General features: G+C 36.7%; 1 protein-coding gene across 1 annotated transcript; it reads right to left on the minus strand.

The window, feature by feature from the left end:
• Positions 1-23,860: 23,860 nt before the first annotated feature.
• LOC141690765 (uncharacterized) lies at positions 23,861-25,047 on the minus strand. Its single transcript, XM_074495537.1, has 2 exons — positions 24,921-25,047; positions 23,861-24,186 (listed from the first exon to the last, which is right to left on the minus strand). Exons 1-2 carry the CDS (start codon positions 25,045-25,047, stop codon positions 23,861-23,863), a joined length of 453 nt encoding a protein of 150 aa, XP_074351638.1.
• Between the last annotated feature and the right edge of the window lie 47,042 nt (positions 25,048-72,089).

A 72,089-nucleotide genomic window follows, 5' to 3' on the forward strand; every position in this document is an offset into this window, starting at 1 on the left:
TCTGATCCAACTTATACAATCCTTCCAACTAATACGCTTGCTTACATACACAGCTACCTGCTCTGGCATCTGGAAACCTACGACATGGTAGGGACCGCCAGGAATGCTCTTGTGAAGGGTGCGCCTAAGTCTGACCTTCTTCTTTCTTAACTGCCATGGTTAGATCAAAACAACTATATGAGCAAAGAAGCTCATCAATTAACTATATAAACAGTTCTATAAATCAATAACAATAGCAATATTAGGTTCTGAGGCATTCTACTTTTAAACTCTAGGTGGCAATTCTCTATATTTGACTATTAAAAGGCTATGTGGAAAGGTTTGGGCTTTCAAGAATCAAGGCTTAGAATAGGGTGAAAGCCGACATTCATCACAAATTATTAGCAGGACTTTAAAGTGTTTCTTAACAGAAGGAAACAATCAATAAAACTTTGAAGCTTTTCATTAGCGTAAAGCAACAGGGTTCAAAAATTACAACCAAAATAAAGACTCAAGTTGTTCCATTTCATTTTACTTCATTTTTAAAGAGCAACTGCTTAAAGAATCTAAACATTTTTTTCTTTACAGATTATAAAGGAACCCTTGATTGGAATATTTATCTTTCAAATAATATACCATTGATCAGCCCGTACCGACCTCCATCTGGTCGTTATGGTACCTATGACATTATATCATATATTGGACTAGCCTCGTTAGCCTCTTATGTGACTGGACTAGTCCCACTAGCCTCTTACGTCTCTATCCAATCATTTAGGAATTCATTTGGAAAACCTTTGTGTTGGAAGAAAGAAAAGAATTGAATAAATTCATTTTAACATTACCAAGAATGTGAAATCATTTGGACCCATTCAAGTCCAAAATCATTCTTAAGTTCAAATTAAGATTCCAAGGGAAGTGAACGAATCAAACGTAAATAGGGATCAATACCCAGGAACTGGATCAAAAGATAAACAGGTTGTACTAGTTCCAAGTGAGAATAGTTTTAAAGATCCACATGACAGGGTTCACAGGTTATCGAAGAATCTAGATTGATCAAGACATTAAGTAAGGGAATTCAAAAAGGTTCTTTTAGGGATTACGAGATCATAAGATAACAAAGTAAATAATAAGGTAATCAGGGTGCAAATCAAAGGGTTACTATAAAAGGTTCAAACATGGTTTGATATCAAGTTGTCACACGAAACAATAGCTGGGTTTTTCAGAATCAATAATAGGTATATCACAATTGCGATAAAAAGTCAGTATAATCAATTCATAAGAGAAGGCAGAGTTACTTGCCTTAAATTGCTTTCCTTCTTAACGAGTACTGAGCTACTGCCAACTAGATTAACCTGCCCTTTCCTAGCCTGAATGTCTCTGCTATCCGAATCTACAATCCAACACAGAACCTCTAATTAGATACTCGATCACACTCGATGTTCCCTGAACGTCTAACGATTATCCAAATTCGCGTTAACGTTTATCTTATATACATGAGTATAAACTCCTAATACTCATATAGCACATAGCATACTATACTTTCATAATCAAAACTCTATACTTTAGCAATAATCTCAATTCGTACAACTCGTCAACCAAATCAACTAATTCCTTTTCTTATAAACCCATGAATTCGAATATAAACCACATAATCACATCAAAAGACCCTTAAACCACTTTAACATCACTTACTCTTGACAAGCAACCATTTCCCCCTTTAATAATAAAAATTTGAAATAAACCCTCAAAATAACACAAGTAATTCTTTAAAACTTAACATGCAATCACTTAACTTGAAATGCATCTAGCCAAATATCTTTTTAACACCAAATCAATCTTACATAAACCATATACTTAGACTCGAGAATTAAATCGATCAAATAACTTGAATCCACTCCTTCAAAACCATGCACCATTCGGCCTTTCCAACAAAACCACAAACAATTTATCAAATATCGACATGGAAGGTTAATTTTACAAATTAAACCTATCTTAAATCAATTTAGAAAAATCCTTGAAACCCTTTCCTTTTGAATAAAACCGAACCAAAACACAATTTTGAACCAAAAATCTAACATGCATATAACATTTAACCAAAAAATCAACCAGGATCAATCCTACAATCGAATTAACACCACAAGTCGAATCAAAACTATGAACAATCATAGTACAAGTCAATTACAACAAATATTTTAACCAAAATCCTTTTAAAACTCAAGAACAACATTCGAAATTTTCAAAAACCATAACATGCAACGCTCGAAATGAATACTTTTTAATTAATAGAGCTCATTCAAGCATCATGGTTCACCACCGGTTCACCGAAGTTCATCACCAGTGGTGGCAAGGGTTCGGGGTTGCCGGATTCTTGGCCCCAACTCAAACCTCACTAATTACATATAAAACTTTGACATGCAACACTTAATCATCACAAAATTCAAAGATTCAAGCCAAATCCGAATAAATCAATACGAACTCGTGGCTTCTCTTAAAACCGAACACCAAACACACACCTATACATGCATGAGAGCAAATATACGTACATATATAGCATAAGAAGCTTGATTAGTGGAGTGTAATGGAAGATTTGATGAGAGGGAGGAATTACCGAGAGAGAGAGAAAGAAGGCGAGAGTTCGAGAGTGAGGGAAAAGAGAGAGAGAGTCGAGAGTCGGTGAAGAAGAAGAAAAAAATGATAAGGAAGGGAGTATATATATATATAATATTTCAGGGGCAATTCTGTAATTTGCACAAATCCACTTCCTTTTACTCTATTTTTTTATTTACAAAATACTTCTAATATTATAATTACCCACATTCTATATTTAAATGAATAAACTTTTGATTTTTATCCAATAAAACACAAAATTAGCTCTTCACAAGTATTTTTAAATAAATTTTTGAACAAATAAATAATTTTCTAGGGATTTTACAAATAAATCCAAATAATAGAATTTAAACTCTATAAAATCATTTTAAAATCTCAATTCCTTAAAATAAATTCAACTACTATTTTTAAAAAGTCCCTTGGACTATTTTGAAAGCAACATAGCAAATTTCATACCTTGATCACATTTCTATAATTTTATAAAAATGTTTTAAGATTAATAAAATCGTTAAAATCCCTTTTAAGAACATTTAAAAATAAAACCGATCTCAAATTCGATCATGCACACATCAAACAACATGTAAACACATAGGATCATCATATATATTTCACATTCACGCCTTTAAATACTTTCATCCTTTTTTTAATACAGGTTCCGTTCAACTTGACGACCCGACGACACAACTTAATCCCTAAGCTGACTCATCAAACTGGAACGAGTTTCTTTACGTTCCCAATCACTGTTATACAATAATGACAATAAATCACAACATCAATTAACCTTTCATTTAATCACATAATTACGCAAAATTGTACTTTATTCACTTGATCACATCGCAAAATTCCCAGTCGCTAAAATATACCCCTTAAAAGGATTCTCTTCTCAGAATCTAGTCTAAACAAATAGATGTGGAAACTTTTCTCGCATTTCGCTTTCTAATTCCCAAATCGATTCCTCTATCTTAGGATTTCTCCACAAAACTCTAACTAAAGGCACCACTTTATTTCTAAGAACTTTCTCTTTTTGATCTAAAATTCGCACTGGTTGTTCCACATATGAAAGGTCTTGCTAAATCGTCAATGGCTCTAACTCGATCACGTGACTTGCATCAGCATTATACTTTTTTAATAGAGACACGTGGAATACATTATAGAGATGTTGCATTTGCGGAGGTAACGCTAGCTCATATGCCACTTTTCCGACTTGCCTTAACACCTCGAAGGGTCCAATATATCTAGGATTCAACTTCCCTTTCTTCCCAAATTTGGACAGACCTTTCCATGGAGATATCTTTAACAACACTTTGTCTCCGGGTTCGAATAGTACATCCTTTCGACTCTGGTCTGCTTACTTTCTTTATCGATCTTGAGCAGCTATCTGCCTTTTTCGAATCACTTCCACTTTCTCTTTCGTTTGTTGCACTAATTTTGGGCCTAACAGCTTGCGCTCACCAACTTTATCCAAATAGATAGGGGATCTGCATTCTCTTCCATACAACGGTTCAGAGGGGGGCATGCCGGTACTCGCATGATAACTATTATTGTAGGAAAATTCAATCAACGGTAAATGGTCGTCCCAATTTCGTTCGAAATCCAATGCACAGTTTCTCAACATATCCTCAATCATTTGAATAGTCCTTTCGCTTTATCCGTCTGTCTGCGGATGATACGCGGTGCTTATTTTCAACTTCATCCCCAAATGATCTTAAAATTGTCACCAAAATCTCGAGTTAAATCTCGGATCTCTATCAGATACGATAGACACTAGTACTCCATGACGCATTATGTCACACCCCCAACTAACCAAAATATAATATATAACTATTATAATATTTAAAAGAAAGTAAATACATCTGAATCCAAGATCTTACAGTTTAGGGTATGGAACAACCCAACACTATAAACTATTAAACTAGTTTTAGCATCGTGTCCTCACACAAAACTATCCCTTATTCTACCTGAGATCGGACATACGCATCGGCGTCACAAGTCTTACGTGCTGTCTGCATGAATCTAACCATAGCTGCTAGCTGTAACATCAGGGTTAAAGCAAGGAGTGAGCCAAATACTCAACAAGTGCTAAACAATACGATACAAAACATAAATCGAGATATATATATTAAAGAATAACAATGCGAAGATATAACTAATAATAACAAGAGATGAAATTTTGGGTGATGACATCATTTGCTTGAATCAAAACATTTTCAAAATCATATCTTAATCAAAATCATTTTATGACGCTATGGATTACAGCCGGTGATCAGCCGTGAAGTAATCCCGAACCTCGCTGGGTTATAAAACATTAATGGGATCCCTAGGAAACTTTTAAGCCTACAATATAAGTGTGGAAAGGACTCGCGTCTCAGTCCAGATCAACTATTCAAAGAAAGCATTTATCCCCCTTTGGGACTGAAAATCCACATTTTAATCATTTCAAAAATTGATGCCGATTGATAATAAAATTTATTAAACAGTAAACATCTTTATCAAGGGATTATAGATCAACTTTGAAACACTGGAAATACGTCACAAAATCTCAGGGCCATGATTCATTAGACTTTATTCTATCGGGGTACTTGAACAGTTTCTATTTACAAAGATTTTGACAAGGAGATTTAGTAGGGTTTTTGGATAATAGGAAGGAGTAATGCCAAACTAGGCTTAAAGCAATGGTTTTAGACAAGGTATAGGTATTAGAACATCAAGAAGATAAACATCACTGGTTACAAGTATACTAGAGGTGTTAAGGTATAAAGAAAGTGATCATTAGCTTAAGGTATATCAAGATGTCAAACTTAAGGGTAAGGATAGGGTTATCAAACAATCATGAACAACTTAAAATAATATCTGGCTTTTAGGTATCAAGGTAAAGTTTCTATTGGGGTTCAAGCCTCAAGGTGAGATGTCAAGATTTTAGGAATCAATAGCATGTTAATCAAGAGGATCAATCAAGTATTATAACAAATCTTTATTTTATCATGGCATTCCAATTACTTTGATGTACTAGCATGATACGACTTTTGATCTACTCGCAATATGTACTTGAGGGTTCATGGCATTTCTATATAATACGAAGATAGATTTGAGAATCACTTGGTTCAAGTATAACAAGATAACTCAGGATACTCGCATCATATATATATAGGAACTAGTTATCACACATTTGTAGTATAAACGAAAAAGCAGGTTGAATCACTTGCCTTGAGAAAGGCTGGACTGGTCTGGCAGGTAGGAGCAACTGGAAGCTTTACTCGACCTTTATGGCAAGTTTACCCTCGTCTCGAGATCCTACACAATTAATAATAACCTCATTATAATATACCCTCACCAACGCAACCTATTTACAACCCGAAATTAAACACAAATGGCACATAGGCCTATATGCACACAATTTATAATCACCTTATAAATACAATGGTACACATAGCCACATATACTCACATATCATATTTTAATACCAAATAATATCACACACACACCATAATGCAACACTAGGCTTGGATGATCTCGATCCCCAACTAAGCCACTTGATCGTTAAACTAGACAAAGTCTTCAACTTTGGTCTCCTAACTCGATGTGCCTTTACTAAACTATCCAAAACCTATTGACCCTCACTTGGGCCTTTCACTCTACTGGATTTATGCTATCTTGCAACCATAGTGGTCAACCTAGGTCTCACTCATAAGTGCTCTAAAACTATGTGGTAAGTGAAAGTGCTTACTGAGGTAAATTTCAAAATGACATCTATGGTTTCTTGAGTGCATTAGACACTTTTACACTACAATTTTATCTCCAAAACTTCTACACTAGACTCTTCTGATCATAAGGCATCTCCCAAACTTGATGTGGCTCAAGGGCCTAGCTTGGGCCTTGTTATTCCCAGTGGATTAACAATGAGATTTACAGAAGGGGGGTTGAATGTGAATCTCAAAACTTTTTCAAGTTTTGAGCAGTTTCTAAAGTTAAGTGTTTTAGTGAGCAAATGTGTGTGAATGACTTGAACCTGATACAGACAGATATATATTCAAACACAAATGTAAAGAACACAAAGAACTTAAAAACTTTTCTGGTGGATTTGTTGTTCCACAAGAGATGTGTTATTTAGAAAATCTGTGATTCAAAGAATTAAATCACAGCTGCTTCCTAGTACAAACTAGATGATTTTCTCTCTGGATTTTTCTAAACAGCTCTTGAAAATTCACACCTAATTACTAGCTGCTACTTGGTTTATATATCACCAAGTTTACAAGTGAAGACAAAACTGTAAAATACAATTAAAAAGGCTCTGCACATGTTTCTTCTTCATTTCTCTATCCAATGCAATTTAGGTTTAGCTGTTAATCTTTGAATACTCCCTTATTTGCACCAGAATGGAAATGCTGCATTTTCTTGATTCCTCCTAGAGGCTGCCACATTCCAGTTTATCTCTGTCAACCCATGTGCCTCTGTCAGCTTATGAATTGTCACTATCAACTGCTAATGAACTAAGCATCCGTTGAAGCTTTCATCCGTTGATGCCTTATCCGTTGAGGCTTTATCCGTTGAAGCTTTATCCATTGATGCATTAGAAGTTGAAGCCTTATCCGTTGAAGCACTTATCCATTGATGGATATTATACGTTGAAGCTTTAGAGACATCCGTTGGAGCTTTGTTTCTTATCCGTTGAAGGTCTTCAATATCAGTTGATACTTCTTCACTTATACAAAATTACAAGGCATGAAATATTTACAATTAGCCCTCCTATTTGCATATCCACTAGTAGTCAACATGACTGATAATTTCCGACAACATCTAAGAATTACAACTTGAATCCAAAGAATGAAATGTGCTACAATACTAAACTTATTTCTAAGTAAAGCTACTCCTTCAACGGATAGCCAAGATGGTCTTATCCGTTGAAGCTACAAACACTAGATTTCTACTTAAGTGTTTTGTTTAACTTATCATCAAACTAATACACATATTCCTAACAGGCCTCCTTGGGCCTAAGCTTAAAGTCCATGGTTCCCCTATTATTCTGGGCATAAAATGCCCTGACTTGAACTAACTTCTAACACATGATTCTAACTCAAATCCTATGAACTATGGCTGGAAAAACTCCTCTGACACTCCCTCTAACTAAGGCTCAACAGGGCCTAATGAGGTCCTACCCATGACATGGTCAAAACTTCCTATTTCTAAGTTGCAACAAAACTGTCCCCTGCTGGACAGATTTTGTGATTTCACTCGTGCACCTAACCAAACGACTTACAAACCTCCAACAAACACCTAAAACCTTTTATATACATCCTAGTGCTAGCTTCTGGTGGCTTGGGCCTCAAAGTGCACAACAAGTGCTCACTCAAAACTTCCTCATAACTAGTGCATCAAATCTGGAAAAATACAAACACTAACTAATCCCCTTCCACCTTGACTCCCGCTTAATAACCAGGCATCCAACCTTTACCAAAGCAAACCTAGTGCATCAATATCCTAAAATAGTGCCTCAACAGGAGGGGAGATCATCCATGCCCAAGAACATCAACATGCAACTAAAAATATAACATGCAACTCATGGAAAATACTTAACAAGATTTCGGCTAAGGCATAAAGTTTAAATTCTTGCAAATTCGACTTATACCTATTGCTCATCCTTAATAATCATGAAATATATCTTCTCTTATCTATTAATAAGAAATATATCATGGAAACAATCTATCTCAAGTACAAATATTTCGAATTTATAAATTTTTAAACATAAAAACATGATTTCGAAAAGAGTAGCATGTACAACATGGTTGATCATCATTTTAACATCTTAAAACTAGCAGGCATGGCTAAACATGATTATATAATGAAATTTTAGTAGCATGCAAAGGATTTTAAAGCATGTTTTCTCCATAAAACACTTAATTAACACATATATAAAATGTATCTCATAGAGAGCTCTTGAATTCACAAGAATCAAGAGTTTCTCTTTGGAGATCACACAAGAACTACACATGCAACCATGAAACTTCATCTCCCAAGTCACAAAACTCTTGGGAAGTATAAAAATAAATGTAGGTGGAAGATTTACACTAGGGAAGATGAGAAATGGAATGAAAAATGGAAGGGATTGGGGGATGGGGGCTTCGGCCGAGAGCAAAAGGGAGGGAGGGGAGGAGAGAAAAATGAGGTGTGTTGGAGTGTGGAGTGAGTGAAAAATGACTTCTCCCACTTTGTTTTTGGTTTTATTGGAAAAAAGAATGAGTGGAAATGAGAATGTACAAAAATGACCTCTAAGTAAAGTTAGGCCATTTTGCATGGAAGGTTAGTGTGGTAATTTGGTAATCAACAAATGAGTTAGTGGGGTTGGAAAGGTCTCCTTTGCCCTTTAAGAGATTAGAAGAGTGATTTGCATACAAGGGCTTCCATGTAATTTGCTAATTATAACAAATAAAATTTTTAAAGATTTATTTTTATAAAATAAAATACAAGTTCAAAAATTATAAAATTTATACCATAAAATAACTTGGATTTTTAGAAATTTTATAAAATCACTTTTGAAATTTGTGAACGAAATTACTTTTAAAAGAAAATTTCTCCAAGGTTTAGAATATTCCTTATAAATTAAAAATAAGGGAAATAAATAAACTCTTGTTTTGAAAAATCATATACTACATAAAGAAAATTTATAATGCAGAATTTTCATTCACACAAACGTATAATCATTAGGAATATTTACATTCGGCTCTAATATTATACCAAGTCCACAAATAATATTACACAAAATGCCGGTCGTAACATCCTCTCCCCCTTAAGAGATTCTGTCCCCAGAATCTAAGAGAGCAGATGAGGATACCGGGAATGCATATCAGACTCTAACTCCCAAGTTGATTCTTCGACCTTGGGGTTCCTCCAAAGTACTTTAACTAACCTTACCGACTTATTCCTAAGACTCTTCACTTGCCAGTCGAGTAATTTGACAGGTTGCTCCACAAATGACAGGTCTACCTGAATTTCTACAGGTTCATATTCTATAACATGGCTGGCATCAGGATTGTACTTCTTAAGCAATGACACATGGAACACATTATGCACATGCTGATACTGAGGTGGTAAAGCTAACTCGTAGGTCACTTTCCCCACTTGACTCAAAATTTCAAAAGGACCTATATATCTAGGTGCTAACTTCCCTTTCTTGCCAAATCTAGACAACCCTTTCCTTGGTGACACCTTCAGCAAAACGGCTTCACCTACATGGAATCTAACATCCCTACACGCTGTATCCGCATACTTTCTCTGTCTATCTTGAGCAGCAAGTAACCTTTTCTGAATTAACTTGACTGTCTCATGCAACTGTTGTACCAATTCCGAGCCTAGAATCTTTCCTTCTCCTACTTCATTCCAACTTGTTGGTGATCTACATTTCCGTCCGTACAAAGCTTCGTATGGTGGCATGCCAATACTGGAGTGATAGCCGTTGTTATAAGAGAATTCTACTAATGGCAAGTGGTCGTCCCAACTTCCTGCAAAATCGATCGCACAACTGTGCAACATGTCTTCGATTGTTTGAATTTTCCTTTCACTTTGACCATCAGTCTGCGGGTGATATGCCGTACTCATGTTCAACTTCGTGCCAAGACTCTCTTGAAATTGCTTCCAGAATCTCGAGTTAAATCGGGGACCTCTGTCTGAAACTATCGATATAGGTACTCCATGCCTTAGTATGATTTCACGCACATACAGATGAACCAACCTGTCCAATGACGACTTCTCATTAATTGGTAGGAAATGCGCCGACTTCGTAAGGCGATCAGCTATAAACCATATAGGGTCATGTCCGGATTTCGTTCACGGTAGTCCCACTATAAAGTCCATAGCAATATTTTCCCATTTCCATTATGGAATCTTTAGGGGCTGAATTAATCCACTTGGTTGTTGATATTCTGCATTCACTTTATGACAAGTATAACACTTTGCAACCCATTCTGCCACCTCTCGCTTCATGTTTGGCCACCTAAAGTTCTGCTTCAAGTCTCGATACATCTTGGTGCTTCCCGGATGGATTAAAAATCTTGAATTGTGGGCTTCTTGCAAAATCTCATTCTTCAATTCAGGTACATGAGGAATCCAAATTCTTGAGGAAAACCTTAGTATACCTTGCTCATCCCTTTGAGTACCAATCTCTTCTCCAGTTAGCTGATTCTTCTCTTTCTCCATTACTTCTTCCTGACATTTCCTTATCTTTTCCACCAGTGTTGGCTGAAAAGTCATTGCACGGCAAACTTCTTCAACTATTCCACAATCACAAAGTTCCAATCCAAATTTCTTAATCTCTTCAGACAATTCTTTTGGTGTTGCTATCATATTCAATCTTTCCTTCCTACTCAAAGCATCAGCTACAACGTTCGGCTTTCCAGGATGATAGTTTATCGAGCAATCATAGTCCTTAATCAATTCCAACCATCTTCTTTGCCTCATATTGAGCTCCTTCTGAGTGAAAATATACTTTAAACTCTTGTGATCCGTGGAGATTTCACACTTTTCCCCGTAGAGGTAATGTCTCCAAATCTTAAGTGCGAACACTATGGCGGCTAGTTCCAAGTCATGCATTGTGTACTTCAACTCATGCGATTTTAACTGTCTTGACGCATACGCGATAACCTTATTGTGTTGCATTAGCACACAACCCAATCCTTTATGTGAAGCATCGCTGAAAATCACAAAGTTTCCTTGGTCATCTGGTAGTACTAACACCGGAGCTGTTTCCAATCTCTGTTTCAACTCTTGAAAGCTATCCTCATATTCTGCATTCCATTCGAACTTCTGATTCTTCCTGGTTCACTTAGTCAATGGCGTGGCGATTTTTGAAAAATCCTTGAAAAACCTTCTATAATACCCTGCCAATCCTAGAAAACTTCGCACTTCTGTAGGTGTCTTTGGCCTCTCCTAACTCATAATTGCCTCAATCTTTTCCGGATCTACTTTAACTCCTTCATCTCCAATGACGTGTCCCAAGAATTGAACTTCCTTTAACCAAAACTCACATTTAGAAAACTTGGCATACAACTTCTCTTGTCGGAGTATCTCTAATGCTATCCATAGATGCTGCTGATGTTCTTCTTCCGACTTTGAGTAAATAAGGATGTCATCAATGAATACCACTACGAACTTGTCCAAATACTTTTTAAATACACAATTCATCAGATCCATAAATGATGCCGGAGCATTACTCAATCCAAAAGGCATTACTAAGAATTCATAATGTCCGTATCTGGTCCTGAATGCTGTCTTGGGAATATCTTCTTCTTTGATCTTTAATTGATGGTATCCTGATCTCAAGTCAATCTTTGAAAAGCACTTTGCTCCTTTCAGCTGATCAAATAGGTCATCTATTCTTGGTAGCGGGTAGCGATTCTTAATCGTCGCCTTATTCAACTCCCGATAATCTATGCATAGCCGCATACTTCCATCTTTCTTTTTTACAAACAGAACAGGTGCTCCCCATGGAGACGTACTTGGCCGTATCACTCCTTTATCCAACAATTCTTGTAGCTGGCTCGCCAACTCTTTCATTTCTGCTGGTGCCATCCTATACAGGGCCTTTGAAACTGGTTCTGTGCTCGGAGCAAGGTTGATCTCGAACTCGATTTGTCGATCTGGCGGTAAGCCTGGTAGTTCATCTGGAAACACATCTGGGAACTCGTTAACTACGAGAATATCTTCTATGCTGGGGTTGCCCTTTTCTGCATCCACTACATAAGCTAGGAACGACTCACAACCTTTTCTAAGTAACTTCTTAGCCTGAACGATTGTAAGAAACAGTTGCTCTTGCCTCTGTCCCTTAAATACTACCTTCTCTCCACTCTTCGTCTTTAAATACACTTTCTTGGTCTTATAATTAATCTGGGCGTTATTCTTCCCTAACCAATCCATACCTAAAATTATATCGAACTCTCCCAACTTGAAGAGTATCAAGTCGGCTGAAAACTTATACCCCGAAATATCAATCTCACACTTCGGACAGAATTGATTCACAGGAATCTTCTCTTGGTTCGCAATTACCACATTTACTACCTCGTTCATAACCATTTTATCACATTGAAGTTTATCAACAAAAGTTTCTGATATGAAAGATCTCGTTGCTCCCGAATCAATCAATACTTTAGCTTTGACATTATTTAGTAAAAGTGTACCTGCTATCACCTCAGAGTTCTGAACAGCGTCTTTCATTTTCAAATCGAATGTCCTTGCTGTTGCTTCCGGAGTTGTTGTAGGTGGTGGAGGTAATGCCAATACCTCGGCTGGCACGCTTGCACTGGTACTTGCCACATTCATTAGAGCTTTGACTGGTCCAGTTGTCTTGCACTCCCTAGCTATGTGTCCAGTCTTTCCACACTTGTAACATGTAACTCCTGGCTTCGGCATCTTACACTTGTTTGCCAAATGTCCCTTCTGGTTGCACCTATAGCATGTCATGCTCAGCTTATTACACACTCCGGGGTGCCTTCTTCCACAATGCTTGCATTCTGGTCTCTAAAATCTATTTTCGCCAACTTGTCCTTGGCTTTCCTAGTTGTTCCCCTTCGATTCTTGTCTTTTGTTCAAATTTCCTTTCTTTTGAAAATTCCGCCCTTATGGAATCCAATCTTCTTTACATTCCGATCTTGTGAATTTCCGGCTTCAGACTTTTCTCCATAAAATGGAACCTTTCTCTTCTTGTTATCCCTTTCCTTTCTTGACTGCATCCCATTGTTCTCAATCATAGCAGCTTTCTGTACTACTCCTGCGTAAGTATCAAGCTCAATTATAGCCACTCTCTGATCCAAGGCTCTAATCCTTGTTGAAATCTCTTTGCTTTTTCCTCCTCACTGCTGGTATACTTTGTCACAAACCTTGACAACTCTATGAACTTCTTCTCATACTCCAGTACAGACATATTCCCTTGCTTCAATTCAAGAAATTTAAGCTCCATCTGATTATGCATGTACTTAGGGTAATACTTTTCCAGAAATAACTTCTTAAATCTTTCCCAAGAAACTTGCTGAGTTGCTTCCATAGCTTTTACTGATTCCCACCAATAGATGACTTCACCCTTCAAGAAGTAAGTAGCATATGGTGTCTTCTGATCGTCCCCTAACTGTACCAACTCAAAAGCCCTTTCCATTTCCTTAATCCATTTCCTTAATCCATTTCCTTAATCCATGTGTTAGCTATTATTGGATCAGTGGTATCATGAAATGCAGGTGGGTTCACATTCTGAAAGGCCTTGAAAGTGACAACTTGTCGAGGTGGTACTGGTAGATCAGGTGGTTGGTGTGGTTCACGGTTATCTTGGTTTTTAAATCGTTGTTGAAGAGTTATTTGTTGTTGAGCTATAGCGTTGGTTTGCTGTTATAAGGTTTCCAGTAATCGAAGAATATTTGGATCTGTGGTAGATGTGGTTGTTGGGTTCTTCTTTTTGGGTGGCATGATCCTGAAATAAGAGTTATGTCAAAACAGGTATGAATGATGAAATAATTCGAGGGTATCGCATGGCATTCTTATTTATATATGAGGTCAAGTTTCAAATTTAACAAATATGGTGATGCATATAAAGGCGTAAAATAATAGTTGAAAGCAAATGGAACGATAATAATTGAAATTTAAAGGTCACAATACATCAAGATCAGGATAGAGTCTGATTCTAGGAATAACATACTTATTTAAAGGAAACAACTGGGAATTCTACGAAGTCCGATAATACAACAACATGAAAGGTAGATAATGGAAAGAACTAAGGCTCCACTCCATCAGAATGGGGCTTGGTAGTCTTCTCCTCTCGAAACGTCTTCACAATGCTCTGGAGCTCATCCGCCACCATCTGGATGATATACTGGCTGTTGCGATCTCCGTGCGATGGCATCTCCTCAAGCTTAGTGTTGACGTACTGAACCAAAGTCTCAAGTCTCGCAGTCATCTGCTCCTTAGGCTTCCCTTCATAGTTTCGGCTGTCCGGATCACGTTCTTCAATCGGTTCTATCAGTCGGTCGTACTTTCCCTGAAGCATGTCAAACTCACGCCTCAACTCAGCATACACGGAGAAAGTAATAGTGTCGTCCGACCCAGAGGATGACGAGGAGTGCGCCCTTTGCTCACAAATTAATAAGAGGAGTATTAATAATAAATTTACTTAACCTACTCTCTCGCATATTATTTATAACCTATATTCTATAACCTAATTGGACTATCCAGGGACTCTAAACCATAGCTCTGATACCAAAACCTATCACACCACCAACTAACCAAAATATAATATATAACTATTACAATATTTAAAAGAATGTAAATACATCTGAATCCAAGATCTTATAGTTTAGGGTATGGAACAACCCAACACTACTAACTATTACAACTAGTTTTAGCATCGTGTCATCACACAAAACTATCCCTTATTCTACCTAAGCTCGGACATACGCATCGGCGTCACAAGTCTTACGTGCTATCTGCTTAAATCTAACCATAGCTGCTAGCTGTAATATCAGGGTTAAAGCAAGGAGTGAGCCAAATGCTCAACAAGTGCTAAACAATACGATACAAAACATAAATCGAGATATATATATTAAAGAATGACAATACGAAGATATAACTAATAACAACAAGAGATGAAATTTTGGGTGATGGCATCATTTGCTTGAATCAAAACATTTTCAAAATCATATCCTAATCAAAATCATTTTATGACGCTACGGATTACAGCCGGTGATCAGCCGCGAAGTAATCCCGAACCTCGCTGGGTTATAAAATATTAATGGGATCCTTAGGCAACTTTTAAGCCTACAATATAAGTGTGAAAAGGACTCGCGTCTCAGTCCAGATCCACTATTCAAATAAAGCATTTATCCCCCTTTGGGACTGAAAATCCACATTTTAATCATTTCAAAAACTGATGCCGATTGATAATAAAATTTCTTAAACAGTAAACATCTTTATCAAGGGATTATAGATCAATTTTGAAACACTGGAAATATGTCACAAAATCTCAGGGCCTTGATTCACTAGACTTTATTCTATCGGGGTACTTGAACAGTTTCTATGTACAAAAATTTTGACAAGGAAATTTAGTAGGATTTTTGGATAATAGGAAGGAGTAATGCCAAAAAGTAATGGTTTTAGACAAGGTATAGGTATTAGAACATCAAGAAGATAAGCATCACTGGTTACAAGTATACTAGAGGTGTTAAGGTATAAAGAAAGTGATCATTAGCTTAAGGTATATCAAGATGTCAAACTTTATGGTAAGGATAGGGTTATCAAACAATCATGAACAACTTAAAATAATATCTGGCTTTTAGGTATCATGGTAAAGTTTCTATTGGGGTTCAAGCATCAAGGTGAGATGTCAAGATTTTAGGAATCAATAGCATGTTAATCAAGAGGATCAATCAAGTATTATAACAAATCTTTATTTTATCATGGCATTCCAATTACTTTGATGTACTAGCATGATACGACTTTTGATCTATTTGCAATATGTACTTGAGGGTTCATGGCATTTCTATATAATACGAAGATAGATTTGAGAATCACTTGGTTCAAGTATAACAAGATAACTCAGGATACTCGCATCATATATATATATATATAGGAACTAGTTATCACACATTTGCAGTGTATACGAAAAAGCAGGTTAAATCACTTGCCTTGAGAAAGGCTGGACTGGTCTGGCAGGTAGGAGCAACTGGAAGCTTTACTCGACCTTTATGGCAAGTTTACCCTCGTCTCGAGATCCTACACAATTAATAATAACCTCATTATAATATACCCTCACCAACGCAACCTATTTACAACTCGAAATTAAACACAAATGACACTTAGGCCTATATGCACGCAATTTATAATCACCTTATAAATACAATAGTACACATAGCCACATATACTCACATATCATATTTTAATATCAAATAATATCACACACACACTATAATGCAATACTAGGCTTGGATGATCTCGATCCCCAACTAAGTCACTTGATCGCTAAACTAGACAAAGTCTTCAACTAAGTCTTCTACTGGCTTTGTGCTATCTTGAAACCATATTGGTCAACCTAGGTCTCACTCATAAGTGCTCTAAAACTATGTGGTAAGTGAAAGTGCTTATTGAGGTAAATTTCAGAATGACATTTATGGTTTCTTGAGTGCATTAGACACTCTTACATTACAAGTTTACCTCCAAAACTTCTACACTAGAATCTTCTAATCATAAGGCATCTCCTAAACTTGATGTGGCTCAAGGGCCTAGCTTAAAGTCCATGGTTCCCCTGTTTTTCTGGGCAGAAAATGCCCTGACTTGAACTAACTTGTGACACATGATTCTAACTCAAATCCTATGAACTATGGCTGGAAAAACTCCTCTGACACTCCCTCTAACTAAGGCTCAACATGGCCTAATGAGGGCCTACCCATGATATAGTCAAAACTTCCTATTTCTAAGTTGCAACAAAACTATCCCCTGCTGGACAGATTTTGTGATTTCACTCGTGCACCTAACCAAACGACTTACAAACCTCCAAAAAACACTAAAACCTTTTATATACTCCTCAGTGCTAGCTTCTGGTGGCTTGGGCCTCAAAGTGCACAACAAGTGCTCACTCAAAACTTCCTCATAACTAGTGCATCAAATCTGGAAAAATGCAAACACTAACTAATCCCCTTCCACCTTGACTCCTGCTTAATAACCAAGCATCCAACCTTTACCAAAGCAAACTTAGTGCATCAATATCCTAAAATAGTGCCTCAACTGGAAGGGAGATCATCCATGCCCAAGAAAATCAACATGCAACTAAAAATATAACATGCAACTCATGGAAAACACTTAACAAGATTTCGGCTAAGGCATAAAGTTTAAATTCTTGCAAATTCGACTTATACCTATTGCTCATCCTTAAGAATCATGAAATATATCTTCTCTTATCTATTAATAAGAAATATATCATGGAAACAATCTTTCTCAAGTACAAATATTTCGAATTTATAAATTTTTAAACATAAAAACATGATTTCGAAAAGAGTAACATGTACAACATGGTTGATCATCATTTTAACATCTTAAAACTAGCATTCTTTGGTAAACATGATTATATAATGAAATTTCAGTAGTATGCAAAGGATTTTAAAGCATGGTTTCTCCATAAAACACTAAATTAACAAATATATAAAATGTATCTTATAGAGAGCTCTTGAATTCACAAGAATCAAGAGTTTCTCTTTGGAGATCACACAAGAACTACACATGCAACCATGCACCTTCATCTCCCAAGTCACAAAACTCTTGGGAAGTATATAAAATAAATGTAGGTGGAAGATTTACACTAGGGAAGATGAGAAATGGAATGAAAAATGGAAGGGAGTGGGGGATGGGGGCTTCGGCCGAGAGCAAAAGGGAGGGAGGGGAGGGGAGAAAAATGAGGTGTGTTGGAGTGTGGAGTGAGTGAAAAATGACTTCTCCCACTTTGTTTTTGATTTTATTGGCAAAAAGAATGAGTGCAAATGAGAATGTACAAAAATGACCTCCAGGTAAAGTTAGGCCATTTTGCATACAAGGTTAGTGTGGTAATTTGGTAATCAACAAATGAGTTAGTGGGGTTGGAAAGGTCTCCTTTGCCCTTTAAGAGAATAGAAGAGTGATTTGCATGCAAGGGCTTCCATGTAATTTGCTAATTACAACAAATAAAATTTTTAAAGATTTATTTTTATAAAATAAAATACAAGTTCAAAAATTATAAAATTTATACCATAAAATAACTTGGATTTTTAGAAATTTTATAAAATCACTTTTGAAATTTGTGAACGAAATTACTTTTAAAAGAAAATTTCTCCAAGGTTTAGAATATTCCTTATAAATTAAAAATAAGGGAAATAAATAAACTCTTATTTTGAAAAATCATATACTACATAAAGCAAATTTATAATGCAGAATTTTTATTCACACAAACGTACAATCATTAGGTATATTTACATTCGACTCTAATATTATACCAAGTCCACAAATAATATTACACAAAATGCCGGTCGTAACATCCTCTCCCCCTTAAGGGATTCTGTCCCCAGAATCTAAGAGAACAGATGAGAATACGGGGAACGCATATCAGACTCTAACTCCCAAGTTGATTCTTCGACCTTGGGGTTCCTCCAAAGTACTTTCACTAACCTTACCGACTTATTCCTAAGACTCTTCACTTGTCAGTCGAGTAATTTGACAGGTTGCTCTACAAATGATAGGTCTGCCTGAATTTCTACAGGTTCATATTCTATCACATGGCTGGCATCAGGATTGTACTTCTTAAGAAATGACACATGGAACATATTATGCACATGCTGATACTGAGCTGGTAAGGCTAACTCGTAGGCCACTTTCCCCACTTGACTCAAAATTTCAAAAAGACCCATATATCTAGGTGCTAACTTCCCTTTCTTGCGAAATTTAGACAACCCTTTCCTTGGTGACACCTTCAGCAAAACGGCTTCGCATACTTGGAATCTAACATCCTTACGCGCTGGAACCGCATACTTTCTCTGTCTATCTTGAGCAGCAAGCAACCTTTTCTGAATTAACTTGACTGTCTCATGCAACTGTTATACCAATTCCGAGCCTAGAATCTTTCCTTCTCCTACTTCATCCCAACTTGTCGGTGATCTACATTTCCGTCCGTACAAAGCTTCGTATGGTGGCATGCTAATACTGGAGTGATAGCCGTTGTTATAAGAGAATTCTACTAATGGCAAGTGGTCGTCCCAACTTCCTGTAAAATCGATCGCACAACTGCGCAACATGTCTTCGATTGTTTGAATTGTCCTTTCGCTCTGACCATCAGTCTGCGGGAGATATGCCGTACTCATGTTCAACTTCGTGCCAAGACTCTCTTGAAATTGCTTCCAGAATCTCGAGTTAAATCGGGGATCTCTGTCTGAAACTATCGATACGGGTACTCCATGCCTTAGTACGATTTCACGCACATACAGATGAACCAACCTGTCGAATGATGACTTCTCATTAATTGGTAGGAAATGCATCGACTTCGTAAGGCGATCAACTATAACCCATATAGCGTCATGTCCGGATTTCGTTCACGGTAGTCCCACTATAAAGTCCATAGCAATATTTTCCCATTTCCATTCTGGAATCTTTAGGGGCTGAATTAATCCGCTTGGTCGTTGATGTTCTGCCTTCACTTTCTGACAAGTATAACACTTTGCAACCCATTATGCCACCTCTCGCTTCATATTTGGCCACAAAAAGTTCTGCTTCAAGTCTCGATACATCTTGGTGCTTCCCGGATGGATTGAAAATCTTGAATTGTGGGCTTCTTGCAAAATCTCATTCTTCAATTCAGGTACATGAGGAATCCAAATTCTTGAGGAAAACCTTAGTATACCTTGCTCATCCCTTTGAGTACCAATCTCTTCTCCAGTTAGCTGATTCTTCTCTTTCTCCATTACTTCTTCCTGACATTTCCTTATCTTTTCCACCAGTGTTGGATGAAAAGTCATTGCACGAAAAGCTTCTTCAACTATTCCACAATCACAAAGTTCCAATCCAAATTTCTTAATCTCTTCAGATAGTTCTTTTGGTGTTACTATCATATTCAATCTTTCCTTCCTACTCAAAGCATCGGCTACAACGTTCGGCTTTCCAGGATGATAGTTTATCGAGCAATCATAGTCCTTAATCAATTCCAACCATCTTCTTTGCCTCATATTGAGCTCTTTCTGAGTGAAAATGTACTTTAAACTCTTGTGATCCGTGTAGATTTCACACTTTTCCCTGTAGAGGTAATGTCTCCAAATCTTAAGTGCGAACACTATGGTGGCTAGTTCCAAGTCATGCGTCGGGTACTTCAACTCATGCGGTTTTAACTGTCTTGACGCATACGCGATCACCTTATTGTGTTGCATTAGCACACAGCCCAATCCTTTATGTGAAGCATCGCTGAAAATCACAAAGTTTCCTTGGTCGTCTGGTAGTACTAACACCGGAGCTGTTACCAATCTCTATTTCAACTCTTGAAATCTATCCTCACATTCTGCATTCCATTCGAACTTCTGATTCTTCCTGGTTCACTTAGTCAATGGCGTGGCGATTTTCGAAAAATCCTTGACAAACCTTCTATAATACCCTGCCAATCCTAGAAAACTTCACACTTCTGTAGGTGTCTTTGTCCTCTCCCAACTCATAATTGCCTCAATCTTTGCCGGATCTACTTTAACTCCTTCATCTCCAATGACGTGTCCCAAGAATTGAACTTCCTTTAACCAAAACTCATATTTAGAAAACTTGGCATACAACTTCTCTTGTTGGAGTATCTTCAATGATATCCATAGATGCTGCTTATGTTCTTCTTCCGACTTTGAGTAAATAAAGATGTCATCAATGAATACCACTAGGAACTTGTCCAAATACTTTTTAAATACCCGAGTCATCAGATCCATAAATGCTGCCGGAGCATTAGTCAATCCAAAAGGCATTACTAAGAATTCATAATGTCCGTTTCTGGTCCTGAATGCTGTCTTGGGAATATCTTCTTCTTTGATCTTTAATTGATGGTATCCTGATCTCAAGTCAATCTTTGAAAAGCACTTTGCTACTTTCAGCTGATCAAATAGGTCATCTATTCTTGTCCATTTTCCCTTTTCGTGACTCATCACTTGTTCTTGACAATATCGAATCATTTCCAAAACATCTGGCTAAAATGTCATCGCATATGTTGCTTCATTTGCAAATTCCGGAACTCATACTTCTATTTCCAACTTCTCAAATTCTTTGATCAACTCCTCGGATGAAGTCAACACATTCAACCTTTCCTTGCGGCCTAATGCATCCGTTACAACATTCGCTTTGCTGGGATTGTAACTTATCATTTAGTCATAATCCTTGATTAATTCCAACAATCTCATTCGCCTCATGTTTAGTTCTTTCTGTATAAAGATATACTTTAAGCTCTTTTGATCCGTATAAATCTCACACTTTTCTCCGTATAAATAATGCCTCCAAATCTTAAGAGCAAATACTATTTCTGCTAATTCCAAATCATGCGTAGGATCCTTCTGTCCGTGCGGCTTTAATTGTCTTGACGCATATGCTATTACCTTTCCGTGTTGTATTAACACACAACCTAGTCCTTTATATAAAGCATCGTTGTAGAGTACAAGCTCACCCTTTTCATTGGGTAGAACCAACACTAGTGCAGTTACTAACCTTTTCTTTAGCTCTTGAAAACTTTCCTCGCACTTATCTGTTAAAACAAACTTCTCATTCTTCCTTATCAATTTAATCAATGGAACATCGATCTTCAAAAAATCTTGTACAAATCTTCTATAATATCCCGCTAGTCCGAGCAAACTTCTTACTTCCATAGGAGTCTTTGGCCTATCCCAATTCATCACAACTTCTATCTTTGCGGGATCGACTTTGATACCTTCACTATTAACTACATGTCCAAGAAACTGAACCTCCTTTAGCCAAAATTCACACTTAGAAAACTTCGCCTATAACTTCTCTTTCCTTAAAATTCCCAAAGAAATCCTCAAGTGCTCCATATGTTCTACTTCCAACTTGGAGTATATCAGGATGTCGTCAATAAACACGAGTATGAATTTATCCAAATATTACTTGAACACTCTATACATGAGATCCATAAATGCAGCTAGCACATTTGTCAAACCGAACGCCATTACCAAGAATTTATAATGTACATATCTTGTTCGAAATACTATCTTATGTATATCTTCCATCTTGATTTTTAACTGATTATATACCCAGATCTTAAATCAATCTTCGAGAAACAAGTAGCTCCTCTCAGCTGATCGAATAAATCATCGATTCACGACAGAGGATACTTATTCTTAATAGTCAACTTATTCAATTCACGATTATCGATACACAATCTCATGCTTCTATCTTTCTTTTTTACGAATAGCACTGGTGCACCCCACGGGGATACACTCGGGAGAATTCCTCCTTTGTTCAACAATTCTTGCAATTGCGTCGCTAATTCCTTCATTACAGGCGCCATTCTATAGGGAGCTTTCGAAACTGGTTCCGTTCCCGGAGCCAAATCAATCGTGAATTCGATCTCTCGATCTAGAGGTAGTCCAGGTAATTTATCTGGAAACACATCGGGAAAATCTTTAACTACTGGAATGTCCTCAATTCTTAAAGATTCCGCCTCTAAATCCTTTACATGAGCTAAATACACTTCGCATCTCTGTCTTAACAATCTCTTTGTTTAGATAGTCGTTAGAAACTTCCTTTCTTGCTTCTTCCCTCTAAATATCACTTCAAATCCATCCTTGGTTCTCAACTTCATCTTCTTTCTTTTATATTTGATTTGCACATCATGGTTTGACAACCAATCCATCCATAATATAAAGTCGAATTATTCTTAACTTAAAAGGTATTAAGTCAGCAGAAAAGTGCTGACCTTCTATAACCACATCACAATTGGGACAAATTCTATTGGCAGTAACTCTTTCTTGATTTGCTAATTCTATAATCAAATTAGGTTCAAGAGGGTACGCTATGTACTTAAGTCTATCAATAATACTTTCAACAATTAAAGATCTAGTAGCTCTAGAATCCATTAATACTTTGACTTCTACTAAATTTGTAGCAAGCATACCTGCTACCACATCCACATTCTGCATTGCATCTTTCATGGTCATGTTGAATGTTCTTGCCCTTGGCTGGGCTGATGGTGCTGTTGGGGGTGATGGTCCAGCAGTCCTAAGCACATTCGCATTATGAACAGGCTTCTTACAGTTCCTTGCCATATGGTCTACCTTTCCACACTTGAAACATGACATCTCTGGTTTCCAGTACCTCTTGGGCATTCCCTTGAGTAGTGACCTCTCTGATTGTACTTAAAATAGGTCACATTCAGCTTACTGCACCTCCCCGAGTGTCGCTTTCCACAATTCTTACACTCCTGAATCTGGGGTCTGTTGTCATTTACTAATTGTCCCGTCTGACGGAAATGATTCTTCTGATTTCCATTCCCGGGCTTGAACTTCTGAAACTTCTGGTTCTGATTTCCAGCATTCTTCCCAAACTTTCCACCAAACTTAGAACTTCCTTGATCATGTTCAGATTCCTCAAACTTTCTCTTCTTTCCTTCACTTTCCTTCTTAGTTGCTTCTCTTTCTCCTTCTACAATCATGGTCTTCTGTAGTAACACAACATAATTCCTTATTTCAAGAAGAGCCACCTGAGTTCGAATCACTGGTTTCAATCCTTGCTGGAATCTTTTGGCTTTCTTCGCTTCGGGATTCACTTACTCGGGCGCAAACCTTGCTAACTCCAAAAACTTCACTTCATATTCCGCCACGGTCATGTCTTCATGCCTAAGATTCGGAAATCTCATTTCCAACTGGTCTTGCATATAACTTGGCAAATACTTCTCTAAAAACTTCTCCGAAAACTTCTCCCAGGTTATAAATTTTCCTTCGAGCAACTCCTTAGAAGATTCCCACCAATAACTAGCCTCATCCCTAAGATAATAACTCACGTACTGTGCCTTCTTATCATCCTTAACTTCTGCTAACTCAAAAGCTTTTTCATCTCTCTCAACCGACTGAGCTTTAATGGGATCTGACAATCCTACAAATTCTGGGGGATGTACGGATTGAAATTGCTTGAAATTACCGACTTTAGGGGCTGAGGGTTGTTGCAAAAGTTGAAAGAGTCGGTTCATCATAAGAGTATCTTGGTTTTGTTCTTGATCTTGGGTTTGGGCTTCTTCTTCTTGGTGATTTGGTGAAGTGGCCATTTCTTACAAACCTGATTGAGCAATTATTTAGCAATATGATAGCATGGCATTGATATACAACAACAATAATTCTGTTTTAGAAATAATTTTTCTGGTTTTAAGTTTTACCCATTTGAGCATGCAATCCTATTACTACATAATTCTCTCATCAGTTAGGGTTCTCACAATGTATGATGTTCACAGGATGTTAAGTACGGTTGCTTGGAAACATGATATGTAGAATGGTTTATGAAACTCAAAGGTTCACAATATAAAATAGGATGCATAATTTATTTAACAATTCAAAGGTACATAGATGAAAGGTTCAAGTACAACAAGTGCCGATATAAGGTACAATAAAAAGTAGGGTTAAATAGAGTAAAAACAGGAATATATCCCCCTATCTACCCCTAACTTCTACCTAACTACTACTACTGCAGCCAACAATAGATCTGAAATACAACATGAAAAGAAAAAGGGATCCTGACATCTGACCAAGTATCCCATAGCCTACCGGCACTGAAAAGAAACCATAACAACCACGGGCTCCACCAAATGTCCCGTCTGATCTCACAACCTCACTAACCATCAAGAATATCCCTCAACACTGACAACATCCATCGAATGATCTTATGCACTCTCCGGGCCTCAGCATCAGCATCACTGGAAGATGGTCCCTCATCTAACCTCCTCCGGGCAACCTGCTCCACCATCTGAATGTGAACTCTCCATTCATCCTCTAGCACCGACGTCTGCTACCTAGACTCACGAGCTAGTCTATCCACCAAATCTCCCAACTCAGGAATACGGGAGTAAATAAAATCTCGATCCTGGGCCAACTTGCCACCAACATTGACAGTCACAAGTACATGTATGACCGACTCTCGCTCAGGGGCTGGGGTCACTAGATCTGGTCTCAGGGGAGAAACATGTATAGGGGCCTCACTGCTCTCCGATGGGTCCTCCTCAGGGTCTGAACTAACATATAAGGTCTCCATTGAAGGGGGGTGGAATAGAGTCCACTAGGGAACCAGGAAAACTATGCTCTGAATCTGAATTGCTTCCACTACTAGGGTCGTGAGATAAAACAAAAACAACAACCAAGATATATCATTAGGGTTAAATAAAAATTCAACTGACTCCACACCCTAACTCTAGTTGCTATCTTGACCTAATCACTTTACTTTGACTATACCTAATAGTCTAAGTCAACTGTATATGACTCGAACGCCCTCACACTATCTATCTATATATATACCCAAATACCCTTTTATCCTAATTTGTCTCAGGGACTAGATCCTGTAGCTCTGATACCAACTTTTGACGCCCTCAATCTCGGGGTTAGGAAATGAGGACCCACACACCATTAAACTATTAATAACAGCAGATATAATAAACCCTGATTAAATAATAACAGGATCTAAACATGATTAAGTTTGAGACAAGATTACAACTACCAACCTGAATATATATATTATAACCCACAATAATAATAAATTCAAATTTATTCGAATCCAACATGGAACTGACAGATAACCCATTATATCTGATCCCACTTATGCAATCTTTCCAACTAATACGCTTGCTCATACATACAGCTATCTGCTTTGGCATCTGGAAACCTACGATACGGTAGGGACCGCCAGGAACGCTCTTGTGAGCGGTGTGCCTAAGTTTGGCCATCTTCTTTCTTATCTTCCATGGTTAGATCAAAGCAAATATATGAGCAAAGAAGCTCAAAGGGTAACTATATAAACAGTTCTATAAATCAATAACAATAGCAATAGCAGTTTCAGAGGTATTCTACTTTGAAACTCTAGGTGTCAATTCTCTATCTTTGACTACAGAAAGGCTATGAAGAAAGGTTTGGGCTTTCAAGAATCAAGGCTCAGAATAGGGTGAAAGCCGACATTCATCACAAATCATTAGCATGACTTTAAAGCGTTTCTCAACAGAAGGAAACAATCAATCAAACTTTGAAGCTTTTCATTAGCGTAAAGCGTCAGGGTTCACAACATTACAACCAAAACGAAGACTCAAGTTGTTTAATTGCATTTTACTTCATTTTTAAAGAGCAAAGAACAACTTCTCAAAGAATGCAAACATTTTCTTCTTTACAGATTATAAAGGAACCCTTGATTGGAATATCTATCTTTTAAATATAATACAGGTGATCATCCCGTACCGACCTCCATCTGGTCGTTATGGTATATGTGGAATTATAGCCATATATTGGAATAGCCCCGCTAGCCTCTTACGTGACTGGACTAGTCTCACTAGCCTCTTACGTCTCTATCCAATCCTTTAGAAATTCATTTGGAAAACCTTTGTATTGGAAGAAGTAAAAGAGTTGACTAAATTCATTTTAACATTACCAAGAATGTGAAATCATTTGGACTCATTCAAGTCAAAAATCATTCTTAAATTCAAATTAAGTTTCCAAAGGAAGTGAACGAATCAAACGTAAATAGGGATCAATACTCAGGAACTGGAAAAAATGATAAATATGGTGACTAGTTCCAAGTTAAAATAGTTTCAAAGATCCACATGACAGGGTTCACAGATTATCGAAGAATCCAAATTGATCAAGACATTAAGTAAGGGAATTCATAAAGGTTCTTTTAGGGTTTACGAGATTATAAGATAACAAAGGAAATAATAAGGTAATCAGGGTGCAAATTAAAGGGTTACTATAATAGGGTCGAACATGGTTTGATATTAAGTTGTCATAAGAAACAATATCAGGGTTTCTCAAAATCAATAATAGGTATATCACAATTGAAATAAAAAGTCACTACTTTATCATGGAATCAATTATTTCCTCTCTATAATCAATTCATAATAGAAGTCATAGTTACTTGCCTTAAATTACTTTCCTGCATGACGGGTACTGAGCTAGTTCCACCTAGATTAACCTGCCCTTTCCTAGCCTGAATGCCTCTGCTATCCGAATCTATAATCCAACACAAAACCTCTAATTAGATACTCGATCACACTCGACGTTCCCTAAACGTCTAACGATTATCCCAATTCGCATTAACACTTATCTTATATACACGAGTATAAATACTGAATACTCACATATCATATAGCATACTATTCTTTTATAATCAAAACTCTATACTTTAGCAATAATCACAATTCGTACAACTCGTCAACCTAATCAACTAATTCCTTTACTTATAAACCCATAAATTCGAATATAAACCACATAATCACATCAAAAGACCTTTAAACCACTTTAACATCACTTACTCTTGACAATCAACCATTTCCGCCCTTTTCATAATAAAAATTCGAACTAAACCCTCAAAATAACACAAGTAGTTCTTTAAAACTTAACATGCAATCACTTAACTTGACATGAATCTAGCAAATATCTTTTTAACACCAAATCAATCTTACATAAACCATATACTTAGACTCGAGAATTAAATCGATTAAATAACTTGAATCCACTCCTTCAAAACCATGCACCATTCGGCCTTTTCAACAAAATCACAAACAATTTATCAAATATCGACATGCAAGGTTAATTTTACAAATTAAACCTATCTTAAATCAATTTCTAACAAGAACAATCCTTGAAATCCTTTCCTTTTGAATAAAACCGAACCAAAACACAATTTTGAACCAAAAATCTAACATGCATATAACATTTAACCCAAAAATCAACCGGATCAATCCTACAATCGAATTTACACCACAAGTCGAATCAAAACTATGAACAATCATAGTACAAGTCAATTACAACAAATATTTTAACCAAATTCCTTTTAAAACTCAATAACAACATTCGAAATTTTCAAAAACCAGAACATGCAACACTCGAAATGAATACTTTTGAATTAATAGAGCTTAGTCAAGCATCATGGCTCACCACCGGTTCACCGGAGTTCATCACTGGTGGAGGCAAGGGTTTGGGGTTGCCGAATTATATATAAAACTTTGACATGCAACACTTAATCGTCATAGAACTTCAAAGATTCAAGCAAAAACCGAAGAAATCAATACGAACTCGTGGCTTCTCTTAAAACCGAACACCAAACACACACCTATACACGCATGCAAGCAAATATACATACATATATAGCATAAGAAGTTTGATTAGTGGAGTGTAATGGAAGATTTGATGAGAGGGAGGAATTACTGAGAGAGAGAAAGAAGGAGAGAGTTCGAGAGTGAGAGAAAAGAGAGAGAGAGAGCCGAGAGTCGGTGAAGAAGAAGAGAAAGGGAAGAAGGAATGGAGTATATATATAAAATATTTCAGGGGCAATTCTGTAATTTGCACAAATCCACTTCCTTTTATTCTTTTTTTTATATACAAAATACTTGTAATATTATAATTACCCACATTCTATATTCAAATGAATAAACTTTTGATTTTTATCCATTAAAATACAAAATGAATTCTTTACTAGTATTTTTAAATGAATTTTTCAATAAATAAATAATTTGCTTTGGATTTTACAAATAAATCCAAATAATAGAATTTAAACTGTATAAAATCATTTTGAAATCTCAATTCCTCAAAATAAATTCAACTACTATTTTTAAAAAGTCCATTGGACTACTTTGAAAGCAACAAAGCAAATTTCATACCTTGATCACATTTTTATAATTTTATAAAAATGTTTTAAAATCAATAGGATCCTTAAAATCCCTTTTAAGAACATTTAAAAATAAAACTAATCTCGAATTCGATCATGCACACATCAACTAATATGTAAACACATAGTATCATCATATATATTTCACATTCATGCTTTTATATACTTTCATCCCTTTTTAATACGGGTTCCATTGAACTTGATGCTCCGACGACACAACTTAATCCCTAAGCTGACTCATCAAACCGGAACGAGTTTCTTTACATTCCCAATCACTATTATACAATAATGGCAATTAATCACAACATCAATTAACCTTTTATTTAATCACATAATTACACAAAATTATACTTTATTCACTTAATCACATCGTAAAAGTCCCAGTCGCTACACAGGGACTTTTCCTAGCCAACCCGAGGTAAACCCCCGTTATACCTCAAATCAATCCAATGCTAGGCAACTCCATAATGTGGACTCAAATAAGCACGTAAATGTTGTCATCAGTTATCAACATACGAAAAAATTCTTGATCCCAAGCCCTAAGATCCAAATCGAATGTCTTCCTCTTGAGCATGTAAGTGAAAGTGAACATACCTCTTTTAGATGCAATCGCACAAGTCTCGTCTTATTCTAAGTTTCTCAAGGACTTGTACACCAAAAAGAGGGCAACCAATATTCTTAAAAAGGCTTTCCTCGCTGCTCATGTGAGCTCAATCCTCTCTAATAACATCTTCCCGATCAAGTACAAAGATCCTAGTTGTCCCACCATCTCTTGCACAATTGGTAGTACTCTTGTTGAGAAATGCCTTCTCAATTTAGGTTCTAGTGTCAACCTTTTACCTCTGGCTGTCTATCATCAACTAGGATTAGGTGATCTTAAACCCACTCATGTCACACTTCAACTGGCAGACCGTTCTGTCAAAGTACCGCAAGGTATCATTGAGGATGTAATCATCAAAGTTGGAAAATTTTACTTCTCCATCGATTTCATCGTGCTTGAGACATAACCCGTCTCTAGCACGAATGAACAAATTCCCGTAATTATTGATCACCCATTCCTTGCTACTTCTAATGCCATCATTAATTGTCATAATGAGTCCATGAAAATGTCCTTTGGGAATATGACTGCTGATTTAAATATCTTTAATTTCACTAATCAGCATCTAGAGTCATTAGAGGAAGCTACTCGTGACGTGTGTGACATTGGGTCTCTCGCAGAAGATATTTTAGAGGAATATGAGACCGATGAGGAACTTGAAGATTTGATTAAAAACATGTCTTCTGGAGACATGCTTGAAGAACTCAATGCAATTAATGCAAAATGGGAAACAAAACCTGAGGAAATCTATCTCGAGCCTACGACTGTTACAAAACGTCCATCATTGAGGCTCCTAAACTTGATTTGAAACCACTTCCATCTACTCTTAAGTATGTTTTCTTAGTTGAAAATGACACTCCGCCTGTCATTGTTGCTAGCGACTTAACCCTTAACCAGGAATCTCAATTAGTCAATCTGCTTAGACAACATAAAGAATATATGGGCTGGTATATGGCTGACATTAAGGGTATAAGTCCTACTATAGTTCAACACCATATTCACCTTGAGGAAAATGCTACACCTAAGAGAGATTTTCAGCGATGGATCAATCCCATAATGAAAGAGGTTGTCCGTAAAGAAATCATTAATTGGTTAGATCATAGCATTATTTATCCCATTTCCGATAGTCCTTGGGTTAGTCATATTCGCGTGGTGCCTAAGAAATCTGGCATCACTGTAGTGAAAAATGAAAGCAATGAGTTGATACCTTTGTGTATCCAAATGGGATGGCGCATTTGTATTGACTATCGTAAACTCAATGAGGTCACTAGAAAAGATCATTTTCCACTTCCTTTCATAGATCATATGCTAGAACGATTGGCTGGGCACATGTATTATTGTTTCCTAGATAGGTACAAATGGTATAACCAAATCTAAATTGCACCCGAGGATCAGGAGAAAACCACATTCACATGCCCTTTCGGAACCTTTGCCTTTAGTCGTTTGTCTTTTGGGTTGTGTAATGCACCTAGTTGTTTCCAAAGGTGTATGTTGGGTATATTCTCTGACAAGGTTTAAGACTTCCTTGAAGTCTTTATGGATGATTTTTCCATCCACGGGTCCTCCTTTGAGTGATGTCTTAGGAACTTAGAAAAAGTTCTTGTGAGGTGTGAGGAAAAATTACTTGTCCTCAATTGGGAGAAATGTCATTTTATGGTGAAACAAGGGATTATGTTAGGGCATGTCATTTCCAAAAATGGCATTCAAGTTGATAGAGCGAATATTGATATCATCGCCAAACTTCCCATCCCTGAATCTGTGAAAGAGGTGCGCTCCTTCTTAGGACACGCTGGTTTCTACCGGCGATTCATCCAGAACTTTAGTGCTATCTCTAGGCTTCTCACAAAACTCCTTGGAATGGATGCCTCATTTGATTTTGACTCGCATTGCATCCTTGCTTTCGAAAATCTTAAGAGTCTTCTTACTTCTGCTCCCATCATGCACCCTCCCGATTGGTGCCTTCCATTCAAACTCATGTGTGATGCTTCTAAGACTTCCATAGGAGTTGTTTTAGGATAATTACTAGATAAGTTTCCATGAGTTATTTACTATTCTAGTCGCACCCTTAACGATGCCCATCAAAACTAGACAGTCACTGAAAAAGAGTTTTTAGCTGTGGTCTATGCACTAGAAAAGTTTTGCTCAGACTTGGTTGGTGCACATGTGATTTTTTATACCGACCATGCTACCTTGCGCTATTTGATGTCAAAGAAGGACACCAAAGCGTGTCTTATTCGCTGGATTCTCTTACTTCAAGAATTTGATGTAGAGATTGATGACAAAAAAGGGTCCGAGAATGTTGTAGCTGATCATCTATCATGATTATCTAATGCTCCATTTGATGATAACCCTATAAATGAGTCCTTTCCAGACAAACAATTTGTAGCCATTTCGTCCCACAAACCCTGGTTTGCCGACATAGTAAACTACCATGTTACCAAAGAGATTCCAAATCATTGGACCAAGGCAGAGAAACACATGTTTTTCTCTCGTGTCCATCATTACTTTTGGGATAATCCTTACCTTTTTAAGTATTGTCCGGACCGAATCATTCGTTTTTTGGGTCCCCGAACATGAACATAAGAATATTCTTTTTTTTTCATGATATGGCTTGTGGTGGCCATTTTAGTTCTCAAATGACCGCATCCAAAATTCTCGAAAGCGGTTTGTATGCAACGCTTCACAAAGATGCCAACATCTTTTGTAAGAGTTGTGAGAGATGCCAACATGTTGGCAAGATTTCTAAGAGGGATGAAATTCTACTCAATAACATTCTAATAGTGGACATATTTGATATTTGGGGTATAGATTTTATGGGCCGCTTTCCATCGTCCTTTGGTAACATTTATATCCTCCTAGCAGTTGACTATGTTTTGAAGTGGATTGAGGCAATCCCTTCACGCGCTAATGATCACAAAGTTGTGGTCAATTTTCTCAAATATAACATCTTTAGTTGCTTTGGGACCCCTCATGCAATCATTAGTGATAGGGTTACCCATTTTGATAATAGACATTTTGCTTCTCTCCTTCTCAAATATGGAGTAAAGCATTATTTGGCCACCTCTTATCATCCTAAAATTAGTGGCCAAGTCAAAGTGTCTAATCGTCAAATTAAGCTTATTCTTGAGAAAACTGTTAGTTCTAATAGGAAGGATTGGTCGAAACGGTTACCCGATGCCTTGTGGGCATACCAATCTGCCTTTAAGAATAATTTGGGTATGTCACCTTTTCGCATGGTATATGGGAAGGGATGTCATTTTCCAGTTGTTAAAGCATAAGGCACTTTGGGCCATTAAAGAACTTAATTTTGACTTAGATAAAGTCAAGGCCCAAAGGATGCTCCATTTGAGTGAGTTAAAGGAAATTAGAAATGACGCTTACGAAAGTTCGCGTATTTTTAAGGATCGTACCAAAAAGTTTCATGACAAGAAATTGAGACCCAAAACTTTCATCGTAGGTGAAAAGGTCCTCCTCTATAACTCTCATCTTCACCTTTTTCTTGGAAAACTAAGATCTAGGTGGGATCGTCCTTACTTTGTTCACAAAGTATATCCCCATGGTGCCGTAGATATCCAAGATCCAAAAAATGACCATGTGTTTAAAGTCAATGGTTATAGGCTCAAACCATTTCTTGAGTATCCATCATCAGAGGATGTGGAGTGGGTAGATCTTGTTGATTTTATCCAGTTATGAGTAGGATTAGTTTGGTAATGAGTCTTCCCAACTTAGTGATGTACTATGTCCTGATACGGGGGAAACATGTATACTATGTATGGTTTGCCTTGTACATTCACCTTTTCGTTAACATGATTATTAGTGACCTCCAAGTTTTCTCCTCCTTCATCATGGTGAAAGAATGGTACACCTCTATCTCTTTTGTGTATCCTTTCTTTTTTACATTGAGGATAATGTTTTTGATGTGGGGGGAGTTAGTTGTGATTAGTTTTGATCCTGTTATTTTGTTCCTTTAAAAAAAGGAAAAAAATAAAAAAACACAAAAAATGATGAATAGCAAAAATGCAAAAAATTAGGAAGTTAGCTAGGTTGTCTTCTCTTGACCTTAGTTACTAGTTAGTGTTGACTGTTTTTCAAAAATCTTATATATTTAGTGCATATAGATGATTTGAATTTTATTAAGCATAGTGATCTTCACAAACTTGCGTCACACTTAGGTTTTTCCTTGAATTCCGAGACGCCACACACTATTCACAAGGTCTTTGTTGGGAAGATGGGTGAGATATTCTTCGATACCTGAGAGAGAACTCACATGTTAGAACAATGTCGAATCATTCCTTTGCTAAAAAAAAAGAAAAAAGAAAAACAATACTTATAAGTAGTAAATTGACTAGTCTTGTTTTGTGGCCTTTGTTACTCGATCCATTAAGTCCTTAGGGGTGTCTCAACACATATTGCCCTATGACCATTTGGTTTGGGAGTCATTGACCCAAAACTTGTTACATGGTTTACATAGAAAGCCTGTTAGGTAATGAATACAACACAGGGGGGTGAATGTGTTTTGGATAATTTTAAAGATTTTTGAATGTTTGTTAGTTGGTGAATAAAGTAGATTAGAAATGCAGCAATATTATGTTAACTGAAAATAAACAGTGCACACAATATTTCAAAATTCACTTAATTTTTTATTAAAATCAAGCTAGTGTTTTGCTACAAATCATGGGTTCTTTGTAAGTAAAGAACTTAGCTTCTTCCTTGAGAGAGTTACAAGAAATCCTAGATCTGTTTGATACAATTAAAAATAAAGGACCGGTGTTTACTTTATAGATTAGTAAACACAGGTTTACACAGCATGTAATAGAATGTACTAAACCCTACTTTAAGTTATCTCTAAAGCTCTCCATTTTTGGATTAATGTATCTTTACAAATCCTGTGAATCTTTGACTTTCCTTTATCAATGAATCTTGGCCTTTGATCTTGTACTCTTCAAGCTGCTTTTGTAGACTTTTCAATCTAAGTGATTAGATCATTTGTTTATTGATAATCTTGAATATTTAACTTGTCTACATTCTGTACTTGAGCTTCATGTCGAGATCTCCAGTTTGATCTATAGAGAACTGACATCTCGATAAGTATAATGGCTTATCGAGATCTCTTAGTTCTCTATAAGTGTTTTGACTTGTCGAGGTCTCTGAGTTCTCTATAAGTGAACTTGGCTTGTCGAGGTCTCCAAATTTCTGCATGTGAAAATGACTTGTCGATATCTCTGAGATCTCTATAAGCCTATTGACTTATCTATACCTCTGAGATCTCTAATGAGAGAATTGACTTGTCGATATCTCCAATCTTCATATCTTCATTTTGACTTGTCGATATCTCAGAGATCTCTATATAAATTTTGACTTATAGATATCTCTGATATCTCTATTGATAATTTGACTCGTCGATATCTCCAATCTTCATGTCTTCATTTGGCTTGTCGATATCTCTGAGACTTCTCTATAAGCTATTTTAGACCTCTCGATAAGTCATTCTGGAGTTTTCGAATGACTTCTCTATATGACTTGATTTGTGACTTGTAGATATCTTGACTTAGAATATTTTTCCCAAAACAGATTTATTCAACTCCAAGCTTCTTCACAGTTTCTCTGAGGCATGATCTTCTTGATCTTCTTTCAGAGTTTATTCTTAGGCTTGAGAGTGTTATAGAAAAATACTCCAGTCTAATCTTTGACATTTTTACAGACTCAAGTAATATAGTACAAAATACAAATTAAAATTATCATACAACTAATTATTAGGATTTTCAATTTGACTTAGTATTGTTACAGTACATACATGTCTTGCACAATAATCTCCCCCAATTTGTGAAAAGATTGCTTATCACAAATTCATGCCAGGTAACAATATTAATCCTAAGTTATAATGCACAATAATATATTATATACAAAATTGACAGAATTATAACTTTTATACATTAAGTGATTACAAGAGTTTAAAAGGTACATTCATCACACAAATTTCTCATAGTCTATTTCTTGTCTAATGAGGTCTTTAAGTTTACAAGTACTTGCAATTCCTCTATGATTTGAGTCCTTCTTAGAGCTTCCACAAGCTTGAGACACACATCTAATGAATAACCATTTAAGTAACCAACTCTGAATCTTGAGAATCTGCCAACCTTGATGTTTAAAAAGTGTCCATCTTTTGATATTCTGCTCATCCCCTTTGTCGTGAGTTCTTAAAATTTTTGCTCAAACATTTCTATCTCTTCAATATATTTTCTTTCCCTCTCCTCTCTTTCAGGCTTTTCTTTTGCTCTTCTTTCTTCCCTTACTATCAACCATACAGCCAACATAAACCTCCATGCCATTGTACCAGTATCCTTATCCTTCAGTAGGTTGATCACCCTCTTAATTTATGTGGTTGAAAATATATCCATTAAATTTATGCCAAGTAAAGTGTAGGATCTATCTTGATAGTAGACTCTTACTTCCCTCAATGATACAACCCAAGTTTTGACCATTTCTTCAGCTAATCGTTGAAAGTAGTCTTCATCCGTGATGCACTAATTTAGAGGTAGAAAATCATTTTGATTGAAAAAATTCCATATGGCCCTCTCAAGAACTTGCTGTTTCTTTGGTTTTCTTCCAACAGATTTGTAATAAGTTTTGGTTGGTGGCTTGAAGGATGGTAGGTTTAAAATTTTCGTTAGAGAAGTTTGACTTGAGGTGATTGATATTTTCAGTATGGTGTTTGCAGTGTGTTTGTAGAAAAATTTAGGCTTTGAGGTTAGAGGTGGTAGAGTGTTTGATTTTGTTGGCTTAGAGGGTTGAGCAAGTTGGATTTGAATTGATTGGACATTTTTTGGTTCTTGAATCATCCTCTTTCTTCCTTCTTCTTTCTTCTCTTCTCATCCCCCTTCTTCTCATTATTTCCCTTCTTTTTAGCAACTTTCTTGCTGCCAGTTGCCTTGGTGGATTGACTTGGACTTGAGACAGAAGGTTTTTGATCATCTTTCTTCTGCTCATCATCATCCAAGTCATCCTTATTGATTTGAGTTTTAGGCAAATTGGCTTCAGAATTCCTCAGATATCTCCCCAATAGCTTGATTATTTCTTCATCCTCAACAGTCTTATACTGCTTAGTGTTAGGAATATGTGTATTAGTTTGATGATAAGTTCAGCAAAACACTTAAGTAGAAATCTAGTGTTTGTAGCCTCAACGGATAAGACCATCTTGGCTATCCATTGAAGGAGTAGCCTTACTTAGCAATAAGTTTGGTATTGTAGCACATCTCACTCTCTGGTTTCAAGCTGTAATTCTTAAATGTTGTTAGGAGATAATCAGTCATGTTGACTACTAATGGATGTACAAGTAGGAGGGCTAATTGTAAATATTTCATGCCTTGTAATTTTGTATAAGTGAAGAAGTATCAACTGATATTGAAGATCTTCAACGGATAAGAAACTAAGCTTCAACGGATGTCTCTAACGCTTCAACGGATAAGTGCTTCAACGGATAAGTGCTTCAACGGATAAAGCTTCAACTGCTAGAGCATCAACGGATAAAGCCATCAATGGATGAAAGCTTCAACGGATGCACTGCTAGAGCATCAACGGATAAAGCCATCAACAGATGAAAGCTTCAATGGATGCTCAGTCTCATAGCAGTTGATAGTGACAGTTAACAAAGCTGACAGAGGCACATGGATTGATAGAGATGTGGTAGCCTATTTCAGGAACAGCAGAAAAAGCAGCCATTTTTAGTCTGGTTCAAAATGGAAAGTCAACAGATAATTCCATATTACACTGGATAAAAATGGAACAGAAACAAGTGGAGAACTATTGTCTTATTGTACTTTATCTTTGTCTTCACTTGTAAACTTGGGACATATAAACCAAGTAGTAGCTAGTAATTAGATATAAATTTTCCCTGAGCTGTTTAGAAATATCAAGAGAGAAAATCATCTAGTTTGTACTAGGAAGCAGCTGTGATTTAATTTTGAATCACAGATTTTCTGAAATAACACATCTCTGGTGGAACAACAAATCCACCAGAAAAGTTTTTAAGTTCTTTGTGTTCATTTCATTTGTGTTTAAATATATATCTGTCTGCATCAGCTCCAAGCAATTCACACACATTTGATCACTCAAACACTTAGTCTTACAAATTGCTCAAAACTTGAAAAAGTTTTGAGATTTACATTCAACCCCCCCTTCTGTAAATCTCATTGTTAGTCCACTGGGAATAACAATTGGTATCAGAGCAAGCTCTTAACATACAGAGAGTTTAAAGATCTATTCTGCTAACATCATGAGTAAGAAGGATATTGGTATAAAGATTCCAATCCTGGAAAGAGATAACTATCATCACTGGAAGGTGAAGATGCATTTACATCTTCTCTCTCAAGATGAAAGCTACATCAACTGCATTGAGAATGGTCCTCACATCCCACACAAGGTGGCCACAGCTGCTACTGCTACAGTTGCTGTTGGACAGTCTATTCCCAAGCCAAAGGCAGAATGGACTGTTGAAGATATTGAAGAGGTCCACAAGGACAAGAAAGCCATGAACATTTTGTTTAATGGCCTGGATCAGATATGTTTGACAATGTCATCAATAGCCAAACTGCTAAGGAAATTTGGGATACTATGCAGCTTATCTGTGAAGGCATGGAGCAAGTTAGAGAAAACAAAATGCAGCTTCTCATTCAACAATATGAATATTTCCACTTTGAAGAAGGAGAATCATTGAATGATACATTCAACAGATTTCAGAAACTATTGAATAGATTAAAGCTGTATGGGAGAATATACCAAGTCAAGGACTCCAATCTAAAATTTCTAAGGTCTCTACCAAAGGAATGGAAGCCTATGACTGTTTCTCTAAGAAATTCTCAAGATTATAAGGACTTAACACTTGAAAGATTATATAGAATTTTGAAGACTTATGAACTTGAGATGGAGCAAGATGAGCTGTTGGAAAAGGGAAAGAGAAAACGAGGATCAAGTTGACAGTGAAAAAGTTGAAGCCAGAAATGAGGTAAAGACAATGCCAAGTCTCAAAATTGGCACAAGCAAATCAGAATCAAGCAAGGGTAAAGAGCAAGTTGCTGAGGATGAAGACAATTCCAGTCAGGATGAATCTGATGATATTGATGAACATCAGGCCTTTCTGTCCAGGAGGTTTGCAAAGATGAAGTTCAGGAAAAACACAAAGTTCACTAAGCCAAACAAAAACATGGTGGACAAATCAAAGTTCAAATGTTACAACTGTGGCATTAGTGGACACTTTGCAAGTGAGTGTAGGAAGCCAAATTCTGAGAAAAAGAAATTTGAGCAAGTTGATTACAAAAGGAAGTATTTTGATTTGCTCAAACAAAAGGAAAGAGCTTTTCTCACTCAAGATGATTGGGCAGCAGATGGGGTAATGAAGATGATGATGTGGAATATGTCAACCTAGCCCTGATGGCTAATTCTGATGAAAATGAAACTAGTTCATCAAGCAACCAGGTAATTACTACTGATCTCTCTCAGCTTTCTAAACATGAATGCAATGAAGCCATAAATGATATGTCCAATGAATTATATCATTTGCGTGTTTCTATTAAATCACTAGCTAAAGAAAACACTAGGATCAAAGAAAATAATGTGTTTTTAAGTGATAGGAATGCTGTGTTAGAGAGTCAGGTAATTGAGCTTGAAAAGATTAAACTTAAATGCTTGACTGTCGAGAGTGAACTAGAAGACGCTGTTAAGAAAGTAGAAATTCTTTCTAAACAGTTAGAAAGTGAGCAAGAGGTAATCAAGGCCTGGAAAACATCTAGGGATGTTGGTGTTCAAATTGCCAAGGTTCAGGGAATTGAATCATTTTGTGAGGATGCCTGGAAGAAAAACAAAAAGAAGTTAGAATTAATTGATGGATTGTCAACGGATGTGGAATCAACGGATGATGAAAGTTATCCGTTGAAGGAAGAAAAGGAGCATCCGTTGAAGGCTCATCAATTAAAACAGGCAAGTTCTTTTAAAAATAAAAAGAATGATTCAACTCTCAAGAACTTTGTCAGAGAAGGAGCTAGTACATCCAGAGATGTCAGTAAGGTGAATATAGGACACATGACTTTAGATCAGTTGAAAGATAGGCTTAAGTTGGTTGAGGATAAGAAGGAAACTAAAAGAAAATCTAAAAGAAATGGGAAGGTAGGGATTAATAAACATAACAATTACACACCTGATAGGTATGCTCCTAGAAAAAGCTGTGTACATTGTAAAAGTATTAATCACCTATCTGATAATTGCAAATCTGTTAAAAATGCTCCCATGCCTTCAAATCCCTCCATGCCTAACATGTCTATGTCACCTCTGCATGCTATGCCTGTTATGTCTCACCAGAATCCCCATGCACATTTTGCAAACATGCCATACATTAACAATCCTTACTTTACTGCATTTAGTATGCCTCAAATACCATACAATATGCCTATATGGAATAACATATTTGCACAACCTATGCCTTATCACATTCAATCAAATGTGTTAAATGATTCCGTGACTAACCCTACACTTCAACCAACCACATCTGAGACCAAGGTTGACCCAAAGTTACCTAAGTCAAAAGATGCAGGAGGAATGAAGTCTAGGAAAAAGACTAACAAGGCTGGACCCAAGGAAACTTGGGTACCAAAATCAACTTGATTGATTTTGTTGTGTGCAGGGACATAGAAGGAATATATGGTATTTGGACAGTGGTTGTTCAAGACACATGACAGGAGATTTCACCCTGCTCACAGAATTTAAGGAGAGAGCTGGCCCTAGCATAACCTTTGGAGATGACAGCAAAGGATTCACTATGGGATATGGCTTGATTTCAAAAGAAAATGTCATCATTGATGAAGTTGCATTGGTTGATGGTCTCAAACATAATTTATTGAGCATCAGTCAACTATGTGACAGAGGGAATACTGTTTCCTTCAACTCTGAAGCCTGTATTGTCACAAGTAAAAAGGACAATAAAGTGGTTCTAACTGGAGTTAGAAAAGGAAATGTGTACTTAGCTGATTTCAACTCTACAGATGCAGAATCCATTACTTGTCTTCTCAGCAAAGCAAGTCCAGTTGAAAGTTGGCTATGGCATAAGAAGCTGTCCCATTTGAATTTTAAGACAATGAATGATCTGGTCAAAAAGGACTTAGTTAGAGGAATGCCTCTAGTGGAATTCACAAGGGATGGACTGTGTGATGCTTATCAGAAAGGAAAGCAAAAGAAAGTATCATTCAGTAAGAAGCTTGAATCTGCAATTGATGAACCACTGCAACTTCTACACATGGATCTCTTTGGACCAGTCAATGTATTGTCAATTTTAAGGAAAAGATACTGCCTAGTGATTGTAGATGATTTCTCAAGGTTTTCATGGGTTTATTTTCTTGGATCAAAGGATGAAGCTAGTGAAATCATCATCAATCATATCAAGCAAGTCAACAATCATCCTGATTTCAAAGTAAGGAATATTAGGAGTGACAATGGAACTGAGTTCAAGAATTCAACCATGAAGATGTTCTGTGGAGTAAATGGGATCATGCATGAGTTCTCAGCTCCAAGAACTCCACAACAAAATGGTGTGGTGGAAAGGAAGAACAGATCACTAATTGAAGCTGCAAGGACAATGCTTGAGGAGTCAAAGCTCCCAACTTATTTTTGGGCTGAGGCTGTTATCTGTGCATGTTAGACTCAAAATATTTCTCTAATCAATCAAGCAAAATGCATGACTCCCTATCAATTATTCAAGAGAAGAAAACCAAATTTAAACTTTCTACATGTCTTTGGTTGCAAATGTTACATCTTAAGGAATCAATCTGATCACAAAGGAAAGTTTGATGCAAAAGGCTGATGAAGGAATATTTGTTGGTTATTCTGATGGAAAATCTTATAGGGTCTACAATCTAAGAACCAACATTGTCATGGAATCTGTACATGTTATGTTTGATGATAAGAAGATTAATGGACTAACAGATGAGGGACATCATGAAGGACTCAAATTTGAAAATATTGAGATATATTGTGATGATAGTGAAGATGAGAATGATGAAGAAGACATCTCAAGAAGAAACCAGAGTCTGTCTTTGGATAATGCACAGAATGCTGCATCCGTTGAAAGTCAAAATTCAGCTTCCGTTGAAAGAAGCAATGCAGCATCCGTTGAAAGACAAAGTGCATCATCCGTTGAAGTTCATAACGAAGCATCCGTTGATCACAGTCTGTCAACGGATAATCACTTCACCTCATCAGTTGATAGAACTCCCATTTCCTTTCAAAGGATCAGCAACTCAGGGGGAGTTTCAACAAATCAACATTCTATCTCACATCATGACAATACCGAGGCAACCTCATTAAGGGCTAATCTACCACCTCAAAGGAAATGGACCAAGAATCACCCTTTTGAACTGATCATTGGTAATGCTACATCAAAAGTACAAACTAGAAGGGCTACTCAAGATGAATGTCTGTACAGTAGCTTTCTATCACAGGAGGAACCTAAGAGAGTGGAAGAAGCTCTATTGGATCCAGATTGGATTTTAGCAATGCAAGAGGAGCTAAACCAATTTGAGAGGAACAAAGTATGGAAGCTGGTACCCAAGCCAAAGAACAAGAGTTCTATTGACACAAAATGGGTATTCAGAAACAAGATGGATGAAAATGGCATTGTCATAAGGAATAAAGCCAGATTGGTTGCCAAAGGCTATTCTCAACAAGAGGGAATAGATTTTGATGAAACATTTGCTCCAGTTGCAAGACTTGAAGCCATCAGAATCTTTCTAGCCTATGCAGCTAATGCCAATTTCAAAGTCTATCAGATGGATGTCAAGAGTGCATTTCTAAATGGGGAATTGGAGGAAGAAGTTTATGTAACCCAACCTCCTGGTTTTGAAGATCCAAATTTTCCAGACAATGTGTATTATTTGTTGAAAGCACTCTATGGACTAAAGCAAGCACCTAGAGCCTGGTATGAGACTTTATCAAAGTTCCTTCTAGATAATCACTTCACAAGAGGTATTGTTGACAAAAATCTCTTCTTTAGAAATGTTAATGGCTCTAAGATACTTGTACAAATTTATGTAGATGATATTATATTTGGATCTACAGATGATAAACTTTGTAAAAAGTTTGCTAAATTAATGCAAAGTAAATATGAAATGAGCATGATGGGAGAGCTAACTTACTTTCTTGGTTTACAAGTTAAACAAGTTAGTGGTGGAATTTTCATTAGTCAAACTAAATATATTTATGATCTTTTAAAGAAGTTTGACTTAATGGATTGTTCACCTGCAAAAACTCCCATGGCCACTGCCACCAAGCTTGAATTAAACAAGGCTGAAAAGTCTGTGGATATTACAAGTTATAGAGGCATGGTTGGCTCACTTTTATATTTAATTGCCAGTAGACCTGATATTATGTTTTCTACATGTCTCTGTTCTAGATTTCTAGCTGACCCTAAAGAATCTCACTTAGTGGCTATTAAAAGAATTTTCAGATATCTCAAAGGGACTCCAAATCTAGGAATTTGGTACCCTAGAGAGTCTGGTTTTGATCTAATTGGCTACTCAGATATAGATTATGCAGGTTGCAAATTAGACAGGAAAAGCACAACAGGCACCTGTCAATTTCTAGGAAACAAGCTTGTATCATGGTTCAGCAAGAAGCAGAATTCTGTTTCCACATCAACAGCTGAAGCTGAATACATTGCAGCTGGTAGTTGTTGTGCACAAATACTGTGGATGAGGAATCAGTTATTTGACTATGGTATAACTGTTGACAAAATTCCAATATTTTGTGACAACACAAGTGCCATTGCCATTACTAAAAATCCAGTGCAGCACTCAAGAACCAAGCACATTGATATCAAGTACCACTTCATTAGGGAACATGTGATGAAAGGTATAGTGGAACTTCATTTTGTTCCAAGTGAAAAGCAGATTGCAGACATATTTACCAAGCCACTTGATGAATCATAATTCACAAGATTAGTAAGTGAGTTAGGTATGCTTAACTATTCATAATCTATGTCATCTATGTAATCTATCTTGTAGCCTGAAATGAATTTGCTGCAAGAACAAAGTTGGCTTTAATCAAGACTTATCCTATCAACGGATATTCCCTATCCGTTGAAAGCCAAAATTGTTCTATCAACGGATATTCATTATCCGTTGAAAGACAAATACATTTTTGGTAATTTTATCCTTTAACGGATAAAATAGTGTTGTTCATCAACGGATAACTATTTACCTTATCCGTTGATGTGTCACGTTAGTGAGTCACAGCCGTTGATTCTTTTACTCAACCATTGATACAGATATACAGTGTTGTATGTATTTGTATTTACGGTAGTTTTCAGAATTTCTACAGTTTCTTTTATTCCTGAACGGCTTTCACTTACTTAAAAGTATCATTTAATTGTTTTAATTTGTGTTTTAATTCAAGAAAGTATAAAAGCCCAATTGAATTCTTATTTTCACTTTACGCTTTCTTGCAATTATCATTCTCTTTTTCTCTCAATTCTCAAGTTCTTCTCTGCAACCTCTACTCACAAAAATGGCACCAGTAGTCAAAATTATGTCTCAAACAGGATTTGTTTATGAAAAGAATAATTTCATAGTCTTGGTTGAAAAGAAGGAAGCCCATTCTGATTATCACAAGATGATGGACTTCATCAAGAACTGCAAACTGAGCTATGCAATGCTGGAAGCCCCAACCATCTACTGTGAAGTGATTGAGGAGATTTGGACAACTGCAGAGTTCAACTCCACTGATATGACTATTGCCTTCTCTCTCAAAGGTAAGGACTATTGTATTAATTGTGATGATTTACAATCTTGCTTTAAGTTGCCTGAGAATAATGCCATGACACTACACACTGATAAAGATGTCTCTGCTATGCTAGATTCCATAGGCTATGCTTTTGATTCTACTAGTTTAGGTAGTATTAGAAGGAAAGGCCTTAGGAAAGAATGGAGTTTTCTTGGAGATGCCTTTATTAAGGTTTTCTCTGGGAAGATTAGCAATTTTGATGCTATCACTTCATCTCTTGTTAATATGCTCTATATGCTAGTTTCTAATAGGTACTTTAATTTTAGCAACTATGTTATGCTAGAATTAGGTTCCAGATTAGGTAACAAAGCTAATAGACCACATAACATCTACTTTGCTAGATTCTTTATGTTATTGGCTAACCATGTTGCTGAAGGTTTGGTTATATCCAATGAGAATAATAAACTCAAATGCTGGGCACAAGAGAAAAGGGTCCTTGCAGACCTTTTGAGAATGAACCTCAATAGCCAGGTGCCATTGGTATACTTGCCAATCATGAATGCACCACAGGTAAGTGAGGTAAATGTTTCTATAACTCCTACTATTTCCAACCCCAATGTTTCTTTGCCTTCTAGTGTGGCTATGGAACCTGTGTCATTGTCCAAACAGGCTCCTACCAAAGCCACCAAATCTAAAATCTCCAAAGTCAAGTCAAAGAAACCTACCTCTGTTGTTTCTCAAAAGACAACAGTTGTAACAACTACCATAAACCCTGAAGGGAGTGAACAGGGTGTGAGTGGTGAGGGGAGGGGTGAACATCAAAAAGCCCCCCAGGATAAGGTGGGAGCGGTGAGTGGTACCCATTCCAGCCAAGCCACAGTCTCTCAAAAGACTGTAGTGGTTCAAAAGGAGTCCATCACATCCCTAGTTGCATCCTCCCAAAAGGATGTAGACACTGGAGCTACACATTCACCAATTCAAGCCTTTTCAAGGAAGAAGAAGGCCAAAACCCTAGTTTCCACACAAGGGGCACACACAGCACATATACACCAACCAGTATCTGTGCCTTCTCAAATTCAGCTTGATGTGATTCCAGCAAATGTGGAATCACAGCCCCATTCTCTCAATATAGACACACACCATTCCTCAAACTCTCCTACACCCTCTCTGGATGTGGATATGATATTCATATCAATTCCTGATTCTCCCTCATTAAAACTCAGGGAGGAGCCCCACTCAAAACCTGGTGATCATCATCTTTTAGATGATTTGTTGGATCATCAGCCAATTCTTTCAGATGTAGTTGCAGGATCTGTGTCACCTCACTTAAAATCAATCCACACAGATTCAACAATTATATCACTTTCTATCTCTACATCATTTCCTTCTTCAACGGATATCTCTCATCCGTTGACAAGTGGTTGTTCTTCAACGGATAAGCTTAACAGCAGTTATCCGTTGATACCATCAGTTTCCACTTCAACGGATACTCCCTATCCGTTGATGGCCTCTACACACTTAACAGAAACAACTCCAACTGTAGAGGACATGGCAACTGTACAATCACTTTTAGGCTTGAGGGAAGGGAGTGATTTTTTGAGTGAGAGGCTGGGTTGCTCCCAGGCAAAAGGAGAGGTTGAGAGTCACCAAATGCATGTTATTTCTTCCAGCATGGCAAAAGTAAGTGAGAGGAGTGCCACCTTAGAAGGTGAAGGTGAGGGTGTGAGGGTGTGTGTGAGCCAGGGGGAGCCCCTGATGCAAGAAAAGAGAGAAATTGAGAGAAAGGCAGGTACAGAAGCTATAAGGGGGGATCCAGCCATTGCTAGTGAGTTAATGAAAGTGGATGATGCAGATAAGGGAAGACAATTTCAGCAACACTACAAAGCTGTCATTGATAACATTTCCTTGGATGCTGACACTTTTAATCACCCTGTTTCAGCCTATCAATTATTGGCTGCACAGGGCAATGTGGAGGCAGAACAGACACTACACATTGTACACACTTCAGAATCTCTTCTAAGAGATAAAGCTGCTATCAACAGGCTGCCTTCTCAAGCTGGTGAGCCATCTGAAGAATTTGGAGTAAATTCTAATGATGATGACTCTAATTCTTTGAATGAGAGCATGAACTTAGGGGGAGTAGCAGGCCCAAGTTCTGTTCCTAATCTTCCTGCATGGGCACGGGCCAAACCATCAACACCAGGAGAGTTTGGTGTCACTTTGGTCAAACAAGTCATGACAATTCAGCAAGCCATTCAGGAGAATCAGGATGCTGGCACCAAGGCAATTCTTCAAGCTCATCTGGAATCTCTGCATCTCTTGCAGTTACAGCATTACCAGCACAATCTAAGTGTGGATGAGCTCAAGCTGGACATTGCTGATCTGAAATCCTACAATGCTGAGAAATTGGATTCAGTCATACCCTATGGTACTATGCAAGATTTGTTGGGGAGACTAAGGAAGACCTCTGATGCTGATAAGAGGTTGGCAAGATTGGAAGATAGGGTTCAAATAATTGAAGACTCTATGGTCACCATTCTTCAGAATCAACAAACTCAAACAAATCTCCTCATGCAGCTGGCACAAGCACAAGGCTTGACCCCTACCCTTGATGATAACAAAAAGGGGGAGAATAAAGGGGAAGGGGAAGGAGAGCCATCTATAACAGTTCAGATTTCTCAAGTACTAGTTCCTGTCATCACAACTTCTCCACCAATTCAAGTCAAAGGAAAGCTAGATGGCATTGATCTAATCCAGATAGCAGCAGCTGAATTGCAAGTCAAAGAGCAAAGGAAGAAGATTGATGAAAAGATGCAACTAATATTTGGTTCTGCAACTTCTCAATCACAATCTGTGAAGCATAGCACAAAAGTGGAATCAATTATTATGGAACTCAAGCCAGTAGGGAGGCATAAGGATGGAGAAACTTCTTCCAAAGATCTGCAACCTATGGTTCTCAAGCCCAACAACAGATCCAATAAGGACTCTACAAAGAATCCTCTAATAGAGGTGGATTTTCCTCTTCCAAAAGTAGATGAGGACAAGCTTTTAGGAAGAAGTATTGCATATCTCAAAGAGACCATGGATGAGGCTGTAAGGAGAAACATGGCTATTATTTTCAGAGAGGGAAAGAGCATATGTGTGATGCAAAGACATCCCAAATTCTCAATAGCCAAGAAGGAAGAAACCAAAAGGTTGAAGGAAGAAACCAAACAGCTAAAGGCTGACAAAAGAGCACAAGCAAAGCTTGAAAAACAGCTAGAGTCAAGTCAGGCTGAAGATCAGAAAGTAATTGAAGACAAAGGTGAAGATGAAGCTATGGGGGACATGGTTGGTACTGAGATGGAGGAAAGAAGTAAGGAAGAATGGCAGAAAGGGAAAAGAAAGAAGGTCAATGCAAAGAGAAAGAAGGTAGATAAGACTGAAGAAACCCAATCAATATCCAAACCACTACCCTTCATTCCTGAACCCATTGTACCTGACCCCTTCATGAACATTCATGGTGAAATAATCATTCCCAAGGAGGAACCAATTGATTGGGACACCATCAAATTGCCCACCTTCCTAACCTCTTCTCCATCATCAAAGAAGCAGAAAAGAAGAATCGAATCAACACCCTCTAAAGCCTCAATCAAATTCACACAGAAGCCTAAGTCCAAACCTCAAAACTCTAAAGATGATTATGGTCATATCTGTGACATAAAAGAATTTTCAGACATTGAACTCTATCTGGATGAGCTGGAGGATGTAAGGGGAATAGCTGCCTACAGACAGCTACCAGAAAGACTAGTGTTCAAATACAAAGGAGCTGGGGAAAGAACATGGCCTCTTCACAGAATTCTGAATGAAGGCTACACTACCTTGATTAGAGTCTACTCAGCCATACATAAGGATTCTGGCTTTACCAGAACTGCCAGGACTGAGATTCTCAACAAGATTGCCAACATAAGGAAAACTTGGAGGGAGCCCAATGCTTTGCCTAGAACTTTACTCATTCAAGAGAGAGGTATTACAATTCACAAATCACCTCATTGGTTGATGGAGTTCAGAGACAACAAACGAGTCAGAAGATTTTTCAGAATTGAAGATCAGCTAAAGATTGCCAGTAATGAAACTCTCAAGAATATGCAATCTAAGTTAGATATCAATGAAGAAGATGAAGCTGAATTCTACAGACAACTTCAACTTCAAATGGAGGAAAATGACAGGAGGCTAGGAAAGAAAACCAGGGATCAAAAGAAAAGAAAGTAATTTGCTCAAGCTAAAGGAGTACCCTTGGAAACAATGTATTTCTTCAATTTCATCTCAGCATATACACTTTTGCAGCACTTTTGAATTTCTGCTTAGTTACAGTTTATATATTTGTTAAGTGTTTTGTTATCATCAAGCTAAACCCAAATTTATGCCTATAGTTATAGTAGACATAAATAGGGGGAGATTGTTAGGAATATGTGTATTAGTTTGATGATAAGTTCAGCAAAACACTTAAGTAGAAATCTAGTGTTTGTAGCCTCAACGGATAAGACCATCTTGGCTATCCGTTGAAGGAGTAGCCTTACTTAGCAATAAGTTTGGTATTATAGCACATCTCACTCTCTGGTTTCAAGCTGTAATTCTTAAATGTTGTTAGGAGATAATCAGTCATGTTGACTATTAATGGATGTACAAGTAGGAGGGCTAATTGTAAATATTTCATGCCTTGTAATTTTGTATAAGTGAAGAAGTATCAACTGATATTGAAGATCTTCAACGGATAAGAAACTAAGCTTCAACGGATGTCTCTAACGCTTCAACGGATAAGTGCTTCAACGGATAAAGCTTCAATTGCTAGAGCATCAACGGATAAAGCCATCAATGGATGAAAGCTTCAACGGATGCACTGCTAGAGCATCAACGGATAAAGCCATCAACAGATGAAAGCTTCAACGGATGCTCAGTCTCATAGCAGTTGATAGTGACAGTTAACAAAGCTGACAGAGGCACATGGATTGACAGAGATGTGGTAGCCTATTTCAGGAACAGCTGAAAAAGTAGCCATTTTTAGTCTGGTTCAAAATGGAAAGTCAACAGATAATTCCATATTACACTGGATAAAAATGGAACAGAAACAAGTGGAGAACTATTGTCTTATTGTACTTTATCTTTGTCTTCACTTATAAACTTGGGACATATAAACCAAGTAGTAGCTAGTAATTAGATATGAATTTTCCCTGAGCTGTTTAGAAATATCAAGAGAGAAAATCATCTAGTTTGTACTAGGAAACAACTGTGATTTAATTTTGAATCACAGATTTTCTGAAATAACACATCTCTGGTGGAACAACAAATCCACCAGAAAAGTTTTTAAGTTCTTTGTGTTCATTTCATTTATGTTTAAATATATATCTGTCTGCATCAGCTCCAAGCAATTCACACACATTTGATCACTCAAACACTTAGTCTTACAAATTGCTCAAAACTTGAAAAAGTTTTGAGATTTACATTCAACCCCCCCTTCTGTAAATCTCATTGTTAGTCCACTGGGAATAACAATTGGTATCAGAGCAAGCTCTTAACATACAGAGAGTTTAAAGATCTATTCTGCTAACATCATGAGTAAGAAAGATATTGGTATAAAGATTCCAATCCTGGAAAGAGATAACTATCATCACTGGAAGGTGAAGATGCATTTACATCTTCTCTCTCAAGATGAAAGCTACATCAACTGCATTGAGAATGGTCCTCACATCCCACACAAGGTGGCCACAGCTGCTACTGCTACAGTTGCTGTTGGACAGTCTATTCCCAAGCCAAAGGCAGAATGGACTGTTGAAGATATTGAAGAGGTCCACAAGGACAAGAAAGCCATGAACATTTTGTTTAATGGCCTGGATCAAGATATGTTTGACAATGTCATCAATAGCCAAACTGCTAAGGAAATTTGGGATACTATGCAGCTTATCTGTGAAGGCACGGAGCAAGTTAGAGAAAATAAAATGCAGCTTCTCATTCAACAATATGAATATTTCCACTTTGAAGAAGGAGAATCATTGAATGATACATTCAACAGATTTCAGAAACTATTGAATGGATTAAAGCTGTATGGGAGAATGTACCAAGTCAAGGACTCCAATCTAAAATTTCTAAGGTCTCTACCAAAGGAATGGAAGCCTATGACTGTTTCTCTAAGAAATTCTCAAGATTATAAGGACTTCACACTTGAAAGATTATATGGAATTTTGAAGACTTATGAACTTGAGATGGAGCAAGATGAGCTGTTGGAAAAGGGAAAGAGAAAAGGAGGATCAGTTGCACTTGTAGCTGATAGTGAAAAAGTTGAAGCCAGAAATGAGGTAAAGACAATGCCAAGTCTCAAAATTGGCACAAGCAAATCAGAATCAAGCAAGGGTAAAGAGCAAGTTGCTGAGGATGAAGGCAATTCCAGTCAGGATGAATCTGATGATATTGATGAACATCTGGCCTTTCTGTCCAGGAGGTTTGCAAAGATGAAGTTCAGGGCCCTTCTTGTTATGAGATAGTTAAGGGACACTTGTATACACCTGTCTACCCCTGAGTCATTTATGTTGACCATAATCCTTTTCTCTAGAAAATTATCCCTTGTCACCAAGATCACCCTTATAAAATTGATTATCTTGTCCAAGGCCTTCTTGTATGTGAAGAATTTGTTGTTTAGAGAAGCCTTGAGAGCCTTGAGCAATTCATCAAATTCCCTTCTCAGACTAGGTCCCTCAGCTGCTTTGATAAGCCTCTTTATCACAACATCAACTTCTTGAGATTTGCCTTTATTAACAGTTTGAATAGCTTGGGTAGATGATCTTAATAACCTAGCCTTTATCTACCCCTTAGTCTTGTTAGCAGGTGTTAGGGCGAAAATACGCGCTAATATTCACGCAAGTATACGCGTTCGCAAGTAGTATAAGATATAAATCAGATTCGTTCCCACAGAGATTGGTTTAGGCTAAGTTCAATTTATATACCTATGCAACAATGTATGGTTATTACTCAATGCTAAGATAAATAATAAATTGGATTTTGATTAAACTAAGAGATTATACTAAATAACAATAACTAAGAGAATTGAGGTTGAATTACTATATATGACAAACATGGGATCCTAATTTCATTAAATAGTTCATTTAATAGCCTTTTTGTTCTTAACGTTAGCATGCAATGGTGATGAAACTAATCAGATAACACAAAACTAGTAAACGCCAACTTTCATTGTACGAATACCCTACTACCAAGTATCCACAAAAGAGATAGAAGTTGAATAGACACCAATTATGCTTAGTCCTTATATGTCTATAAGAATTGAAAATATAATGGTTTAATGCGCAAGTTATCTATCGTGATTACATAGGTCAAGTAAGATGGTTAAAATTACCTACGAATCATGCATAACAAATATATGAACCTATGTTAGCATGGAAAGTTCTAAACCTATATATTCACTTTCGCTTCAATAGAGATTAACACGCTATCTTATATGTTAGCTAAGCGCATAAGACGAATAAGCACAACCAATACTAGGATATCAATCACACATCACACACCAAGATATTGAAACAAATTAACTAAAGAAATCCATAAGTAAATCCGTTAGAACCCCACGATAATGATTAGTTCATAATCGAACTCATCGTCACCATGGGTTCCAATGAAAGCATGATAATAAACAATATAAGAGTGCTCGGGTTCAAGAATAAATCGAAAATGAGCATCCAAGTATCAACTATATTAAAGAAAAGAAAAGTATTCTTCTCTGTAGCCTTCTCGTGCTCTCTAGGTCTTCTTATTGCTCTCATAGGCCTCCTTCTTGTTAAAAAAGTCTTTTTATGGGTATATATAGGCTCCAGGATGACCATGACTCTCAAAATCTTCAATTTCGACTAAAATCAGAATTCTGGGACAGAAATCGGGCGTGGCCGCAGCCCGAAGGCCGCGCTGAAATAGTGTTTCAGTAGCGCGGGCGCGCTGCCTTCTGGCGCTTCTGACAAATCTTATTTTGGCCATATCTTGAGTTCTGCTCGTCAGAATTAGGCGATTCTATAACGACTCGTGTATTTTTAAATTATTTAAATATGTGATTATGGAAATTATTAAATAAATAAAATATGTATGTTGGTTTTGACCGCTATGTGTTGTTTGATTATTATCCATATATGATTTATGGTGTACCGGGTTGTCTGCGTAATTAATTATGGGATCGTATTGAATTGTTGCGTAAGTGATAGTGGTTGTTGGTTAATTGATTGGATTGATTGATTGTTGAATTGACGTCGATGATGTTTCGATGGGTAGTCCGATAAACAAAGGGGACGCTGTCCGATTTCCGGGAAATTGAACTATGGAAATGCGGGAGCGTATCCGGTAATTATCGGAACGTCAAGTGAATATATATATACTTATACTTTATACGAACTTGATTGTATGTTGTGGTGAATGTTCTGTCCAAAACTCAGTAACCCTAATTTTATAAAATAACGAGTATACGTACTTTCCGAAAACGAACACTGAACCAATTTTGAGAACGTGAACCCTAATTGTTGTATGTGGTATTATAATATGAATAATTACGAGTCAAAATATGCTATCGTATGGGTAGGTTGTAGCGAGGATATGTCAAGCATAACTAGGTATCTAATATAGAGTATTTCGACCCTATAGGTTCTAGTCGGGAAACCGAAAGTGAACGATGAACTAAAGATGACCTAGTAGTTAGTCGACGAGCCCAGTAGAGTTTCAACAGAAAAAAACCTGAGTATCGAAGTCGAATCCAATGTGATCTAGTGGTTAGACGTTAAAGCCTGAGCGGCAAAGTCTGTGGCGCCCTCCAAACCCGGGTCAGAAGTTTGGGGTCCAGACACACCTTATTTATAACCTGCTTACAACAATAATAAAGATAATAATAATATGCAGTGACCCTATTTACCAACTACCATGGATTGCAACAGGTTAAAGTATGCACACAAGCCATACATCTACTTATATTACATACCGTTCATATCCCAATCATTCAAACTCAAACTGAGTATTAAACATTATTACAAACTTTTACAGACTTAAATTATCCCAAAAGAAGCCTACTAGCTCAGCTTCCTCAACCTGAACCCCTAGCTCTCGCGCTGGACTGGGGATCCTCGTTACCAACTGGTTCCTTTTTAACTGGAAAGAATATAAACAACATCGCACAAATGAGCTAACTAGCTCAGCAAGTCACAATGACAAAACGGAGAATAATGATCATCAGGTGAACATGATTAAGATATCAAGTGAACAATGGATTATGATTTAGAATTGGATACTATATTTTTATTTTAAAAACCAAGGTTAGGCTGCTGATCAGTCACGCACTAACCCCGAGCAAAGCACACAACACTGCTCTAACTACTGGATCCAAGGCACACATTGGCCTAACTTGACCATTATATGGTCTGACCACGAATCTGGTCCATAATTTTATAAAAACAATCCAATTCCAACATAATAACAGAATAAACAATAATAAACAATAACCAGAATCATTAACAACAGTGAGTGCTTAACAATGAAAGGGTTTCAATCCTTGTACGGATCAACAAGGTAATTTCAAAGCTTGGATGCTGGGTAGTGAAAGAATTGGATAACAAAGGAATCAACATTTCAGGGTTTCAAAGATTTGAGCTTTCAAAGAATAGGATACAATGGGTTGAGTATATAAGTAACTCAGTTCAGTGTTTGGTTTTTAGTTTGTATGTATTTGTGGAGTAGTATCGTAGATATGTGGTTCATTTTTGGGGTATACAATAGTCAATGGCTTAGAAAGAATAAAGTTCATGGCTCAAGAACAATAACTGGAATCAGGGTTTGGGTCTCAGTACTACAAAGCACTTGCAATATCAACAAGACTATCAAGTATTACAGTATCTCGAGAAAGTTCAGAACACTTGCCTGGTATTAGCTTACTACACTCCACTCGCTTCCAATCACAATCGTCTTACTCCTCAACTACCTGTTTCCCTTTCCTACGCCTTGTCTCTTCTGCTCACATATCATAAGCATCTATCAATAATCGACTCATAGAGTTCTATTCAACACATACTTCTATCTATCCTTCGTTTTACCCAAATCCGATTAACGGATTGAAAGTTATGCAATAATCAAGTAAACACTGAATATATAGACCTATAGTTAATCAACAAGTCAGATATAGCACATAATACATCACGTAATCAATGATATATCATTTATAAAGAAGTCTTGGGTCATAAATAGGCTTTCTGGTATTTAAAATGATTTTTAAAACATTTTTCGGAATTAGAACGGGTCGTTGGATCAATTTCGGGGTAACAAACAGGGTTCGCTTGGCCAATTCTGGCTCCAAAACAATTTTATAATAATTATCGAGCTTTGGAAATAATTTAGAATAATATTTTAAAGCTCGACACTATTTTTCGGAATTTTTAAATCTTTTTTAAATAATTAAATCTAATTAAATAATTAACTAAAATCAATTAATAATTAATTAAATCAATTAATCAATTAATTTTCGAATTAATTGACCAATTAATCAATTAAAAATTAACTGAAATTAATTAACTAATTAATTCAGATTTATTTTTGAATTAAAAATAATTTTCGGAATTAAAATACTAATTTTTAGAATTTTCAGAAATTAAAAATGAATTTTTATAATAAAAATAAATAGGAAATATGATTTTTAAACATTTTTAAAATAGGAATCCACTTTTTGCAAAGTCTGGAAACTTCAGGGACCTAACTGTATCGTTCCCAAAAGTCCAGGGACCAAACTGCAAATTTTACATCCCGTCGCCGGAAAACACAGGGGTAGCCGGAGAACACGTTCTCGGCGTCCTCACCCCTCCAACACCTCCAGACCACATCTATATTTTACCAGGAAGTCAACCATACCAACAAATCATTCTAATCATCCCTGAGTTGGCCGGAATTTGATCAAGAAACTCGCCTGTTTCCGGCGGGTTCGACGTAAACTTCAAAACACAACTCCCTTCTCTACATACCTCGTTGATTCATGAAACTTGTACGACTAGATTGCAAATTTCACAAAGAACACAATCCACTATATCATAACATCAATCTATTCCAGAATAAGAAACCCCCAAATTTTAATTAAGAACATTCATACGGGTTATAAACCCTAATTTTGAAATTCGAAAATTAAACCCACTTTTGAGCATGTTATTGAACTCCAAATCAGACGTATGACATATGAAAATCATCAGGAAAACAAGCTCTACAACATGCAAGCATCAAATCATACAAACAATCATCCGAACAAAAATTCATATTTTTAATCAAAATAATTTGAAATTTAATAAAAATATATAAAATTAACCTTTGATTCTATAGTAAAACAGGTTATGGAATCTGATAGAGCTCTTCAAGACCTTCAAATCTGGTACTCGAGCTTTTCAAACAAAGATCAATAACACCTTCAAAAGTTGGTTTGATTCTTGGAACAGTTTATGAATATATGATTTTTCTCTGTAAATTATATAATTATCTGTCTGCAAATGATTTTGATACGAAATAAAATACGGTAAAAGGCTATTTATAATTACGGAAAATTAGTATCCTGTTGGATCATTCCGGATATAAAACGGTACGTTTATTTATAAAAGCTGATCCAAACGGTATCGGTTTTTAGGATAATTATCCAAACCAATACAATTTGTACTGCGGTCTTGGTCTCAGCGCCTGGTTACATGTACTACGAAGTGATAATTGGGATAGTTTAAGAAAAAGCTCCCATTTATCGAAAATACGGGTTTTATTGATTTACCGAAACGAATATTGTATCGAAAATGTTGCGTCGGGACCCGCACAGAACAAACCGTACACCGGTTCGATAAAGTCGAAACATGGAATATGCTCGGAATATTACAATTAGGTTAGGAAGGAGTTCTCGGAAGAGTTTCGGGTTCCAAAAACGTAACAACGGGTGACGTCGGTTGATTCCCGTTTTTATAAAATAGATTTTAAATACCCGGAAAAAGATTTTATAAATTTCATATAATTCTTATAAGTTCATAAATCATCATAAAAATAATTAGGGAGATATGACAATTATCTATATTTTATTTTGGACATATAAAAATTAAAATACTCAATTAATATTATTTTTGAATATCCAAGTAGAGATAACACTTAACAATTAACTCACAGAATAGATACTGAACACACATAATAATTATTTAATAGCAAAAATAATTACACAATATATCCCGGATATTACATCCTTCCCCACTTAAAAGGATTCTGTCCTCAGAATCTCCTAAGAAAACAAATGAGGATACTTTTCTCTCATATCACTTTCGAACTCCCAGGTTTACTCTTCAACCTTTGGGTTTCTCCACAATACTCTTACTAACTTTACCACTTTATTTCTCAATACTTTCTCTCTCTCCTCTAGAATCTCTATCAAACTCTCTACATATGACAAATCTGCTTGAAGCTCTATTGGCTCATATTCTATTACATGCCTGGAGTCAGTATTATATTTCTTGAGCATCGATACGTGAAAAACATTGTGAATGTGCTCCATGTGCGGTGGTAATGCCAACTCGTAAGCTACTTTGCCAACGTGCTTTAGGATCTCAAAAGGTCCGACATATCTTGAGCTTAGCTTCCCTTTCTTTCCAAACCTCGTTAGTCCTTTCCATGGTGATACTTTCAATAATACCAAGCTTCCTTCTTCAAATTCCATGTCTTTCCTTGACTGGTCTGCGTATTTCCTCTAACGATCTTGTGCGGCTATCAATATTTTCTAGATAATTTCAACAATTTCCTTTATCTGCTGTACCAGTTCAGGTCCAAGTATCTTGCGTTCTCCTACTTCATCCCAATATATTGGAGATCTACATTTGCGTCCATAAAGGGCTTCATAGGGTGGCATCCCAATGCTGGCATGATAACTGTTGTTGTAAGCAAACTCTACCAGAGGTAAATGTTCGTCCCAACTTCCTTTGAAATCAATAGCACAAACACGTAACATGTCCTCAATTGTCTGGATCGTTCTTTCACTTTGGCCATCCGTCTGGGGGTGATAGGCCATACTCATATTCAGTCTTGTTCCCAAACATTCTTGAAAACTCTTCCAAAATCTTGAATTAAACCTTGGATCTCGATCAGATACAATAGTCACTAGAACTCCATGACGAACTACGATTTCCTTCAGGTACATATGGACTAACTTGTCGAGCGAAAATCTTTCATTTATAGGCAGAAAATGAGCTGACTTGGTAAGTCTATCCACTATAACCCAAATGGCATCATGATTAGCCCTTGTCCTTGATAATCCAACTATAAAATCCATGGCAATATGTTCCCACTTCCATTCTGGAATCTCCAATGGATGTAACAACCCACTTGGTTTTTGATGCTCTGCTTTAACTCTCTGACATGTATAACATCAGTTAACCCATTCCGCAATTTCCCTCTTCATATCCGGCCACCAATAATTCTTCTTTAAATCTCTGTACATTTTGGTACTCCCTGGATGGAGGGAATATCTTGAACTATGTGCCTCTTGTAAAATTTCATTTTTCAGCTCCGTCACTGGTGGAATCCAAATTCTAGATGAAAACCTCAGAATACTTTGATCATCCTTTTGCGTGCATAACTCTTCACCTACCAAACGATTTATATCTTGATCCATTACATCTTCCTAACATTTCTTTATTTTCTCAAATAATTCCGGTAGGAAAGTCATACTGTATACTTTCGCTTCCTCAGGCTTGCAAACTTTAATCTCCAATTCCAATTTCTGAAATTCCTTATATATATCTTCAGGTACTGATAACACATTCAACCTTTCCTTCCGACTCAACGCATCTGCTACAATGTTCGCCTTACCGGGATGATAATTAATCGAGCAGTCGTAATCCTTGATCAATTCTAACCATCTCCTTTGCCTCATATTAAGTTCCTTCTGTGTGAATATGTACTTTAAGCTTTTATGATCCGTGAAAATCTCGCACTTTTCTCCATACAGATAATGTCTCCAAATTTTCAAAGCGAAAACTATGGCTGCTAGCTCCAAATCATGAGTAGGATATTTTTATTCGTGTGGTTTCAATTGCCTTGACGCATACGCAATCACCTTTTCGTGCTGCATTAAAACACATCCTAGTCCTTTGTGAGAAGCATCGCTATAAATTACGAAATTCCCTTGATCGTCTGGAAGTGATAAAACAGGTGCCGTGATTAATCTCCGCTTCAACTCCTGAAAACTTTCTTCGCACTTGTCGTTCCATATAAACTTTTCATTCTTTCGTGTATGCTTTGTCAATGGTGTTGCAATCCTTGAGAAATTCTGAACGAATCGTCGATAATATCCCGCCAATCCCAAGAAACTTCTTACCTCAGTGGGTGTTCTCGGTCCCTCCCAATTCGTAATTGCCTCGATCTTTGCGGGTCCACTTTGATCCCTGCGTTACTGACTATGTGTCCTAAGAACTGAACCTCTTGTAACCAAAATTCACACTTCGAGAATTTAGAATATAACTTCTTTTTCCTTAAAATCTCCAAAGCTGTCCTCACATGTTTCGCATGATCCTCTTCCGTTTTTGAATAAATTAAAATATCGTCTATAAACACAATAACGAACTTGTCCAAATACTCCTTGAAAATTCTGTTCATCAGGTCCATAAACGCTGTAGGGGCATTGGTCAATCCAAAAGACATCACTAAAAACTCGTAATGTCCATACCTTGTTCTGAAAGCTGTCTTTGGTATATCTTCTGGCTTGATCTTTAGTTGATGATATCCCGATCTTAAATCAATTTTGGAGAAGTACTTGGCTCCCTTCAACTGGTCAAACAGATCGTCAATTCTTGGTAACGGATACTTATTCTTGATTGTAAGCTTATTGAGTTCTCTATAGTCGATGCACAGTCTTATGCTTCCATCTTTCTTCTTGACAAATAATACCGGAGCTCCCCACGGGGATATACTGGGTCTGATTACTCCTTTCTCTAACAATTCCTGCAATTGCTTCGCTAGCTCTTTCATCTCAACAGGCGCCATTTTGTACGGGGCCTTGGATACTGGTTCTGTTCTCGGTGCTAAGTCGATCGCAAATTTAATTTCTCTATCTGGAGGAAGTCCTGGTAATTCATCGGGAAATACGTCTGGAAATTCATTCACAACAGGAATATCTTCAAATTTTGTTGGCTCTTGACTTATGTCGATCACATATGCTACGAAATGCTCGCATCGTTTCCGTAATAACTTCTTGGCTTGAATCATCGTTAAGAACTTCTTTACTTGTGTCTGACCTTTGAACGTTACTATCTTTTCGTCTGGCATTTTCACCATTTCTTTCTTATTTCGACAATCTATCTGGGCATCATGCTTAGATAACCAATCCATCCCTAATATAACATCAAATTCTCCTAACTTAAAATGGTATCAAATCTACACAAAATTTACTACCAGAGGTCTCAATCTCATAATTCCCACAAATTTGGTTAACAGATACACGTTCTTGATTTGCTAATTCCACAGTCATTATTTCATTTAAACACTCACTGGATAATTTAACTTACTAACAAAATCTTGTGAAACAAACGATCGAGTTGCTCCCGAATCTATTAATACTTTGGCACATAAAGAATTTACATTAAGCGTACCTGTCATGACATTCGTATCCTGGATAGCATCCTTTACAGACATATCAAAAACTCTAGCCCTTGGAGTCTCATTCACTGTTAGGGTAGATCCCATAATCCTCAATGCATTATTGGTTGGGGTCGGTGTCTTGCAATCCCTGGCCATATATCCTGGCTTTCCACATTTAAAGCACGTAAATCCAATGGCTGGAACCTTTACTGTTGGATTCCGGATATGCTGATCTTTATTTACTGGCTCTCTTGCTGGCTGATTTCGGCACTCCCTCGAATAGTGCCCTTTTTGGTTGCATTTGAAACATACCACATTCAACTTATTACAAACTCCTCCATGCTTCTTCCCACATACTTGACAATTCGGAAAAGTTAATCTCAACTGATTTGGCTGATTTGTATTAACTGGACGGTTGTTCTGGCCTCTGTCTCCTGCATTCTATCTCGTGAAATCAAAATTTCTCCCTGGCTGAAACTTACCCTTCTTAAAATTTGGAAACTTCCCTGTTTGTGGCTGACCCTCACTTCCCTCAACTTTCCTTTTCTTGCTTTCCTTTTCCTTCTGGAACATCTCACTCTCTGTCTCTGCGATCATAGCCTTCTGTACTACTCCTGCATAGGTATCCAATTCAAAAATGGCCACCTTCCCTCTGATCCATGGTTTCAAACCTTGCTGAAATCTTTTAGCTTTCTTCCTGTCAGTATCCATATACGACGGTACATATCTTGACAATTCCTCAAACTTACCCTCATAAACTGTTACCGACATGTTCCCTTGCTTTAATTCTAAAAACTTCAGCTCCATTTGATCCTGAACAAACTGAGGAAAAAACTTTTCTAAAAACAATTCCTTAAACCTTTCCCAAGTAATAACATCTGTGCCTTCCAATGTCTTCACCATTTCCCACCAATAGGTGGCCTCATTCTTCAGATAGTAACTTGCAAACTCAACCTTTTGTTCTTCCTTTACTTTCACTAAGGCAAATGCCTTCTCTATTTCCTTTAACCAAACATTTGCTTCAATTGGCTCTAAGGAACCCTTGAATTCTGGTGGGGTTACTGCCTGAAAAGTTTTAAAACTTACCTGGGGGTTGGTCTGTCTTTGTTGTTGTTGTGCCAGGTGAACTGTTGGTTGGGCCAAGATTTGAAGAATCTGGGCTATTGCTGGGTCCATGGGTCCTGGGTTCACATTTGGATTTGTATCATCTTGGTTGTTGTTGTTGTTGTTGGTTTCTTCATTCTGGGTATTGGTGCGGGTATTTCTTCTGGGAAGCATTTTTCTGTAAAGAATCAATCAGCTTATTTAGCTTTTGAATCAATCTTTTGCATAAAAGAAAAGTTTTGTAAAACAGAAATATCTCTTTTTGAAAACAGTTGTAACTAAATAAATTGCATGCTTCTTTACAGAATATAAACAGTTATGGAAAACAGGGTACATGGTATCACAGGGTATAACTGGTGCAATAAATAAGGTAAGGTATAACAGGTGCAATAAAGTAAATGACAGTGCTGGAAAGGAAAAAGGTACTGATATATATATAGATCAAAAGTTTAGGGTAGTACAAGCGTAAAGACGCTTCGAAAGTAAAAGCAAAAAGGGTACTACAACCTACTCACTAGTCAGCATAGCTAGTCTATAAATACAACTCAAAAGTCTACTGATACACACTACACACTACTGTATATACTACATAACCATAACAACACTGCTCAGCATCTCCCTCTCTAAATCTCTGACTTAGCTCCAAGAAAACTCTGGTCCTGCCAGCCTCTCAAAGTCCTCCATCACCTCAGTAGCCCAACCCATCAGTGCATCAGGGCCTCTGCCAGGTAGTGTAGCTCCATGTAGCCTAGCCTCAAGAACCCTCCGTGTCACATGAATCTCCTCTCGAAGCTCCCTCACACCACGATCAACATCTGTAGTCCTAATGATATGCTGTAGCTCTCTGATCTGGGCCAATAAGGAATCACGCTCCAATAGAAGAGCCTCATACCTGTAATAAGGAACTGGGGGCAATGTAGACTGGAATGGGGCACTCGCAACTGAATGCCCAGTGGAATCCGAATCAGCTGGTGGGGGTCCTCTGATAGGTGGCCTCATGCCTGGAGGTGGAATAGCCTGCAGTGGTACGGGCTGCAACATAGGTGGAGGTAGTATAGCCAACACTGGTGGAACAACAGGACGTGGATCCGAAGACGGCACTCCAACTGAAGGCTCTGAGTGATCAGCTGATATGGGAATAAAAGAGTCGGCCATCGCTGCTATCTAAAATCATATCGTAATATGAGAATCTCGAACCATAACGCGAATTACACTAATACCTGATATACCGAAGCACTCAACCTCTCGACGTTCTATCTTTCTATTTCTTACTTCTAATCCTAACCCTCTAACCATTCCCGTTAATCTAGGCTTGTGTTAGTGACTTATAACCTGTAGCTCTGATACCAAACCTGTGGCGCCCTCCAAACCCGGGTCAGAAGTTTGGGGTCCACACACACCTTATTTATAACCTGCTTACAACAATAATAAAGATAATAATAATATGCAGTGACCCTATTTACCAACTACCACGAATCGCAACAGGTTAAAGTATGCACACAAGCCATACATCTACTTATATTACATACCGTTCAAATCCCAATCATTCAAACTCAAACTGAGTATTAAACATTATTACAAACTTTTACAGACTTAAATTATCCCAAAAGAAGCCTACTAGCTCAGCTTCCTCAACCTGAACCCCTAGCTCTCGCGCTGGACTGGGGATCCTCGTTACCAACTGGTTCCTTTTTAACTGGAAAGAATATAAACAACATCGCACAAATGAGCTAACTAGCTCAGCAAGTCACAATGACAAAACGGAGAATAATGATCATCAGGTGAACATGATTAAGATATCAAGTGAACAATGGATTATGATTTAGAATTGGATACTATATTTTTATTTTAAAAACCAAGGTTAGGCTGCTGATCAGTCACGCACTAACCCCGAGCAAAGCACACAGCACTGCTCTAACTACTGGATCCAAGGCACACATTGGCCTAACTTGACCATTATATGGTCTGACCACGAATCTGGTCCACAATTTTATAAAAACAATCCAATTCCAACATAATAACAGAATAAAGAATAATAAACAATAACCAGAATCATTAACAACAGTGAGTGCTTAACAATGAAAGGGTTTCAATCCTTGTACAGATCAATAAGGTAATTTCAAAGCTTGGATGCTGGGTAGTGAAAGAATTGGATAACAAAAGAATCAACATTTCAGGGTTTCAAAGATTTGAGCTTTCAAAGAATAGGATACAATGGGTTGAGTATATAAGTAACTCAGTTCAGTGTTTGGTTTTTAGTTTGTATGTATTTGTGGAGTAGTATCGTAGATTTGTGGTTCGTTTTTGGGGTATACAATAGTCAATGGCTTAGAAAGAATAAAGTTCATGGCTCAAGAACAATAACTGGAATCAGGGTTTGGGTTTCAGTGCTACAAAGCACTTGCAATATCAACAAGACTATCAAGTATTACAGTATCTCGAGAAAGTTCAGAACACTTGCCTGGTATTAGCTTACTACACTGCACTCGCTTCCAATCACAATCGTCTTACTCCTCAACTACCTGTTTCCCTTTCCTACGCCTTGTCTTTTCTGCTCACATATCATAAGCATCTATCAATAATCGACTCATAGAGTTCTATTCAAAACATACTTCTATCTATCCATCGTTTTACCCAAATCCGATTAATGGATTGAAAGTTATGCAATAATCAAGTAAACACCGAATATATAGACCGATAGTCAATCAATAAGTCACATATAGCACATAATACATCACGTAATCAATGATATATCATTTATAAAGAAGTCTCGGGTCATAAATAGGCTTTCTGGTATTTAAAATGATTTTTAAAACATTTTTCGGAATTAAAACGGGTCGTTGGATCAATTTCGAAGTAACAAACAGGGTTAGGTTGGCCAATTCTGGCTCCGAAACAATTTTATAATAATTATCGAGCTTTGGAAATAATTTAGAATAATATTTTAAAGCTCGAAACTATTTTTCGGAATTTTTAAATCATTTTTAAATAATTAAATCTAATTAAATAATTAACTAAAATCAATTAATAATTAATTAAATCAATTAATCAATTAATTTTTGAATTAATTGACCAATTAATCAATTAAAAATTAACTGAAATTAATTAACTAATTAATTCAGATTTAGTTTTGAATTAAAAATAATTTTCAGAATTAAAATACTAATTTTTAGAATTTTCAGAAATTAAAAATGAATTTTTATAATAAAAATAAATAGGAAATATGATTTTTAAACATTTTTAAAACAGGAATCCACTTTTTGCAAAGTCTAGAAACTTCAGGGACCTAACTGTATCGTTCCCCAAAGTCTAGGGACCAAACTGCAAATTTTACATCCCGTCGCCGGAAAACACAGGGGTGGCCGGAGAACACGTTCTCGGCGTCCTCACCCCTCCAACACCTCCAGATCACACCTATATTTTACCAGGAACTCAACCATACCAACAAATCATTCTAATCATCCCTGAGTTGGCTGGAATTTGATTAAGAAACTCGCCGGTTTCCGGCGGGTTCGACGTAAACTTCAAAACACAACTCCCTTCTCTACAGACCTCGTTGATTCATGAAACTTGTACGACTAGATTGTAAATTTCACAAAGAACACAATCCACTATATCATAACATCAATCTATTCCGGAATAAGAAACCCCCAAATTTCAATTAAGAAAATTCATACGGGTTATAAACCCTAATTTTGAAATTCGAAAATTAAACCCACTTTTGAGCATGTTATTGAACTCCAAATCAGACGTATGACATATGAAAATCATCAGGAAAACAAGCTCTACAGCATGCATGCATCAAATCATACAAACAATCATCCGAACAAAAATTCATATTTTTAATCAAAATAATTCGAAATTTAATAAAAATATATAAAACTAACCTTTGATTCTACAGTAAAACAGGTTATGGAATCTGATAGAGCTCTTCAAGACCTTCAAATCTGGTACTCGAGCTTTTCAAACAAAGATCAATAACACCTTCAAAAGTTGGTTTGATTCTTGGAACAGTTTATGAATATATGATTTTTCTCTGTAAATTATATAATTATCTGTCTGCAAATGATTTTGATACGAAATAAAATACGGTAAAAGGCTATTTATAATTACGAAAAATTAGTATCCCGTTGGATCATTCCGGATATAAAACAATACGTTTATTTATAAAAGCTGATCCAAACGGTATCGGTTTTCGGGATAATTATCCAAACCAATACAATTTGTACTGCGGTCTTGGTCTCAGCGCCTGGTTACACGTACTACGAAGTGATAATTGGGATAGTTTAATAAAAAGCTCCCGTTTATCGAAAATACGGGTTTTATTGATTTACCGAAACGAATATTGTATCGAAAATGTTGCGCCGGGACCCGCGCAAAACAAACCGTACGCCGGATCGAAAAAGTCGAAACATGGAATATGCTCGGAATATTACAATTAATTTAGGAAGGAGTTCTCGGAAGAGTTTCGGGTTCAAAAAACGTAACAACGGGTGACGTCGGTTGGTTCCCGTTTTTATAAAATAGATTTTAAATACCCGGAAAAAGATTTTATAAATTTCATATGATTCTTATAAGTTCATAAATCATCATAAAAATAATTAGGGAGATATGACAATTATCTATATTTTATTTTGGACATATACAAATTAAAATACTCAATTAATATTATTTTTGAATATCCAAGTACAAATAACACTTAACAATTAACTCACAGAATATATACTGAACACACATAATAATTATTTAATAGCAAAAATAATTACACGATATATCCCGGATATTACAGAGTCGGCTCGGAGTTGATCTGTAATAGTTGTAAAGCCCTGTAAGGCAAGTACTTCTAAACCTTTTTCAGTATATAATGCAAATGTTTCCAAATTCTCTCGTGAAATATTGTTAAGTATTCAAAATAGCTCTGTTTTATATTGTAAGTACTTTGAATCATACAACCTTGAACCCGAATCACCTCATTTGATCTTTGAGCTATAAGCCTTATATTTTTCGGAAACCATCCTTTGTTGATTTTCAGATATGAAATCACACAAATATGACACTACTCCCCAAATGTATAACTATCAAACACCAAACACTGGAACAAAATTGTTTGAAAATACAGAAACTTTTATACTCCAACCATTCTTTATAACATCAAAGAACTATACCTTGAAAAATCATTATTTGTCGAACACCTAATCCTTTTACAGACGGAAAACCGTTTCTTATACATACCCTGATATACCCTTGTGATATCCATGAGTTTCTTTACATTTTTATTCAAGTGATTAACCATCATTGATTATGATCTTGTTTTATCGAATTATATTATTTATCATATTGAATTGCTTTAGAACTGGATAGTTTTTTTATATATGTGGACCAGATTCGTGGTCAGACCATATCAATGGTCAACTTAGGCCAATGTGTGCCTTGGATCCAGTAATTAGAGCAGTGTTGTGTGCTTTGCTCGGGGTTAGTGCGTGACTGATCAGCAGCCTAACCTTGCTTTTAGAACTTAAAATGAATATCCAATTCTAATGATTGTTTAGCAATAAACTTGATTCCTCTGAATCATCTCGTTTGATCATTGATTAACCACAATTATTGTCATTGTAACTTGCTGAACTAGTTAGCTCACTCTTGCGATTCTTTTTATATATTTTACAGTTGAAAAGGATATGGATGATAGTAAAGTTCCTCAGTCCAAAGTGCGGGCTAAGGTTCCAGTTTGAGTTGGATCGAGCTAGCAAGGAGCTTCAAACGGTAGGGAGATAGTAAGATTGTAAAATTAATTTTATTATCAGTTGTAAGTTAAATTAGTTGGGATTTGGTACGTTGTAATAAAAGTTAAGATTGTGGCTTGTTTTCATACTTTAACCTGTTGCGATCCGTGGTTATGTAAAGCAGGGTCATTGCAAATAATATTTCTTATACAGGTTTATATTTTGTGTATGTGTTGTGGACCCCAAACTTCTGACCCGGGTTTGGAGGGCGTCACAGGTTGGTATCAGAGCTACAGGTTATAAGTCACTGAAACAAGCCTAAATTGTTGGGAATGGGTAGAGGGTTGGGATTAGGAATGGGAAATGGAAAGATAAGACGTCGTGAGGATGAGTGCGCCTATATAGTAGGTCTCCGGCATGGTTTGTGTTTCAATTTGGGATTCTTAACTTGCGACGTGTTTTCCAGACAATGGCAGTGGCAGATCCTGATTTCCCTGTATCGTTTGATCGTTTGGAGCTTTCCGTTCAAGGATCGTCATCTTTTCTCAGATTTGATATGCACCTTCCTCCATCAGTATTAATGGTACTACCTTCTGTCATGACAGTTGCCCTCTTCAAGCTATTCTACGCTATTTTACCACCTCTTGATATGAGACGACCTATTTAGGAACCTCCATTTATTTATTCTTGTTTTACTGGACATTTGGATGTGAGTGTATCTCTTCAGTTTACCCTACACCATGTTCTATACCTTCATTTTAAAACCTGTCTTATGGAACAACAGTATTTACGAGGATGGATTCGATAGCTACAGTAAATGGTAAGTACATGAGATATTAATAAAGGTGAGAAGGAGTTTAGAAAGAAGATTCCCGTGTTTCGGAGGATAGCTGTTACCAGACTAAATGAGGCCACTAGTGAATAGACCACCCGTGATTAACTTGTGGGATGGACTAGAGAAGTTTTGAAAGAATTAGAGAGAAAAGTATAGATCTGGAATTTTGTAGGATTAGATGATGGTGCTATGATAAATGCGATATGTAAAGTAGTGATGTGATGTGACACGAACAAACTTTGTTCTATGAAATGGACTTGTTGACTATTGGATAGCCTATTCTACTTAACTACTGCAATGATAATGTCAGGAGTATTACCAGTATGGAAGCTTTGATGTAAAGCTGCGAATAAGATAACATGCAACGACAATTGAAGTTTTCGTCGATTAAGGAAGGCAAATGGACACGATAAAGGAGAAAAGGTAGATTGGAGTGAACAGACTTTTATGTGATTGTTTCTTTAATATGGTACCTTGTTATAGGTAAGAAGGACAACAACCAACTCATATAGTAAGGACAACCAGATTTGTGATTTTCAAAATTTTTAAATAAGTTTTCGAAAAAAAAAATTTCCCTTACAAAATTTCTAAAAGTCTTTTTGAATAAAATAAGTTTTAAACATTGGTTGTCAAGTTACTACTTGAGTTTCTTGTTTGTTAAAAGACCCGGATTACTTGGAAGGATACTTATTTTAGACCCAGTATTGTTAATTCAGAGAATAAAGTGATCCGCGATTATGAAGAAGTTGATTATTCTTAATGGTAAGGTGTAAATGTTGTTTGACAAGGTTAATAACAGAATCCGTGTAGGGAGTAATTATATATCCAGTTGCATAGACCATTAGAGTTTAAATAATTTATTGATTTAAAAAGAGCATGGGCGTGATCGAAGGAGATTGGGAAGATTTCCAGACCTTTCCAAAAGAAGTAGATTATTAACAAAAGGATCTCTATGTTGAATAATTCATGGTTATTCTAAATTAAAGAGGAGGACACTCGAGGTTATCTGGTAAGAACGTCATTATGATCGAATTGTTAAAGTATTATACGTGTAGGTGCGATGTTAAAGATGCAAGATTTAACAAGTAAGAATCTATTATAATGCTTAAATTGTGAAGGCATTTCAGTGTACTTTCTAAAGTTGTTATTTGACACAATTGGGATATGATCGAACAAGCTCGAAAGATGAATACAAGTGAAATATGGATGGTGACCAACAATATCGTTCTTGTCTTCAATCTTACAACGTATATTACTTTTTAATTCCTAAAAATGTATGAACTTCTTTTCTTAATAATTTTTTTATGATGATATCAAAAAGGAGGATATTGCATTCCTTTCAAATTTAATTGTTTCCCTCAAGTTTTGCTTTCTGATTGGGACAAACAGTGTTGTGGTGAGACGCTTTGCCGGAATGATGAAGAGTCGGGTGGGACGCCACCTAGTCATGTGCTGTATGCCATATTGTATGAAAGACTGGCCATCTTAAGTACCAATGTGGTTGTCTCATTCATATTCAAATCCTTGTTTCTTCTTTCTTTTCAACTCTAATTTTTGTTGAATTGTGAATCCTTCTAGTTGTTTCGTTGTACTGTCGTTCTTTGCAAGAGTTTTTCAAACAGAAATCAACGTATTATGGACCAAGCGGGCAAAGTTCCATCTACCTCTCCCGCATGGAAAGCAAACAAGGGCATATGTCGAGAATTGTAAATCACTAACCCAGTCAGGGATGCACTAAGGATCAAGGGAATCTATTCCAATAAGGAATACGTCTCCAAGAACGAAAGTTTGCGAGTTGTCTGTAAAATATGTTATTCAGAATATGGATGTGGTGATATAGATGATTATGGTAAGTACTTTAGGCGTTAAATTATTGAGAGATATGGAAGCAACTTGATTGTTTATTTCCCCTAAGGAATTATTGATAAGATGATTTACCCCGTTGAATTGATAAGATTATGACTAAAGGACTAGCAAATTTTAGAACGTGTATTTGTTAAATAAGTGAGTACCAAGGGTAGAATTGAGATTTCTGGAAATAAGTTGTGAAGAATCGATATTATGTAAGATAAGAAAATTTGAAATTATTTTAAGGAATGGATCAACTATTTAAGCATGATGCCCAGACGAACCGTCGTGATGAATAGATACTCCTGAAGACTTCAAATGAGAATATGATGAGGTATAAAGGAAGAAGGAGGGTAAAGAATTTGTTAAGGATAATTACAGTGATCAAGATGTGAGCATTATGGTAATAATGAGATAAATAAAAGTCAGAAGCAAACAAAATTTGAAGATTTTATAGCAATTAAGGAGTTTCAAGATATGTTTCCAGATGGATTATTAACATTTCCTCCAGATAAATAAATGAAGCTCGCGAGTGACTTAGCACCCGAGACGAAGCCAGTGACCAAGGCCTTACACAAAATGGAACCAGTTAAAATGAGGAAGTTAGCAAAGCAGATGCAAGAGATGTTAGAAGAAGGAGCGATTAGGCCTAGTGTACCCCATAAAGTGCATCAATATTACTTGTTAATAAGAAAGATGGAAGTATGAGATTATGCGTCGACTAGCGAAAGCTTAACTAGTTTACTATCAAGAGCAAGTATCTGTTACCTCGAACCAATGATTTGTTTGATCAAACGAAAGAAGCAAAGTACTTTTATAAGATTGATTTAAGACTTGGTATTTCACCAATTGAAGATTAAACTTATGGACATATCAAGGGTAATTTTCAGAACTAAGTATTGCTGCTATAAAATTCTAGTATTGCCATGTGGATTAACCGGTATACTAGTAATATTTAAACTTGATAAACAGAATCTTGAAGGAAGATCCGAATTGGTTGTATTTACGTTACTTAAAGTCAAAGAAGGACCATGCAAGTATTTAATGATAGCTGGGAAGTTGAAGAAGAAAGAAGTTGTATGAAAAATTTACAAGGTGAAAGTTTTGATGGTAGAAAGCATAAATAGTCAGTGAGGAGGAGACCAAAGGAGATCCAGTAGAAATTAAAGTTACTATGAATAAAGAAAGACCAAAAGCATCAACGAAGATAAGAAGTTTCACCATGGACCGATTGTTATTAAAAATTTATGCAAGATTTCTTGAATGTTGCAATACCTTTGACAAAGCTAATCAGGAAGAGCAAGAAGTTGATATGAAATGAAGAAGGGTGAAGAAAGTTTTGTGGGGTTAAATGAAAGAATGGTTACAACACCTGCTTTATCACTTTGAAAGTATCAAGGAGATTTGGTAGTTTATAGTGATGCTTCTCATAAGGGGGTAGGTTATGTGTTGATGCAGCACAATAAAGTTATTGTATATGCACCCAGATAACCGAAACCTTATGAGCAGAAGTATCCTACTCATAATTGGGATTAACAGTAATAATATTTATTTTGAAAGATTGGGAAACATGATATGTATGGAGAAAAGTGTAAGATCTATACGGACCATAAAAGTTTGAAGTATGTACTCACGCGGAAAAGCAAATGTAGAGGCAGGCGATAAACAAAAAGGAGAGAACGAACATAGAAACTGTACCAAAAGAATTATCTATAGAAATTTAGAAGTTGGAGTTGGAAGTCAAATATATAATCCCAAGGAAACAAGGATGGGTAGTACGACCTTTCAGTCAGAATTATTAAGAAAAGATAAGGAGATGCCAAGGGAAGATAATGGATCACGATGTTAACAGTAGTAAGAGGAAGATTATGCACCCAGAAGAACGATCACAATGTTCCTAGGTTTTCTTCCAGCGTTTAGATGCTATAAGTAAAAGAATAAAGAAATGAGATCCTACCGGGAATTCACAATATAAAGTATTTAACTTATTGAAGAAAAGCCAAGATCTATGGAATTTTAAAGAAAAATAGTGATAACCAGGTATAAGAAAGAAATTTCAAGATGGATTAGGAAGTATTGGACATGTCAAAGGATTAAGGCGAAGTATTGGAGGCCTAGTGGATAAGGCAGACCCAGGGAGTAATTTTATAAAAAGCGAATCGTGAAGTGTACCAGTGATGTTAAGGGAGAAAAGGAATAAAATTATGAGAGAATATACTGATTATCGAGAGTTTAATGAAATGATGAATAAGAATAAGTGACACCTATGAAAAATTGATTACCTACGAGACATAATTCAAGAAGTATGTTATATCTCGGGGACCAACTTAAGATCCGACCTGAGAACATATCAGAGATTACGATTAAAGTGAGTTAAGAGCATTGTTGTTGGATTTTTAACGCAGCGGGGCATGGCAAAACACTTTTACACATACAAAATCCAAATAATAGCATATAAATCGTGAATAAAAATTCGAGGGATCGAATCTAACCTTTTAAAATAATTCGGAGACAACGATCAGAGATCCTTAGCAGTTGCTCCTCAAGTGTGAAGCACTCCACCGGTATCCACCAAAAAAACGATGTTAAGGAGGAGGAAGGAGGTGGAGAGAATTGGGTTTTCCAAACTTTTTGG

Source organism: Apium graveolens, chromosome 10 (assembly GCF_009905375.1).
Source record: "Apium graveolens cultivar Ventura chromosome 10, ASM990537v1, whole genome shotgun sequence".
NCBI classification, from domain to species: Eukaryota; Viridiplantae; Streptophyta; class Magnoliopsida; order Apiales; family Apiaceae; genus Apium; species Apium graveolens.

Coding starts and splice junctions, on each gene's coding strand:
- LOC141690765 (XM_074495537.1), bottom strand. CDS start 25,047: ATGGTGGAGCAGGTTGCCCGGAGGAGGTTAGATGAGGGACCATCTTCC. Junction 24,187..24,920: donor GTTGAGGGATATTCTTGATG/GTTAGTGAGGTT, acceptor CAGAATTTGTAG/GATTGTCAGATCCCATTAAA.